Source organism: Natrix helvetica, assembly GCF_964273705.1.
Source record: "Natrix helvetica genome assembly, chromosome: 7".
Classification (NCBI taxonomy): domain Eukaryota; kingdom Metazoa; phylum Chordata; class Lepidosauria; order Squamata; family Natricidae; genus Natrix; species Natrix helvetica.
The window spans coordinates 1,201,483-1,267,094 of NC_138558.1; the positions used below are offsets into that span (position 1 = coordinate 1,201,483).

The following is a 65,612-nucleotide window of genomic DNA, read 5'->3' on the forward strand; positions in this document are numbered from 1 at the left end:
CCTCAGGATGAATTCTAGTCCTCTGGATAGCAGCAGCAATGCCTGGGGCTTCATGGCTGGAACAGAACTACAGAATGACTGGAAAAGTGGGGGAAATGTGGCATTTTGAACAAACCGATGTCTTTTGGGCTACTAGGAGCACCCTACCTTGATCTGTGAAGCCCCCAGGAAACATGAGTTTCCAGGTTCCATGCTGACTATAATCAATTATTATCAATTCATCCAAATCACAAGGTTTGTGTCAAAAGCCTCCAGACAAAGTCCTGCTTTCTGATTTCCCCAGAACTATTGCATTTCCTTTCTGGGATCACACAGGACATCCCATTTCAAGTGGCATCTCCTACCCAAATGGCGTTTATTATGAGCATCATTTCTTTAAAAAAAATAAACCCTCAAAAACATGCTTTGAAGGCTATCTCTTTTAAATAAACGAGACATATGCCCTCTTACGATAAGCAGCAGCTTCTACTTGAATGTGGGAGAGCCAAAATAAAACCAGTAAATTTATATTGCCATTTTGGCACAAGAGACCAAACAAAACATGTAGAAAGGAACTCGGGATCTATTAGCTGTGTTTAGGACCACAAGAATAACAAGCCACTTTCACACTCAAAGCTGACCTATTCCCAACTCAATGAGCTCCAAAGAAACCTACATTAGATTTGCACCTGGTTTATTCCCAAAGATTTTGAAAGCTTTGTACTTTTGGATTAGCAATGGGGTCTGTTTTGTAAAATCCATGCTTGTGGAAGAACTGAGCACTAACCCTGAACCTCACTGACAAATGTAAGCACATTATTAAGCCACTGAACCCAGTCGATTTACTTCAGATTATCTGAGCCCAGCCCGACACTATAAAATCCTAGAGTTTAGGATTTGAATATCTGATAACGTTTAACATTTTAGAGTACACCTGGCACTCTGATTGATGAAAACGACCATCCTAGGCTGCCGAGATACTCAACTTTATATGCTGCATGTATGTACACATTAAAGACAAAATAAGAACTAGTGACTATGTCTATCAAATGTATTTTAAGATTTGACTCATCCTTTCAGCCTTCCAAGGTCAGTAAAACAAGGACCCAGATTGTTGGGGGGACAAGATGCTGACTCTGTAAACTGCTTAGAGAGGGCTGTAAAGCACTGTGAAGCGGTATATAAGTCTAGGTGCTATGGCTATTATTAAGAGGCTGAAAACACAAATTTAGAAAGAAAAACTAGAACTAAGCTTGGATTTGTCCTATTTTGTCTAAAGAAACAGCAATATTACATTCTATTTTGTTATGGTCATGTGCCAAAAATACATTCTAAAAATATCTGCAATGATGCTCATTAGTTCCTGTTTTATCCACCCCTTGAACTGCAAGCAATGAAAAATATTGAGCCTTAATAGTGTTTTAAGAAAAAAAAATGTAGCTATGCCGGATGGAGATACCGGAGGGCCTCATGTAATGATATTTTACTATTATGTGTTAAGATTTATAGCTAAATGTTAAAAACCTTAACCCCAACTGCCATTTTCCTAAGCTACAGAGGTCCATGTGTCTCAACCCTCCTTCTTTTACATATCTTCCAGCTTTTTTATTCTTTTTCAATGGCGTGGGATTTCCGGAACCCTACACAGTATTTGGTATGTGCACCTATCACAGATTTTCATACCAGGATTGTTGGGCACATTGAAAATAATTTGCTTAATGAAGAACCAACACAGTAAGCAGACAAACATAGGAAGATAACATTTATGTATACATTGGGATCAGTGAGTGTCTCATTGCTGTACTAAAAAGTCTCCAAGATTGGTCCAGAACATTTTAGAAGTGTATGCAAAATTACTGAAATCAGAAAATAGACAGCTCAAGACCCGCCAAATCTGAACAGATTCCAGGTGTGACCAAGATGCTCTGGATTTAACCTGGTGGAGTAAAACTTCAAATTGCTAAAACAAGTTAGCTCTAAGGCGTCATTCTCCAGACAATCTAAAATGTGTGAGGATTTCAGTTGCCATCTTCTCAAATCAACATCTCCAAGTTTATGCTCTTTAAACAGAAGTCTAGGCATTAGCCTGGGAAGTAGTATTTTGTATTTAAACCTTGTATGGCTTAAATGGGGTAGTGTGATGAATAAGACCGGGGGGGGGGGGGGGGGAGAATATGCAATCCAATAGTTTGGACAAAGCTAGTTAAATATCTAACTATTGCTGCTGCTCTTCTTTAGGAACAGACAGTAATTGAAAGACATTTGAATCAGATACTCGTCTTAACTTCCAGACATTTTAAAAAGAATATAATGCGTATATATATCCCTAAACTGACCTCCAACAGAGGTAATATGTTCTGTACAAATTATGTAATCTGACCGAGGGAAGGGGGAGTTGACTCACCTTCAAATGTCTACATTCTACATTACATAGAGAACACATATGTGGAAATATTCTCGGAGACGCAGCATAATAATCATTCATCATTGACGGAGTTGGCAGCCTCTTCATTTTCTGGGCATCCATCTTGGGAAAAACCGGGAGCCAAGAGGCCTTCACGACCCCAAATGGAGACTTTATGGGCCCTTCGATCTCTTTCCGGAAAGATTTCTGAGCAGGAGCACTAGGTTCGGGGGGAGCACTAGGGCTTGGTCTGGATTCCTCATGAATCCTCCCACGGCGGTTGATACCCCCAACCATTTCAGGTGCAAAAGGAGGAGGGTGAGAAGTTGGTGGCGCCTGGTTCATAGGTGACATCATGGGCCGAGCTACCGACGGGGGAGGCAAAGCTTGCCGGACAGGTGGGGCTGCAGGCCGAGGTAGAGGCGGTGCCACAGTCGGCATGATGGGCTGGGCTGCCGGCGCTACCCCAGTTCCTGTGGAAGGGGTGCACAATCCAGACATCTTGTTAGGCGAGTCCATGGAGAAAAAAGACGGGGAGTTCGGTGTGCTTCTTTGGAATCCCATCTGGCGGATTAATTCTTCAACGGCATTCATCTGTTTGCTGGTTATGCCGGCTGGCGGAGTCTGCTGGGTCTGGAACCCTTTCAGGGTGTCTTTAGGGGTGCTCTCAGCCCCGTAGACCTTCACCTCCAGGGGACCTTCATCGTATCTGTACTTGCTCTCGTGCCCATAGTCGATGACTTTGCCCTTGACCATGGAGCTGCGGCCATCCTCACTGCGGAAGTTCTCCTTCTCGCTGCTCTGATGAGGCAAGCTTGGGCCCTGATTACCCATTTTCCTCATACGAATGTCCCTTAAAATCACAGGCATGTTTTCGGGGGTCAGCTGATCGTCTGGATAACGACTAAGTTCTTCCAGGTCTTCGTTGGACAATCCAAAGCTTGCCAAGATACTTGAGGCGCTCTCATTGGTATAGCGGCTTTGAACAGTTGGGGGATAGTCTGGCATCCTTCTTGGGATTGGCTGACTCTGGCTATTATTTCCAGGGGGAAACGGATTGTCCCAATGAGAACCGCATCCTTCCATCTTCTGCTGCTGCTGCTGCTGTTGGTGCTGCTGCTGTTGTGGTTGGTGGTGTTGTGGTTGGTGGTGTTGTGGTTGATGGTGCTGCTGCTGCTGCTGCTGCTGTTGGTGGTGCTGTTGGTGGTGCTGCTGCTCCATATTCATTCTCTCTGCCGCTTGTCTTGGATCCATTCTGTGTGGAGGCCCTTGAACGTTTGGCCTTGGAAATCCTGCCCTCATTTCTGATCCCATGAACCTTTGGTTCTGCATTCCATCAGAATTAGGTGGGAGCTGCCTCTGAAGACCACCTGGTCCTGGTCCAGGTCCCGGCCTGTGAAAAGTCCCACGTGGGATTGGATCAGGCATCATAGGTCCCCTCGGCCTTGGCGGCATGTTTCCTCTAGGGTTAAACATGGCTAGTTTCAGGAAGGCCTCATTTAACAAAGGAGAAGAGGCTACAGAATAGTTGGAAGCAAGTGAGTTCAACTGGTGAAGAGCCAACTGGGTCTTAATCTGAGCCAACAGTAAAGGAGGCAGGCCCAACAGAAAGGGGCTGACAATGGCAAGGTTCAGAGAATTCACAAGAGGTGCAACATTTTCCAAGAACACCATAAAGCTGAAAGTTAAAACACACAAAAGTTAATTATTTATTTTTTAATCTACTTTTCAAAGCGCTTTTACTGCTTTTAAGCATACTGTTGGGAAACTTTGTTTCCTTTAAAAAAAAATTCATTCAGCAAAGTGGTCGATTTGTTCATTTTACTTCTGCACTATGTACTTAAAAGTCTAAAGCTGGGTTCACACATCACAGAAACAAAATTTGTGGGATAAAGCCCAGGGGTTGAATTCACATGACTAGCTAAGCCAAAACCAAACAAAGACATTGCAGCCACCCAGAGTCGCTTTGGGTAATAAGATGGGAGACATATAATAAATAAACCACCTAATACAGCCTAAAAATCTCCATATTCAATTCAATTGAACAAAAGGTTTCAAGTGTTGCAACCTTGGTTGGTTTATTATATTCTTTCTGAATATATAGAACATTTTTTACAATCTCATTAGAAGAAAAATCGTAATACAAAAGTGTGCATATAATTGAACTTTCAATCTTCTGCATTTATTGGAAAATTATACATACAGAATTCAGTACATGTGCAGTAAACAACACAGGCAGCATCAACTGAACCTTTCGGCATGACAGCAGCGATATTCAAGCAACACTAAGCACAGAACTATCATTCAATCGTGTCATTAATTACCTGGCGGGCATTCTGAAAAAGAAAATATTTCATGAGAATTACTTTCCTTTTGTCGTACTGTGTTTTGTGCTGAACTGGGGAAATACAGCAATCTATTGAAAGTGGACACAGCAAGGAAGGGAAGCAAAGGGTTTGTTCCCATGTATGTGCCTTCTATTCTGGCATGCTTTGCTCCCCAGCAACCAACACAGCGGTTGATGGCTCAGCAGTACTGGGGAGGGTTTCCCCCACTCCATTCTGAGATAATGCTGCAAAAAAGAAACCAGCATACTGGGGGGCCACTTTCCTTTTGTTTGCTGGTTTCTGGACTCCCTGATCAGCCCTGGACAGTCGCTGCTACTGAAGACACCAGTTCAGCCAGAGTTATGCTGGAGGCCAATGACTCAAGAGTAACCCTGGTTCTTGTGAACCTGAAATGGCCAAGACAGAGGCAGGCAACATAATTGCTGCTCTCTCCAAAAAGCCACAGCTAAGCAGATCACCGCTCTTTAGAAGACTACCTGGGGTACTGTCGTTGTCTTACTCTTCGTTTATGTAACTATAACGATATAATGTAATATATATCATATATGCTCTGGGTACAAACAGGTACACTCTCAATTTAACAGACCAGGCGCAAGAGGTGCTCAAGAAATCTGAATGCACGTAATTGCTTTAATCTGTCTTCTGTATCCGTGTCCATAGCTTGCATAAATTAGGTCAACTATCTGGACGGGCAATAAAGGGGAATATGTGTAGCTCAGGGTTGAAATGTGGGGTCCTTGTTGCTCTCTGAGCTTGTTTTCTTGCAGGCGTTCCATTACCCTAACTAGGTTATGTGACATATATGCATATGTGAAGCCGCTGGGTGAGATCATCCGTGGTTTTGGGGTTGAATACCATCTGTACGCTGACGATACCCAGCTGTACATTTCAACCCCAAGCCACCCCAACGAGGCTGTCGAAGTGATGTCCTGGTGTTTGGAAGCCGTCGGGGTCTGGATGGGGGACAACAAACTCAAACTCAACCCCTCCAAGACTGAGTGGCTGTGGCTACCGGCACCTCGGTTCAGCCAGCTGATTCCATCGCTGGCCACAGGGGGCGAACAACTGCCCCCTGTGGAACGGGTGCGCAATTTGGGCGTCCTCCTAGATGCCCGGCTGTCAATGGATGACCATGTGGCAGCCGTGGCAAGGGGGGTGTTCCACCAGGTTCGCCTGGTGCGCCAATTGCGCCCCCTACTGGACCGGGATGCCCTACGCACAGTCACTCATGCGCTGGTGACGTCTCGCCTAGACTACTGTAACGCTCTCTACATGGGGCTTCCCTTGGGACGCACCCGGAGACTGCAGCTAGTCCAGAACGCGGCCACGCGGGTTGTCATGGGGAGTTCCAGATACTCCCACGTAACACCACTCCTGCGCGAGCTGCACTGGCTACCTGTGGCCTTTTGGGTGCGTTTCAAGGTTCTGATTACCATCTTTAAAGCACTCCATGGCACAGGACCTAGTTACTTGCGGGATCGCATCCTCCCACATACATCCCTGCGGCCAATCCGCTCTCACAGGGAGGGGCTTCTCCAGGTGCCGTCCACTAGGCAATGCCAGCGGGCGGCGCCAAGGAATAGGGCCTTCTCTGTGATGGGCCCAACCCTCTGGAATGACCTCCCCCCCCCCCCGATATTAGAACCACCACAGACTTCCGCTCCTTCCGACAAAAATTGAAGACTCACCTGTTTCGATTAGCTGGCCTGGCATAATTATAACTGTTACAACTGTTACCTCCTGGAAATATATTCTCAACTGGTATTTTAAGGGTATTGTTTTAAATTTAATTGATTTTAGGGGTTTTAGAACCATATTTATATTCTTCTGTACAGTTCTTTTAATTTTTTAACCTCCTCCATATGTATATTTATATCTATATTTATATCTGTATTTATTATTTGTTATTTGTTGTGTGGACTGTACACCGCCCCGAGTCCTTTTTGGGAGAGGGGGCGGTCTAGAAATGCGAAGAATAAATAAATAAATAAATAAATAGGTAACATCATCAGTGCTAGTAAGGAGTGCAGTATCTTTCCTCAACACCTGATGGGGAAGCTGACCCTGTTGGACGTGAACCCCTCCCTCTGTAACTGGATCCTGGACTTTTTGACTGGAAGACCTCAGACAGTCCGGATCATGAACAACACTTCTAACACCATCACACTGAGCACTGGAGCCCCTCAGGGTTCCACGCATGACGAGACACCATACACAGAGAAGTTAACGAACTGGTGTAAAGCCAACAACCTGCCTCTGAATGTAGACAAAACAAAAGAGATGGTTGTTGACTTCAGGAGGACACAACACGACCGCTCCTCACTGAACATCAAAGGCTCCTCTGTGAAGATCTTAGAGAGCACCAAATTCCTTGGTGTTCACCTGGCGGAGACTCTCACCTGGTGCCTCAACACTGGTTCCATAACAAGGAAGGCCCAGCAGCGTCTTTACTTCCTTAGGAAACCGAGGAAGGCACAGCTTCCACCACACATCCTCACAACCTTCTACAGAGGGACCATCAAGAGCGCCCTGAGCAACTGCATCACCACCTGGTTTGGAAATTGCACCGTTTTGGATCGCAAGACCCTACAGTGAATAGTGAGGATGGCAGAGATCATCGGGGTTGCTCTTCTTCCCTCTGTCATGGACATATACACCACACGCTGCATTCATAAAGCCAGAAACATTGTGGCTGACAACACATACCCTTCATACATGCTCTTTACTCTCCTGCCATCTGGAAAAAGGTACAGACCTGCACCTGTATTTGGGCCTGCACAAACAGACTGTGTAACAGTTTCTTTCCACAAGCCATCAGACTCCTCAACACAAAGAAACTGGAACCATAAATACTTGTGTATTTCTTTTTTTGTGTATTTAGCTTGTGTATTTTTTAGCTTGTGTATTTTCTCTCTCTCTAAGTTTTTAGATTTAGAGCTATATGTAGTTCTGTGTCCTGCTTTTTATTTTTCATGTATGTTGTCTGATGTAGCACCTTGGTCCTGGGGAAACGTTTCATTGCACTGTGTACTGTACTGTATATTGTTGGAATGACAAATAAAACCTACTTGACTTGACTTGTTTGCTGTCAGTTCATTTTCTGGTGACTTGCTTGTCTGTGGGGGTGGGGTGGGGGTCTTAAGAGATTCCTTGGTTGGAATCTCTTTGGCAGTTTCTTGTCTGGTCTGCTTTGGAAAGAACAGATTTTTACCCAAAGTTCAAAATAAATTTTCTCTGAGGTCCAGAGAATTAAGGTTTTACTGCACTTGTCAAGATGATTATAAACCAAACATTTGTTGTGTGAAATAGAGTTAGCAACTGGGCTATAACTTGAAAAAACTGGGAACACATTGAGCACAAAATCATAACATTAAAAAAGACTAATAAGAAAAAATATATTTATCCTCAGTCCACAATCATATAGACTTGGGGAGCAGTTCCAAAGGTCTGGGCTCATCCCAACCCCACCTCTGGTCTAAATGCTCAACACTCAAAAGCACAGGAAGATTTATACAGATGCATTCAGTGCTTTAAATAACCTAACTAAGGCAAAACATTCAGAGCCTTAAATGTCAGCTTCGGTGTTTGACACCAATACAATTACTGCAAGATGACCGTGGTATTTTGCCCCAGAGGTATACTGGCAGCTCTATTTTGAGACTTCCATGCTGCCTTAAGAATGCAGCAAAGATGTGGAGCAGGACAAAAATCTGAAAGGACTTGGGCTATTTGTGCCGAAGTCTTGGTCTGTCTTTGAATCAAATGTTGCGTTTTCCCAAGATTGCGCACCTAGAGTCAAGGCCCCAACTCCTTCTAAGGGGTTGACAGTAGGTCATTTCGGCTTCTGTGAGCTCCAAACTCCTTTCAGCCCAGATCCCATCACCACCCCCACAAAACAGCACAGGCAACGATTTAGAGTAATCCACTCTAAATGCAGTTCAGTTGCTCTTAGAATTCAGCTCTGGCTATCAAGCTGCCTGGGTTGGTTTTTTTTTTAAAAAAAGCCACTGAGCCTCATTCAGAACTATTTGCAAACCGTATCATGATCTACATTCTTACAAGCCAAGCCAACTTTGCCCTGCCTCCACCCACCCCCCCTTTCCTTCTGCAACAGGCAGCAATGTCAGGTGTTCAGCAAGAGTTTGTTGTATTTCAACATAGCTCTGCAAAATATTCTCCAAAATAAGAGACAAGTACAGAAGATTGACTTGTGCAAGAACATGCTGCAACTTTGATGCATTTCATAAGCAGCTCACTAAAAAGCAATAGGAAAGGGGAAGAAAACAAACATTATTGGCTATGAATCAAATGTTGAATGCTGTGTGGTTGATACAGATTCAAAGATATTAGTTGTCTTCTTTACACAAGTCTTTAAACAACAAATTGGAATCGGTTCTTAGCTGGTTCCACAGAAACTCCATGAACCATGGGTTCAGCAAGTTCTACCTAATGAGGAAAGAGAAGGCTTTGTGTTGTGTTGCTTCTGACTTCTGACACCTTAACGGAGCTTTGCAGTGGGAGAATTGTGGAATTCTCAGAATGCTGCATCCTACTGTCATACCTCCAAATATGTCCTGGCTCAGTTACTAGTGTGGTGTTAGCTACAGAATCAGAATAAGACGTACCTGTGAAACTCAGACCACTGGTCAGGTCAGGCACAAACACGATAGAGAGCCCCCCCATTTTTAATTCCCCAAGCAGAAGTGGCAAGTAGAATGATAATGGTCTCTGCACCTTCTATCTGAAGAGACCGATTAAGAAGAGACTGGACAACCATTTGTCTGAAATGATAGGGTCTCCTGCTTGAACAGGGGGTTGGACTAGAAGACCACCAAGGTTTCTTCCAACTGTTATTCTCTGTTATTAACTGCAAACCAGCAAGCCACAGGTTTGGATTGCTCAGTTATTTTCCTGGTATTTGCTCAAAAGTCACCTGCATTTTCCTGTCGGACTACCCACCACCAGAAAAAAAAAGCCCAGGAGGAAATTGTGACAGCAAGATAGATCCTTTCTGATGAAAGGACAGAAAGAAACCTAATGCAGTTATTGAGCCTGAAAGAAAAAATGTACATTCATAGAATTATAGGACTGAAAGGGACCTTAGAGGTCTTCTAGTCCAACCCCCTACCCAAGGCAGGAGTCTTTATACCATCCTGGACAAATATCCGATCTTTTCTGGAAGACCTCCAGGGATGGAGCAAGTCTGGAAGACCTCGTATTGGTGGATTTGGGCGCTCTTTTTGAAATGTGGGTGCAAAAGAAGATGGAAAAAGTGGGCTCGGGACAGGAACCATAATGCAGGGAGGGAAATAAAACAGTATCAGCCACAAGGCAGCTGGGTGTGTGTACATATACACCTGCTATGAGAACAGCCTAAGAATTACATGGGTGGAGGAATCCTCCCCCCACAACCCCCAAAGCAAATCTGCATTTTTACTCCAAAAAGCCCCCATTGGAGACCCTGCTGCAAGTTCCCTCTCACCAAGACTTCTCTTGCTCACAATCTGCCCAAAAGCAAATTCTGAAAGAGTCACACAGAGACCCCACCACAAAGCCTGGTGTAAACATGTTGTGTGTGCGTGCAGGCTTTTTTTGGGGGGGGGGGAGGAGGAGAGATGGTACAACCCAGGACATCCTCTAAAAAGAAAGAAAGAAAGAAAGAAAGAAAGAAAGAAAGAAAGAAAGAAAGAAAGAAAGAAAGAAAGAAAGGGTCCTCTCTTTTGCCCTCAGGATCCCAAGGCTCATTTTGACAGGAAAATGGGCTGCAAATAAATTAAATAAATAATAAAGGTAATAAATAAATAAATAAATAAATAAATAAACATAACGTATAAAAGTAATAAAATGTAAAAGATAAATGAAATAAACAACTGTATACATAACTCTAATAAATAACTGTAATAAATAAATAACTGTAATAAATAAAAGTAATAAAATGTAAACAATAAATGTAATAAATAACTGCAATAAAGAAATAATAAATGTAATAAATAACTGAAATAAATAGTAATAAAATGTAACAAATGTAATAAACAACTAATAAATAACTGCAATAAAGAAATAATAACGGTAATAAATAACTGTAATAAATAATAAATAATGACACTAATAAAATGTAACAAATAAATGTAATAAACAACTAATAAATAAATAACTGTAATAAATAAAAAATAACAGTAATAAAATGTAACTAATAAAATGTAATAAACAATAAATAAATAACTGCAATAAATAAATAAATAAATGATAAATAACAGTAAAAAATGTAAAAGATATATATAATAAATGTAATAAATGTGAGGAAATAAATCTAGTAAAAATAAACAAGGGATAAGAAGAAACGGCAGAGGCCACCCAGGGGAACAGAGGGAGGCCTGCAGCGCCTGCAGCCGCACTCGAAGGGCACCGGGGGGGGGGGGCGGCAGGGGGGGTAACCCCATAAGCGAGCCGGGCGGCCCTGCCAGGGAGGCCTCCCGCCACCATCACCCCTCAGCCGCCATTTTGCGGCCTTCGGGCCCCCGCCGCCCTTCGCCCGGGACGGGCTGGGAGAGAGCGGGTGAGGAGACGGGGACCGACCGCAGGGCCCACCTCTTCTCTGCTCCCGGCTTCCCCTTCTCCGGCCGCCCGCCGAGTTCTCGCGTCGCCCGAGTCGCAGCACCGCCACCGGCCGCCTCACAAGGAACCGCCGCCGCCGCCGCCGCCGCACCGCTGGGGCCGTCTGCGCAGGCGCGCCGCGCGTGCGGGGAGAGAGACGAAGCAGCCCCGGCCGAGAGCGACGCCGCGCATGCGCTTCCTGCGGCAGGCCCCTCGGGCGCGAGACGAGCAGGGCGGGGGTGTGGTGCGCGGGGCGCCTGCGCAGTCGCTTTCCCAATCCATGCACGGGACTCTATAAACAAATGTGCAAAGCCCCTTCCATCTAGAGATGCCAGACTCAGTTCCTGCAGCCCTTCCTCACGTGCTTTGACCTGGAGAGCAAAATATGGGGAAGAACGTTTGCAGGAGCTGGGTTTGGCTAGTCTTAGAGGAGGGGTCCCCAAACTTTAAGACTTCTGTTCTGGGAGTTCAAATCCACAAGTCTTAAAGTTGCTAACTTTGAAGACCTGGTCTAGAGAAAAAAAGGAGCAGTAATTGAGGGGCTGCCCCAAAGAAGGGGGGGTGTCCACCTATTCTCCAAAACACCTGAAGGGCAGGACAAGAAGGAAGGAGCCGAGGAGAGAAGCAACCTGGAATTAAAATTCCTGACAGTGGGGACAATTAACCTATGGAACCACTTGTCACCAGACAATGTGGGCTCCCCATCGATGGTGGATTTTAAGAAGTGAGTGGGCAGCCACTTGTCTGAAATGCTGTCGGGTTTCCTTCCAGAGTTCGACTAGAAGACTCCACCCACAATTCTGTGCAATTCTGTGCACATATTATTCTCCCTGCCGTTATGATATGTATAATTAAGTATTGTGGGGTTTTTTTTTTTTGTCATATTTCCTTGTAGGTATTCCCAATAGAAATAATTCCGGTTTCATATCTATTTGCTGTTTAGTAATTTCTTCCAGCCATTCTCTTATTCTATTCCAATATTATTTAGCCTTTGGGCATAACCACCACATGTGGTAATCTGTTCCTTGGTTTTTGCCTACATTTCCAACAGTCCGGTGATAAGTTTGTGTACCTTTTAGCCAATCTCGCTGATGGGAGATGCCATCTATAGAACATTTTATACATATTTTCCTTGTAGGCTACTGTCATTGTCAATGTATAATTTTCATTCCAAATGTTAGGAGCTAGAAAATAGCAATGTATAGGTAGAGATGAACAAACATGTATAAATGGAAACATAATGAAGAATTGTAAATTAAGGAATATATATAATAGTATCAATAATAATACAATACAATTCAATACAATAGCAGAGTTGGAAGGGACCTTGGAGGTCTTCTAGTCCAACCCCCTGCCTAGGCAGGGAACCCTATACCGTTTCAGACAAATGGTTATTCAACATCTTCTTAAAGACTTCCAGTGTTCACAACTTCTGGAGGCAACTTCTGTTCCACTGATTAATTGTTCTAACTGTCAGGAAGTTTCTCCTCAGTTCTAAGTTGCTTCTCTCCTTGATTAGTTTCCACCCATTGCTTCTTGTTCTGTCCTCAGGTCCTTTGTAGAATAGCTTGACTCACTCTTCTTTGTGGCAACCCCTGAGATATTGGAACACTGCTATCATGTCTCCCCTGGTCCTTCTTTCTCTTAAGCTAAACATACCCAGTTCCTGCAACCGTTCTTCATATGTTTTAGTCTCCAGTCCCCTAATCATCTTTGTTGCTCTTCTCTGCACTCTTTCTAGAGTCTCCACATCTTTTCTACATCGTGGCGACCAGAACTGAATGCAGTATTCCAAGTGTGGCCTTACCAAGGCATTATAAAGTGGTATTAACACTTTATGTGATCTTGATTCTCTCCCTCTGTTGATGCAGCCTAGAACTGTGTTGGCTTTTTTGGCAGCTGCTGCACACGGCTGGTTCATATTTAAATGGTTGTCCACTAGGACTCCAAGATCCCTTTCACAGTTATTACTGTTGAGCAAGGTACCACCTATAATGTACCTGTGCATTTTGTTTTTCTTGCCTAATGTAGATAACCTCACACTTTTCACCATTGAATTTCATTTTATTAGATAGTGCCCAATGTTCAAGTTTGTCAAGATCCTTCTGTATCTTAAGCCTATCTTCTGGAGTGTTGGCTATTCCTGCCAGCTTGGTGTCATCTGCAAATTTGATGAGTTCCCCATTTATTCCCTCATCCAAATCATCGATGAAGATGTTGAAGAGTCCTGGGCCTAAAACAGAGCCTTGGGGTACTCCACTGCATACTTCCCTCCATGTAGATGCAGTTCCATTGAGGACTACATGTTGAGTGCGGTTGGTCAGCCAGTATCATATGTATATAGACAAAGAGAAACGGAATGAGGGGGGAGAAGTGTATTTACAATGGATGTACACCCAGGTGGAAATGTTGTACAGAAGGAAATTGCAAAAAATATATATTGTCTTTTTTTAAAAAACTGTTTAATAAAAAAAATTTTTTTTAAAAAAAGAAAACATGCAAAGAGAAGTAACCAGTCATGTCAGCTTTCCCAGAGCCGGTGTAAGAGTCCCTAAACAACTGGTTGTAAATGCAGGAGTACCTGTGTAGCCAGCCTGGAGCAGTGGGGTTGACCCTTGGCCATTTTAAAAGTGGGTGAACTTCAACTCCCAGAATTCCCCAGCCAGCGTGGGAAGAAGAGGCTGCTGCTGCATGCAGAATGGGAAAATTTCTCCCTTGTGGAAGAGAAAAACTTTAAGTCCTTGTAAAAGAGGACTGACATGAGTGACCATCAGAAATGAACGTAGTCCTCGACTTACAACCGTTCACTTAGTGACCATTCAAAGTAACAATGGCACTGAAAAAAGTGACTTAGTTAGCACCCTTCTTCACACTTATGGCTCTTGTAGCATTCCCATGGTCACGTGATCGAAATTCAAATTCAAATTCAAATTCAATTCAATTTAAACAGTTGGGCAGTCATTCAAGGGGAGGCAGCAGCTACCTGGCCTCACTTCAGCACCCGCCTTTATCCTTTTACATATTTTTTCCTTTTCATGATGACAGCGGTGAGGCTGTGCCTCCCCTGACTGCCGGTCCCTGCCCTTCGCTCGTCCACCACTCGGGACTCTTGCGCTAAATTCATTTCCCCTCTCCTGGATCTCACCTCTCTTAACTTCTGGCTACGGGTTTTGCACCTGAAGGAGCAGGATGCTTGGGCAAAAGTTCATTTGCAAACTTACTCAATGTTAGAAATGTAATGAAAATGTTAAATATGAGATGAAAATAGTGTTAGTAAAAATTCCTAGGAAAGACACACCTGGACTACGGCAATTCTGGTCACCAGGCTACGGAAAAAGAAAAGAAGAAAGAAAGCTGAAACTCTGGAAAGAGTGCAGAGAAGGGCAACTGGGATGATTAAAGGCCTGGAGACCAAAACACACAAAAACGGTTGCAGGATTTGGGTTGGGCCCATCTGGAGAAAAGAAAGACTTGGGGAGCCCTCTTCCAGGATTTGAGAGGTTGCCACAGAGAAGAAGGGGACAAGTTATTTTTCAAAGCATCAGGACAAGAAAGGAGGGAAGGAAGCTAATCCAGGAAGCTTCAGTCTTTGGAAGTCGTCTAGTCCAGCCGTCACCACGAGAAAATTGGGTGGTCCGCAAAAAAAAAATTGCATTTTTTATATTGCACTAAATACTTTTAATCTTTTTTAAAATTCATATTAGTGGTCCGCGGGGTTTAAAATTATGAACTTAGTGGTCCCTGATGTCCGAAAGGTTGGTGACCCCCGATCTAGTCCAATCCCCTGCTCAAGCAGGAGACCCTCTATGATGATTTCAGAGGTAGATCATGTCTCGTTGGTCATGTGGTTGGCATGACTAAACGCCGAAGGTGCACGGAACGCGGTTACTTTCCCACCAAAGTGGTCCCTATTTTTCTACTTGCATTTTTTTACGTGATTTCGAACTGCTAGGTTGGCAGAAGCTGGGACAAGTCACGGGAGCTCACTCTGTTACGCGGCGCTAGGGATTTGAACCGCCGAACTGCCTTTCTGATTGACAAGCTCAGTGTCTTAGCCACTGAGCCACCGTGTCCCCTAAAATAAAGTAAAATAAAATAAAAAACAAAACAAAATAATAAAAAACAAAACAAAATAATAAAAAATGAAATAAAATAATGAAATGAAACCAGGAGGGGACGGGGTGTCCCGTCCTCACAGCCACTTACCTCTTCAGGGGCTTGGGGGGAGCCTGCCGAGCCCCTTCCCCCTTGCATCTTCCCATGGGGAGGCTCGTGGGCATCCGGACAGGCCTGCTCCTCCAGCTGCCTGGGGGGAGGGCGGTCACTCACAGGGGTCCCCTCCCAGACCTTCTGCCCATGGGGGGCGAGAGAGAACCTGGCAGAAGTGAGGGGCTCGATATAAGACTGAGACCCCCTTGCTAGCTGCTGGGCTGTTGGGGAAGGGAAAGGACCGAGGACTCCCTGACCTTCGTCCTCCCATCCAGATCAAAGTTTCGAGCCCCCACCGGCTTCCTCCAGCCTCCCTCCCTTCCCGGCCAGGTGGTTCTCTTGGGGACTTGAGTGACAGCCGAGGAGGTGACAGGAAAATGACACCTCGGTCACCACCCCTCTCATGGGACTGGCGGCACCCGCTGGCATCTCCTTAGCTTTCCCTGCTAAGGCAAGGTGCCAAGGCCCGATGGCCAGGCGCTCACATCCAGCTGGCTAGCTCAGAGGGGGGGGACGGATCCGGCCAGATGATTCAGGGGGGTTCAGGGCTGCTTTCAGGGCCGATTCAGACCACCAGGTGGCGCCCTTGTTCTGCTCCTCCAACCCAGAGTCTGGCCATTGACTTACGACCAGACCTGAGTTCCAAACTTCTGTTGCTAAGTGAAACCATTGGACAAACCTTCTTGGCACTGTTGTTAAGTGAATTCCTGCAGTCATTACCCCCACCCTGGTTGTTAAGTGAATCTGGCTTCCCCCTGGCCTCTGCTCACCTGAAGGTCGCCAAAGGGCATCATGCGACCGTCATAAATACGAGTCAGTTGCCGAGCTTCTGAAGTTTGATCATGTGACTTTGGGGGGGTGTCGCAAGGGTTGTAAGTGTGAAAAACGGTTGTAAGTCACTCTTTTCAGTGCCGTGGTAAATTTGAACGGCCAGTAAATGAACTGTTGTAAGTTGGGGATGGCCTTTGCTCTCAGAGAGTTCGTTGAATGTCCCTTCAACGGCCAAAGAAATTTAGCCAGCAGCCAAAACGTGGTTTTGACGTGGTTCGGTTACCTGTTTCCCAAAGTCCTGTTTTCATGACCTTTATTCAAATGGAATCAAAATTGATTTCAATCGTAGAGCAGTTTCTCTCTACAGGTAGTCCTCGACTTACAACAGTTCATTTAGTGACCAGTTAAGTGAATCACTGCCATTGTTAAGTGAGTCAAACGGTCGTTGAGCGAATTGGGCTTCCCCCATTAACTTTGCTTGTCAGAAGGTCTCAAAAGGGGATCCCCCAAGGAGACTCAACCGCCACGAGTCAATTGCCAAGCATCTGAATTTTGATCCAGGATGCTGAAACGGTCATAAGTGTGAAAAATGGTCCTAAGTCCCTTTGTTCAGTGCTTTTGTAACTTTGAATGGTCACTAAATGAACTGCTGTAACTCAAGGACAGCTGCCAAGTAAGTTTTGCTCCCTTCTACAACTTTGTTGCCACAATGTTTAAACGAACCATTCCAGTTAAGTTAGTAACCTGGTTGTTAAGCGAATCTCGCTTCCCCCTTGCCAGGCGGTCACAAAAGGGGATAGCGCAACCCCCCCTCCAGGCCCCTGCAACCGTCCTAAATACAAGGCAGTTGCCAAGCGTCCAAAGTTTAATGATGGGGATGCAGCGGTCATTAAGGAGAGAAGCAACTTAGACCTGAGGAGGAATTTCCTGACAGTCAGAACAATTAATCAGTGGAACAGAATTTGCCTCCAGAAGTTGTGAATGCCCCAACACTGGAAGTCTTTAAGAAGATGTTGGATAGCCATCTGTCTGAAACGGTATAGGGTTTCCTGCCTAGGCAGGGGGTTGGACTAGAAGACCTCCAAGGTCCCTTCCAACTCTGCCATTGTATTGCATTGTATTGCATTCTATTGTAAGTGTGAGGAACAGTGCCGTTGTAACTTTGGCCATTAAACGGACGGCTGTAAATCGAGGACCACCTGTAACATATGCAGAATCCTAAAATCCTCTGAGCTGGACTCTGCAAGCGAGGCTGCGGAAGCTGCACTTGCAGCCAAGCGCCACCAGGGGTCGCCACTCTCCGCTTCTCAGCTGCCCCCTTCCCTCACGCCCACCCCTGCTGCACTCACACGACCAAAGGACACCAGATGCGTGTCCCCGCTTCTACACCGACTCGGATTCTCCTTTAAATTCACCCGACACGGAAACTAGACGAGGGAAAACGGAGACGCGCGTTCACACAGGGCGGAGGCTCAACTGCAGCACCCCACCCCCCCACAACGGACGTTCGCGTGACTCTCTACGCATGCGCCATGGTGTCGGCAACCGATCGCGCAGGCGCAAAAAAATTTTCTTTTACAGGACGGGGAATCCGGCGTAAACAGCACAACGCGATTTTCACCACCTCCGTCTTCCGCAAGGCGCATGCGCAAAGCCTGGAAACTGATTGGAAAAGACGGGGAATTTAGGAGAATATCGGCGGCCAATGGAGGGCGTTCTTGGGCGCAGATTGCGCGTATGCCTCCGTCCCTGCCGAATATTGTTTTACGCATGCGCTAAAGAAAAAAAAAGCACCCAAATCATTTTTACCAGCAGATGTCAGAAGAGAGCACTGACAATCAATACTGATTGGTGTCCCGTTTAATGACTTGGCTGCAGCCACAATGGTCCCGTGGATCAAGCAAGCTTTACACCTGATTTTTTTTGCAACTACGAACTTCAGATAGTCCCCAACTTACGACCACCAAAATGTATGTTGATAAGTGAGACATTCACTAAGTGAGTTTTGCCCCAAGCAGGGGGCTGGACTAGAAGACCTCCAAGGTCCCTTCCACCTCATTCACTCTATTCGTTAAGTGAATCCCTGCAGATGTTAAATTAGTCAAATGGTTGTTAAGTGAATCTGGTTTGGTTTTGCTCTTGAAAAGGTCGCAAAAGGGGGTCATGCGACCCCAGGGACACAGTGACCGTTAGAAATGTGAGTCAATGGCCAAGCACCTACATGTAAATCACCTGACCAAGGGGCTGCTTCGGCCATTAAGTGTGAAAAAACGGTCCTAAAGCACATTTTTCAGTGCCCTTGCAACTTTGAACGGTCACTAAACTGTTGTAAGTCGAAGGCTACCTATTATCCAATTTTAATTGTAAGCTGCCCAGAGTTGCTTTATGGGTGGCATATAAAATTGATAGAAAAAAATAAAATAAAGTATCGATTTTGTCAGCTGCTCCATGATTTGAGCCAATGCTTTGCAAAGAGTAAACCTTTCCACTCGCCAAGCCCATTTTCCGGGATATGTTTGCACTGTAATTCTTCCTGGCTGGGTTTCCTCGTGGTCTCCCATCCAAGGGCAAAAGACCTGGAAGCCTTGAAGCTGCAACGAAGCTCGCAAGGGGGAAACTGCTGTCCAAGCCACGTGTCGGCGCTGCGGTCCGGCCAAGCTATTTCTTGTGGGGGGAACATCGATAAAGCCTTTCGGCCAAGACAAAGAGACGAGCCGCGACGGGACCGCGTTTTCCCCCCGTCGCGGTCTTGGTTTAGTCCCTTCTCGGATTGGCGGAGGTCTTTGCGGTTTCATCCAATCAACGCCCGAGTGGGCAGCAGAGGCGGGGCCCGCCTAAGGCCAATGGCTCGTCATCCCATGGCTGCCACGTGGGAGACGCAGCCGTTTTGAAGACGGAGGGGGGCGAGGGCAGAGCCTCCGCCAATCAGCGCTCGGGAAGAGGGGCCCTCCGCCTACGTCACGCGCGGGCCCCCGCCCTCGAGCGAGGAAAGGCGTCGGACGGGTCTGCGGGCCAATGAGGTGAGGACATCCCGACGGCGGGCGGGGGGCGGGCTTCGTCGGCGAGCGGCCAATGGGAGGCGCGCTGCCAGGGGCGGCGAGGCGCGAGCCAATGGGCAGGGCGGGGAGGGGCGTGGCGCGGCGGGGAGGGGCGTGGCCGGGGCTGAGGGAGAGCGAGCGGGCGAGTCGGGCTGAGGCGGCCCAGCTGGCGGGCGGGCATCGCGCAGCAGCGGAGGCCCCGCGGGGCCCACGACAGGTAGGCAGCAACGCGGGCGCGGCGGAGACCCCCTTCCATCCCGCCCAGCCAGGCCCGCTGCGTCGGACTGGCCGGCCTCTGGCTCAGCTCCTTTCAGGTGGGGGGCTTCAATTCCCACCAGCCCCAGCCCAGCCTGCTTTCAAATGAGAGTGGAGTACAGGTCCCAGAAGCCCCAGCCGAGTGTACTTTTAAGGTGGGTGGACTCCAACTCCCAGAATCCCCAGCCCAGCTTTCTTTAAAATGATTGGACTCCAGCTCCCAGAATGCCCCACCCAACAGTACTTTAAGATATTTTGGGTGGGGGGGACTTAAAGCCCTAGAATCCCCCAGCAGCCATGCTTCCAAGATGGACGGACTCCAAATCCCAGAATCCCCTGCCCTGCCTGGTTCAAGATTGGGGTCTTCAAGCCCTAGAATTCCCCAGCCAGATGCTTTGAGGTGGGTGAACTCCACCCCCCAGATTCCACCACCCAGCCTGCCTCATGAGGACTGTGCTCCCAACCAGGCTGCTTTAAGGTGGGCGGCCTTCAACTCCCAGAATCCCCTTTATGGTGGGTGCACTCCATCCCCCAGAATGCCCCACTCCCCTTGCTTTTAGGAGGATGGGCCAGGAATCCTGGAATCCCCCAGCCACTAAATACATTTTAGGGTGGGTGGATTCCAACCCCCAGAATCCCCTAGCCAGCTGGCTGTGGGATTCTGGGAATTGGAGTCCACCCACCTTTAAACCATGCTGGCTTGGGAATTCTGGGAGTCTGCTCATCGAAAAGACCCCGGGGTTGAGAAATTTTGGACGTTTGCCCACCTTCCTTCCTCCATCCCCACCCCCATTGCAAAGCTGGAAAACAGACCCTCTCCCCTCAATCTCCTCCCTGTGGGTAAATGGTAGATTTACCATTTAATTTAAACTCTAAATTAACTCTTATTTATTTATTGAATTGGTCTCCTGTGTTGCTGGACCCAATGAAGGCGGGAATGTAATAAATGTGGAGCAGGCCCATCTCCAACTTTGACCTTTCTTCTTTCTGGTTGGATTTGGGGGGGGGGGGGAATAATCGATCTAGCCAGCAAACACGTATATTCTGGTTTCAGGTCAGCTGAGTTAATGGACAACGGCCTTGTACTTATTTTTGGTGCTGAATGTTGTGATGTAGTAGAGCATCAGGTCTGGCGTGAGTTGACTTGGATGTATCTTGCTCCCTGCTTGGACAAAGACTGGCTGGGCTGTTTTTGCAGCGTTTTGGGGGGTGGGGGGGGGATGGCAAAATGTTCAGCTGTTTGTGGGGGGCTGCTGAATGGTGGCTTGTAGCTGAAGCAAAGCGGTTGGGCCTCTTTTGCAAAGACTCGTTCTACAAGCTGGCAGTTCTCGTCGCTTCCCAAGGATGAGGATTCCATTAAGTAGGTTGGGAATGGCAAGAGGTTAAATCAGGGGTCCCCAAACCTGGCCACTTTAAGATGTGTGGACCTCAACTTCCAGAAGTCTTAAAGTGGCCAAGTTTGAAGACCTCTGGATTAAATCTTAGTCAACCTCAGCTGGTTGGAGTTGCTCTTTTAAGGAAGAATGCCAGATAATGAGAGCAAACCCCCCCCCTCTAGAACTGATGGTGTTACCTATTTGGCTCATGAAATGTCTGCAAGAAAACAACCAAGCTCAGACAGCAGCAAGAACTCCACAGTCCTCTTCCTCCTCCCTCCCCCATTCAGGCATGTTTCTGTGAGACGCCTTTTGGTAGGTAAATATAACCAAACACTTTTCAAAAAGCAGCCACGGGTTTAGACAGCTGGGAAATGGCAAAACATTTGCATTCTGTCCATGGACTAGTTAGACTTTCCACCCAGGAAGAGCAGTTCTTTGCCAAGCAAAACGACAGGCAGCTTCGGCCAAGGACAACCAACTCTCAAGCAACTATCTTACAGCGTAAAACAAACAGTATTAGACCTTTTCCACTTCACAAATCCCACTCTTACTGGTGATGTTACCTAGTTTGGTCATGAAACGTCTTCCAAGAAAACCACCAAGCTCAGAGAGCACTGAGGATCCCACAGTTGTCGTCCTCCTCCTCCTCTTCTCTGCAAACCCATCTCCTCCTAGCGCTGATGATGTTACCTAGTTGGGTCATGAAATGTCTGCAAGAAAACTACCAAGCTCAGAGAGCACTAAAGCACCCCTCAGTCGTCCTCCCTCCTCTGTCTCCTCCTCCTCCTCTCTACAAACCCTTCTTCCTTCTAGCACTGATAGTGTTACCTAATTGGGTCATGAAACGTGGGCAAGAAAACCACCCAGCTCAGAAAGCCCCCGGGGGACCCAACAATATTAAACATGATTTGCATTTGCATCCCACAGGAAACGGGGGGGGGGGGTGGGGGGTGGAAATCGCAGGGTCTGTTCAGGCCTTTTGCCTGCTAGAGCCCAGAGAACAAATGGAGGTGGAGTGGCTGGGGCTCATTTGGGTGCCTCTTTGGGAGGGGGCCTCCAGTCCAATTAGGGAGGGGAGCTAAAGGTCCTCTGAATGCCTGCCGAACCAGAAAAACTTGTATTTTGTGGAGCTTGCACAGGGGAGGCCCCTGAGGAAAAGTGAGTGCGTCGGACAGGTTTGCAAACTGGAGCAGCCTGGGAGTGCCCGCCATTCCTGGCCTTATCCAGGGGAGGGGGAGGGGGAAGGGGTGGAAAAAAAGAGCGACTTCTGGCTTTTGAAGGGCGAGGAAAAACATTGCACCGAGTTTAAAATTCCACGGTGCACAATTCGGCTATTGTTTTCGGCCTCCTTTTGACATCTGGTGGGAGATCTTGTGCAAACGATTGCATTGGATCCCAGATTCTTTTGGATCTAGTTCATTCCTGCTCCTGTCAGGTTTGGGCAGGAGACCCCCCCCCTCCCTCCAGTCACTATGAAAGCGCTCGCTCCGATTTTCAAGGTGTGTGTGTGTTTTTTTTTAGGGGAGCCCATCAAGGGAGCCCTTGGCTTCCTATTGTTCGTTTTTTCTGTCAATTCAGCAAAAACCGCTCCGTCTCTCAGCAAGAAGGAATGCCCTGCCAATAATAAGAATGTATCCTGAGCTTTCTTTTCTTTTAAATGTAGAAATAAATGCCTTTGTTACGAGGTTAATAAATGGATTATATAGGTGGTCCTCGATGTACAACGGATTGCTTACTGACCATCCAAAGTTACAACGGCACTGAAAAATGTGACTTACGACTGTTTTTCACATAGCGGTGATAGCAACCTCAACATCATGTGATCAAAATGCAGGCAGCTGCTTCATACTTATGTCCTGGAGTCCTTTTGTGACCTTCTCACAAAGTCAATGGGGAAGCCCGATTCACTTAAAAGCCATTAGGTGAATTGGGGTTAAGATAAGTTCGTAATAAGTTACTAACTTATTGACTGCAGTGATTCACAGCTGTGGCAAGAAAGGTCATAAAGCGGGGCAACAGTCACTTAAATGTCTCACTTATCCACAGAAATGTCGCCCTCGGTTGTGGTCGTAAGCCGAGGACCGCCTGTGGTATTAAGCGTGGGCCGATTGCCACGCCAGCCATGGCATCCTCTGTAAATACCCGGCTATTTACTAGCGAAGCCCCAGATCAGGTTCAGGGTTTGACCCAGAGCTTGTGACGATACGCTATGACGGCTAAAAGTGGAGCCCTTTTGCCCGCCAAGAAATGACCCTTGGCTGATTTACTGGGAATTGGGTTTCGGTGGAGGCCGCGTCTGGGATCCTGGTCTGAGGGGCAATCGGGCTCCCTGTCGTGGCTTGCATGAGAGCAAGCCATCATGTGTGTGCGATTGTGCTCTCGTTGGCCTACCTGTTGAACCCTAACAAAGCTTGCTTGTGCTGGGTCTGTGTCTGGAAACCGGGCTGGTGATTTTGCTGAATTGGGGGGCGGGGGGGGGTTGTTTTCCGTGCAGAATTTGAGAAAAGAGGAGAGGACGGTGCAGTGAGTAAGGCAGGAGGAGGAGGAGGAGGCTGGTAGGAGCGAGGGAGAACCATTTCACCAAAGCCTCACAAGCCGCAGCATGCTCTGTCCTCTCCCCCCTGTGCGTTGCACCTCCCCTTCTCCCCTTGCCTGCCCAATGAGCAGGGAATGTGGGGTTTAATCACGGCTATTTTTACTAGCAGCCGTTCGGCGTGGCTGTGTGTCTGAACGAAGCCTTTGCCCACAACAAGACAGCCTCCAAACTGGCTTGTGGATGAGCTTCTTCCCGACTAACCACAGTTTAAAATGAAAGGGGCTTATGGGAAAACAAGCTGGAATTATTATTATTATTATTTATTATTTCAAGTTGATGTTTCTAGTCTACGCTCCTATTAGAAAGAAGAAGGGGTAGGCAGAGCCATTCAACCAGGGTTTGATTTAAACTAGCTCAGGGGACCAGACAACCCAAATAAATAGACTTTAAGGTTGAAAAGGGAGGCAAGTAGGGGGCATAAATAAAATGGAGAAAGTATATTAAGTCTGGCCGGAATAAATGAAAGCATCAGAGGAGCCTAATGGCCAGACCCAACTTGGAAGCGGGGGGGGGGGGTGTTGGGGGGGGGAGGAGGGGAGAGAAAGGCCGTTGTCCTGGCAGACTCCCAGGCTGAACAGGAAGCCTTTAAGGGGACATCCTGTTGGGAAAGCGAGTGGCCAGCCTGGAGCCATTCCAGAGCCTGGGAATCTCTTCCCCCGGAGGCTTTGGGGTGCCTCACTTCAAGGGCTGCCTTATAAAGCTTCCAGCTTGAGCTTCGGCAGTCTCTCATAGCGCAAGAAGTCACCGCAATGGCGCCAAAAGAGCTTTCAAAGGATTGGGAGCGGATTGGCCTTCCTCTTCCCTCTTCCTTGCAATCTCTAACTGCCAGCTTTTGGCCGGAGGTAGAAGAAGCTGAATCATTTTGGCCGGTTTCGGGAAGCGTTGCGTGGTGACGGAACTTGGCTGGTGGCTTTGGGTAGCGTTGCTCACCCTTTGAAGGCATCTCCCTCCCCGCCAGAGCAAGCAGGGTGGGCCTGGGCCACAGTGGCCCTCGTGGAGGGAAATGGGGGCTTGGGGGTCTCGAGGGGGTTGAATGGGGTAAGAAGACCCTCTGCCCGCCTGTCATTTTAGTTCTGGGTTTTGTATAATTTAAAATTTCCCATTGGTATACCTGCACAGGGCCTCCAAAGTCCCTTCCGGCTCATTCTATTCTGACTCTGACTTAAAGCAGTTTGTTTAGTGACTTGGCGAAGTTACAGCAGCCCTGGAAAAAAGGGACATGGCCGTTTTTCACGCTTACGACCACTGCAGCCTCCCCATGGTCACGTGATCAAAATTCAGACACTTGGCAGCTGACTCATATTTACAACGGTCGCAGTGCCCCGGGGTCATGTGATCCTCTTTTGCGACTTTCTGACCAGCAAACTCTATAGGGAAGCCAAATAGATACGCAGGCCAACTGTGTGGAGTAACTTAGCAACTGAAGTGATTCACTTAATGACTGTGGCAAGGCATTTTGTAAAATGAGGCAAAACTCACTTAACGCCTGTCTCGCTTAGCAGCAGAAGTTTGGGGTTCGGTTGTGAATCGTACGGGAAGGACAGACTGCAGGCCTTATAGAGGAGATGGACGGCATCAGTATTTAATAAATAGAATTAAATAGATCCCAAGGAGAGCATGGAACTGGCAGAGCTTCTAATGAGGAGCACAGCATGGCTGCCCGCTCCATCCCAGCTATGCAACTCACGGAGTAAGGAAGCCCCTGGCAAAATACTTTCTCCTCCCACTCTCTTGGGAATCCAGAGTTTCCTGAAGTTGGCTTCCAGTTGTGTCTCTTTTTAACAAAGCCCTGGAGTTCCAGCTGTTTCCGCCCTTCTCTGACCACGCTGCTGGATCCGACAGGGCTCAAACGCTCAGCAGTGCAGCTTGGAGGCTGAGCAGGGATGCCTTTAAATCCACCGCCTCCTGCAGGGGTCTCCAACCTTGGCAACTTTAACCCTGGAGGACTTCAACTCCCAGAATTCCTCTCCAACCTTGGCAACTTTAAGCCTGGAGGACTTCAACTCCCAGAATTCCTCTCCAACCTTGACAACTTTAAGCCTGGAGGACTTCAACTCCCAGAATTCCTCTCCAACCTTGACAACTTTAAGCCTGGAGGACTTCAACCCCCAGAATTCCTCTCCAACCTTGACAACTTTAAGCCTGGAGGACTTCAACCCCCAGAATTCCTCTCCAACCTTGGCAACTTTAACCCTGGAGGACTCCAACCCCCAGAATTCCTCTCCAACCTTGGCAACTTTAACCCTGGAGGACTCCAACCCCCAGAATTCCTCTCCAACCTTGGCAACTTTAACCCTGGAGGACTCCAACTCCCAGAATTCCTCTCCAACCTTGGCAACTTTAAGCCTGGAGGACTTCAACTCCCAGAATTCCTCTCCAACCTTGGCAACTTTAAGCCTGGAGGACTTCAACTCCCAGAATTCCTCTCCAACCTTGGCAACTTTAAGCCTGGAGGACTCCAACCCCCAGAATTCCTCTCCAACCTTGGCAACTTTAACCCTGGAGGACTCCAACCCCCAGAATTCCTCTCCAACCTTGGCAACTTTAACCCTGGAGGACTCCAACTCCCAGAATTCCTCTCCAACCTTGGCAACTTTAAGCCTGGAGGACTTCAACTCCCAGAATTCCTCTCCAACCTTGGCAACTTTAAGCCTGGAGGACTCCAACCCCCAGAATTCCTCTCCAACCTTGGCAACTTTAAGCCTGGAGTACTTCAACTCCCAGAATTCCTCTCCAACCTTGGCAACTTTAAACCTGGAGGACTTCAACTCCCAGAATTCCTCTCCAACCTTGGCAACTTTAAGCCTGGAGGACTTCAACTCCCAGAATTCCTCTCCAACCTTGACAACTTTAAGCCTGGAGGACTTCAACTCCCAGAATTCCTCTCCAACCTTGGCAACTTTAAGCCTGAGGACTTCAACCCCCAGAATTCCTCTCCAACCTTGACAACTTTAAGCCTGGAGGACTCATCTCCCAGCCAGCTGGGGAAATCTGGGAGTTGAAGTCCTCCAAACTTAAAGTTGCGAAGGTTGGAGATCCCTGCTATAGAGTTAGTCCCCAACTTATGACCACAATTGAGCCCAATATTTTTGTTAAGTGAGGCAGTTGTCAGGTGCCCCATTTTGTGACCTTTTTAACAATTGTTAAGTGACTCACAGCAGTTGATAAGTTAGCAACTTGGTCGTTAAGTGAATCTGGCTTCCCCGTTGACTTAGCTTGTCAGAAGGTCGTAAAAGGGGATCACATGACCTCAGGACACAGCAACGGGTCATAAAATGAGTCCATTGCCAAGCGTCTGATTTTCGACCCCGTGGCCATAGGGATGCTGCAAAGAGGTCTTAACTGTGAAAAAGGGTCATAAGTCACAAGTCAACCCGTTGTAACTTTGAAAAGTCCACCTAATACCTGCCGTGTGAGCTAATTGTCCCCAAACCTTTATTTATTTTAATTTATTTAATATATATATTCTGCTCAATGCTTGCAAAGGCCCATTTCTAGAAAAACGTCTTTTTTTGGTACAGCAGCTATAAAGTTAAATATTCCTGCAGGAAAATGCTGGTGGCCTCCTAAGAAAGCCTCTTTTATTGCAGTGGGAAGTGTGAGGCGTGCTGATGATGCTATGAATGACAGTATGAATGTCTAAGTGGGTCAGGGCTGGGATTGACAGGTACGTGAGAAGGGGACTTCAAATTCAACACAGCCTAAGCATTGAAATCCCGTTTTGCGCTCTTCTCTTCTCTGGGTGCCAATGTCTCAATCTATCACAAGTGGCCCACAGGCCCATTGCTCTGCCTTATTTTATTTTTTAAAGCCCTGGCGCTTCTCAGGAGCATTCACAATTATTGACATTTATTGGTGCAAAGAAGAGCAACTGAATTGATTAAGGACCAGGAGACTAAAACACATGAAGAACGGTAGCAGGAATTGGCTTTGGCCAGTCTAGAAGAGAAAAAGAACGATTAGTATTCTGGTATTTGGATACAGGAATACTAACTACGGTAGATATTAGTATCCAGTATGGGATAGCAGTATTCCAGTACTCCCCAAAGAAGAGAGGGCCCACCTATTATCCAAAGCACCAGAAGGCAGGACAATTAAACAATGGATGGAAACTAATCAAGGCAAGAAGCAACCTGGAATTAAGAGGAAACTTACTAACAGTGAGGACAATTAACCAGTGGTACTGCTTGCATTCAGAAATCGTGGGTGTTTTTTAAGAAGAAACTAGACAACTGCTTGTCTGAGATGGTATAGGATCTCCTGCTTGAGCAGGGGGCTGGACTAGAAGACCTCCAAGGTCCCTTCCAGCTCTATTCTAAATGCTAATTCTAAATGAAGAGAGAAGCAACCTGGAATGAAGGAGAAACTTCTGGACAATGGGAACAATTAGCCAGTGGAACAGTTTGCCACCAGAGGTTGTGGGCGCTCCATCACTGGAGGTTTTTGAAGAAGAAACTAAACAGCTACTTATTTAAAATAGTATAGGTTCTTCTGCTTGAGCAGGGGGCTGGACTAGAAGACCTCCAAGGTCCCTTCCGGGTCTATTCCGATCAACATGATGGAGATGCCACATTTGCACAATGGATGCGTTGGGAAACGGGATGACGGGAAAACAGGTTTGGGGCGGGACTGCTCTGCCTGTCGGTTGAGGGTAGTCACCCTCCCACGGCTGGCAAGTCCAGGCCAGCCTCCCCCGAACGGTGCCACGTCCCTGCGGAGCTTGTTCCGTGGCTTTGCCTGTCCACAAGGCACTCTTCCCCGCCTGCGGAGCACGGAGCGGGGCACCTGGGTTGGGTTACCGTTCAACAGCTGCTTCTCCCCTGGCCTGAACTCCTGTGACTTTGGTCTCCAAGGCTGAGGAAGGAGGCAGTAGAGGCGGCAGCTGGCGTGCTTACTCCTGGCACGGCCTCACCGTTGGCACATGCCAGGGATGCCTTACTTAGTGGGCCTTTGAATTTTCTCTCTCTGTCTCACTGTTTCTCAACCTGGGCAACTTTAAGACTGGTGGACTTCAGCTCCCAGAATTCCCCAGACTGCGCCTGCGCTGGCTGGAGAATTCTGGGAGCTTAAGTCCACCTGTCTTAAAGCTGCCCAGGTTGAGAAACATTGCGCTCTCTTTTAAATTCACTCTCAATTTTATGCTCCCCAAGTCTTAGGCTGCCCCATCGTGGAAAGATAAGCGCGTCTGTCCAGTCAGGGCTATGTAGGTAGGTCTCTACTTGTTTAGTGACCATTTGAAGTTGAAAAATGTGACTTAATGGCCATGGTTGCGGCATCCCCATGATCACGTGATGAAAACCGGGATGACTCTCACTTATGACGGTTGAAGCATCCCTTTTGCGATCTTCTGCCAAGCAAAGTCAGTGGGGAAGTCAGGTTCACTTAATAGCCCATGGGAGCTAAAATGGAGCAAAACTCACTTGACAACAGTCTCATTTCATTGTCATCTTTTAACGACCCCATAATCCTTTTGCGGGGTGGAATCTGGGCAACTGAATGGAGCTAGCAGAGTGTTTTACTGGCCGGATGCCTTTCCCTGTCGCCAATGCAGAGTTTTGTTCAGCAGATATATTCCCAAAGAAACATCTGCCTCTATCTAGGATTGAACTCACAGCTTCCTGATTGTGAGGCGAGAGCTCCACCTCTAGGCCACTGCCCCACTCTAAACAACAGTCTCACTTGCTAACAGAGATGGGCTCTATTGTGGTCATAAGCTGAGGATGCCTGTCTTCCCAGCAGGGTCACCCAAGGGCTGAAAGTCATCTCAGCTGCCCAAGCCAGCAATCCCCTCTCTGGACCGGCCACAATGCAGGAAAATGCTGGAGGCAGATCCTCACTTAATGACCGTGTGACAACACTGCAAGAAGAAGACTGTGGGAAACCACCGCTGTGTTTTTCCCACGAAGGCCAGGTGCACAGAAAACGCACCATAATGGATCGTTTGTGTCTCTGTGGTTGCTGGGAGTTGAAAACGATTTGACGGTGCCAGTTGATCAACCGTTGGTCCTTATTTCTCCAAGCTTTGCCTGACGAAAAATAGCTCCCTTGTTTTTAGGCAGGAAACCCCCATTACAGGTAGTCCCCAACTTATGGCCACGGCAGGCCACAGCATTTATGTTGCTAAGTGGGACATTTGTTAAGTGAGTTTTGCCCCATTGTACTACCTTTCTTGACACACAATCCTGGGAGTTGCAGTCCACAGGTCGTAATTGCTGGCTGGGGGATTCTGGGAGTTGAAGTCCACGGGTTTTTGAAGTTGCCACAGTTGGACACCCAACAACCTTCAAATGAACTGTCAGAGAAAGAGCAACGGTTGAGTAGCGAAAGAGCCGACTGCTGATGTAACGCTGGCTGCCCCTTCCATCAGCTCATTGAGACATTGCCCTGCCTCCATTTCCCTTTTGCAGAACGGGCCTGCGTAATCCCGGGATGCCTTACTCACCGGCTTGCAAGGTCCTTGAGGGGGGGGGGTGTTTCCTCAATCCTGGGGCGTAGAGGTTGCATCAAAAGAGGCCGGCTGCCCTCCAGCCCCCACCTGCCACCTCTTCCCCAGCTGTTGCATCACAATATTCCAACCGTTGCCGTGTCTCATCAGCTTTGCCTGCGGGTTGCGCACCAGCCACTTCCGTTCCACTCCTTGGCCTTCCAGAGGACTACCTGTCAACAGCTGGAAGCTCCCGTCGGCCCCCAGGTGCTCCTTTCCCTGGACGGAAAGGACTGCGATGTTCATAGGTTTTAAGAAGCTTATAATATTATCATTCTAGCATGACAATGTTATCATGCTGACTTATTCAGTTTATAACATTAGGAATGAATACTGGTATTAAGGTTGCAAAGGGTGCAGAGAAGAGTAACCGATGAAGGGCCTGGAGACAAAGCACTTTCCCCCCTGGATGCCCATCTCTCTGGTCTTTGCATTGCCTTTTCTGAATTGGGTTCAAGCCCCCAGGGGCCTTGTGTCTTCTTAAATCTTCATCAAGATCAATTGAGGGCTAGATTTTCTCAGGACAAAAGTATTAATTGTTGTACCTGCCGAGGGGGAGTCAGCATGTATCGCCTCCAGACACATTTTATTCAAAAGCATAAGGTCACTAATTTTATGCCCCTCAAATTTAGTACAGATAGGCCTTGACTTACGACTACCCAAAATTTCTGTCAAGTGAAACATTTGTTAAGTGAATCACTGCAGTTGATAAATCAGTAACCTGGTTGTTAAATGAATCTGGCTTGTCAGAAGGTCGCAAAAGGGGATTACGTGACACACACACACGGGACACTCCGACCGTCATAACTCTGAGTCTGTTACCAAGCATCTAATTCTGCCATTGCTGCTGGCAGATGTGAAGTACGTCCGTCTCAAAGCGCTTCTGTCTCTTGGTCTGGTTTTATTGCATCAGACACCCCCCTGCAGGTTCTTTTATTTTAATTCTTTTGCAAAGGATGTTGGAGCAGGCAGGACTTTCCCATCCAGAGGGGGGGTGGGGGGGACCCCTTCTGTAAGTGAAGAGCACCTAAAGTTGTGTTTGGGTTGCGTGTGAGAGGAAGGCTGGGCCCTGTCAGAAGAGAGTTTCCAAGCAGTGGCCCTGCTACTTTAAACCTTTGCCTTTGAAAGGGAAAGGGGGGCCGGAGGGCTTGCAGGTGCCGATGCAGAGGGAGGTTTAAACAAGGTGCGACGTTCAAACTTTATGCTTCCACCCGCGTTAGGGACCCCGGCAGACGTGCAGTTAAGTTGAGATTTGCGCCCGGGACTCAAACATTGCATCCAATTGCAAAATAAAAAAGCAAACTTATTTCTAGTCCCAAGGTTTGTTCCTGCTTCTTCTCCACTCGATGGAAGCTGCTTTGTCTACCCAAGGCCACAGCGGTTCCCAACTCACACACACACCCCCAATTCTGTCCCCAGGGGGATTTAACATCCACCCCTGAGCAGAACACCTTAAAGGATCTTTCATGTCAACAGGTAGCAGAGCAACAGAGCTGGAAGGGACCTTGGAGGTCTTCTAGTCCAACCCCCTGGTCAAGCAGGAGACTCAATATCATCCCAGACAAACGGTTGTCCAGTCTCTCCTTTAAAAACTTGCAGTGTTGGAGCATTCACAACTTCTGGTGGCAAGCTGTTCCACCGATTAACTGCTCTCACCGTCAGGAAATTTCTCCTTCATTCCATGTTGCTTCTCTCCTTGATCAGTTTCCACCCATTGCTGCTTCTTCTTCTCCTGCCTTCAGGGGCTTTGAAGAATAGGCGGACCCCCTCCTCTTCTTTGGGGGAGCCCCTCGGATATTGGAGTCCTGCTCTCATGTCACCCATTGTTCTTCCTTTCACTAGACTGGACCTGCCCAATTCCTGCATCTGATTTAACCCCTTTAGTCCCCTTTGTGGCTCTTTTCTCTCTCTCTCTACAGAATCTCTACATTATTTTTATATTGGGGTGACCAACCCTGGATGCAGCATTCCAAGGGTGGCCTTGTTACCAAGGCTTTGGAAAGCAACTCTTAATGCCCCGGTTCTTACAGGATCACTGACTGGCTATGTAGTTTGTGGGCTGCTGGTTCCTGCTTGAGGAATGCACCGATCTTGGGGACATTGTGTCTTTGGAGAGGTTTCCATGGCTTGGCCACAGGGGTGGGCAACCACCGTGGCCCCTTTGCCGTCTCTCAGCTTCTACCCTGGGGCCTTGGCCAGCAGACCAGACGGGCTCTTCTTACCGAGATGTCCCAAATTAGGACTCCGCTGGGAATTAGGCCAGTCGGGCATACTATTTCAGCACCGCTCTTGATGTCCATCTGTAGTTTGCAACGTCCTTTTCCCCCCCATCTCTCGTTGTGAACCAAGCCTCCTTTCCTCGTGCGATGCACGCCTTGGTGGGCACTCCTCACACCCCACAATTCTAGCACACTTGTCCTTGTGGGAAGTTGTGGGAGGCGGCTGAGCGGCCCACAGAAGCTCCCTTTGGAAGAGGCAACCCGAGGTCCCTTTTGTAAGGGAGCAGCTGAGCTATTTATAAGTGCCGAAGCTGGAAACCCAATCCCAGGTGCCCCCCCCCATACCCCCACCCTCCATTTAAAGAGCAGGGGAGTTTGGAAACAACAGGCAAGCACCGAGTACAGGGACCCCCGTCTCAGGAACTGGGACAACTGGCCCAGCTTCACAGATTACAGCTAGTCCTCGCCTTACGACAGTTCCACTTAGTGACTGTTCAAAGATGCAACGGCACTGAAATACACAAGTGGACTTACTTACGACCATCAAAATTCAGACACTTGGCAACTGACTCGTATTTATGACGGTCTCAGAGTCCCAAAATCATGATCCCCTTTTGCGACCTTCCAACAAGCCACCTTGATGAGGGAGCCAGGTTCACTTAACAGCTAAGTTAATAACTGCTGTGATTCACTGAACAACCGTGGCAAGAAAGTTCGTAAAATGGAGCAAAACCCACATAATAAATGTCTCCCTTGGCAACAGAAATTCAGGGCTTAATTGTGGTCATAAGTCGAGGACTTGCCTCTATGCCCAGCCATACAGGCAGTCACCACCACCACCACCACCACAACTGAGCCCAAAATTTCCGTGGCTAAGCGAGACAGTTTTTAAGTGAGTTTTGCCCCATGTTATGACCTTCCCTGCCACGGTTGTTAAGCAGATCTGGCTTCCCTGTTGACTCTGGTTGTTGGAAGCCAGCCGGCAATGGCCTGACCCCAGGATGCTGCAACTGTCATACCCGTGAGTCAGTTGCCAAGCATGACCACCTGGGTACAGCAACGGTCATTAAGTGTGAAAAATGGTCATAAGTCACTTATTTCAAGCTCCCCAGACGTTGGAGCTTCATGAGCCACGAAGCCCTTCAGTGCCTGTGGAGCTTCTCCACTATCCAGGTCTCCTGGTGGTCCCAAGGATGCTTTTTCCAAAAGGCCACTGGACTCTCTTGGTGGTTTTCCTTGAAAAGGTTTCGTTTCTCCTCCAGGAAGCTCCTTCAGTTCGGGGTTAGGGTTGAACTGAAGAAGCTTCTTGGAGGAGAAGCGAAACCTTTCCCAAAAAAGGAGGGGAGGGGGGATAACGCCAAGATAGTCCAGTTGCCTTTTCGAAAGGCACCTTTGGGACCTAAGGATTCTCTTCCCCATCCGTGAGCTTCGGCAGAGGACTAGTAACACACTGGTTCATTTGCCTTTCTAGTCAGACTGTTTGGAAGGCATTCCTGCGCGTTGGAGGCTTTGTTTCCAGTTATTTGCAGGCTGCTACCGATCTTTTCTTGCCAGGTTTATATTTCTTTGAACTCTGGCTGCTTCTGTCCCTTGGTTTTTATTTATTTTGTGCATTTTTATTTTATTTTTATTTTTTATTCTCTTACATACCATTATAGGAATAGATTCACACAGTTCTTCTTCTTCTTTACATTTGTCATCCTTATACGTTTGTTATTCCATTTAAATGGTTATAATAGACAGTTTGGGTTGCTTTATTTCCCATCCCTTCCTCCTATTGTAACCCCACCTTCTTTTTCCCTTCTTTTCTCCCTCCCTCCTTTCTCTCCTTCCTTCCTTCCTCCTCTCCTTCCCCCTCCTTCTTCCCTTACCTCTCCCCTGCTCCTCCTCTTCCTCTTCCCCTTCCTATCCTCCCTCCTCCTCCCTTCCACCCTCCTCTCCTTCCTTCTTTCTTCCTTCCCCTCCTCTTCCTCTCCTCCTCTCTCCCTTTCTTTTTCTGCTGTTATAGGTGTCGCTTTCAGATCTCAGTTTCCGTTTTCTTGGGATGGTATTTCCACAAACCCAAATATAGTTGAGGGTCATTTCTTATTCCCTTCCCTTCGCTAATCTCCTTGTCCCCTTGTTGCTGGGAAGGGCCAAGCAGGGAATTCCCTCCCTCCCTTGGAAGCACACAGAGGCCCTTGGCTCCCAAAAAATGGGGCATTTTTTCCCAAGGCCCAAAGAAGAGCAGAGATTCCCAAGGGGGGGCGGGGATTATGGGGATAACCTGTGAGCAGGTTACAGGATGGTTGCCTTTCCTAAAGCCCACTTCTATTCCAGCACTTGCAACTAAGGGGGTGTGTGTGTGTGTGTGTATCTATATCGCTATATATCTCTCTGCCTATACCCTGAGTTCAGGGGTGTCCAAACTTGGCAACTTTAAGACTTGTGGACTTCAACTCCCAGAATTCCCCAGCCAGCAGAGCTGGCTGGGGAATTCAGGGAGTTGAAGTCCACAAGTCTTAAAGTTGCCAAGTTTGGACACCCCTGCCTTAGTTCATTAAGGGTTCACACACACACACACACACACCGCTTTCCGTAGCTGCCCTGTAAATAAATAAACTTTCCTGAGAAAGTGGCTGAGAAAACCAAGACAGGATTCCAGATGCCCAAGCACAGCTGCCTTCCTGCTCTGCCCAAACGTTTGCAAGCTTTCACGGCAAGGCCCCTTCCTTCCAGTTGCCTAACATTGGCCTGCTTTAACAGGTGTCCGAAACTCCAGCGGTCAGAGCTGTCCCCGGGGGACGAGTCCATTGGCCAAGGGCCACGACGTCCAGTCCATTCTGTTGAAGGAAGAACCTGCAGCAAGTCACCGTAGAACATAAGTTAATTTTTGAAACGCTTTGCAGCGTTTGTGTTTGTGTGGACTAGGTATTTCAATTGGCTCACAGCTGGCAGCCTTTTCCATAACCACAAGACCCTTATTTGCTTGCGTTCATTTTCCAGGTCATGGCTAGGAAATCTGGGCCACCAACCCCAGGAAGAGACCGCCTGCAGGAGACACACACACACCCCCCCCCCGGTCAGGCAAAGGCGAATTGTTGTGCTCCAGCCCAGCAGAGAGCTTACTAAATTGTCCTCTCTGGAGCCCAAGGCATTTTGGGAGGGTCAGCTTTTGTCCATTTCTGGTCAAGTTCTTTGTTCCTCCAAAGGGGAAGATCTCTGCGCCAGCAAGCCATGCCAGGTTTCTCTCTCGTCAGCAGCTGGCTTCTTTGCTGCCCGCTATCCCAGAAAGGCAGTCCCTCTCTTGCCCATGGATGGCTGCTGTCTGGAAACATGCCCCCCCCTCAACACACACACACACAGACACCGTTGATCCTTGCCAGCTGCCACCCTCCTGGTTCCCGCCAGATGTCCTTGGATTGGAGAGCGGAGCTGGCCCTCCAAAAGGGCTTTTCTTAAAGCCACCCTCTGCACTTTGGGGGATCGGCTGCCTGTGAGCTCTGACAACAGCGTTCTGATATTTGAGGGGCCGCCCCTTAGAAGAGGGGGGTCCACTTTGTCTCCAATGCCCCAGAAGGCAGGACAAGAAGAAGCAACGGATGGAAACTAATCAAGGAGAGAAGCAACCTGGAACTAAGGAGAAACTCCCTGACAGGGAGGACAATCAACCCGTGGAACAGAGGTTGTGGGTGCTGCTCCATCACTGGAGGTTTTTAAAGAAGAGACCGGACAGCCTCTTGTCTGGAATGGTAGAGGGTCTCCTGCTTGTGTAGGAGGGGGTTGGGCTAGAGGACCTCCAAGGTCCCTCCCAGCTCTTTATTCTCTTCCTCCTGTTCAGCTCTGCTGCAAGGCTTCCAACGGGGCTGCTCTCCTCCTCCCTCCGCCTGGCTGCAGCCCAGCCATCTCCCTTGGGGGCTTTCTCTTGCTCTCTCCAGCCCCTCCGTGGCGGCGCGTGAGGTTTGCATGCTCTCTCCAGCTGACGTGGTTCCCTCCTCCTGCCAGCTCCTCTCCCAGGCCAGCCTGATTTATGGGCCGTATGGCGGGAGAGCTCACAGCTTGTGCGGCTCAACCCTGGCAGAAGCCTGGGAAAGCCGGCCGTGGGCTGCTCCAGAAGGGGCTGCAGAATCCCACCGTGGGTGGAGGAGCCCCACGGAGGAAGGGGCAGCTGGGCGGGCCTGGCTTCTCTATGTCTGTCTCTTTTATGTCTACCTCTCAATCTCTATCTCTCGAAGTCTTTAATTGTCTGTATCATCTGTCTATCTAATGTATGTATATATGTATGTATATCTATATATCTATATCATTTGTTTATCTAATGTATATGTATGTATATTATCTATCTATCTGTATCTATTGTCTGTCTACCCTGTTTCCCTGAAAATAAGACCTCCCGGGATAATAAGTTTAATTGGGCTTTTGAGCGCATGTGCTAAAATAAGCCCCCCCCCCCAAAAAAATAAGCCCTCCCTGACAATATTGCAACCCAGCAGCAGCCATGAGGTGACCACGCTCACCGCCTCCTGCACCTCAAAAATAATAAGACCTCCCCGAAAAGAAGGCCAAGTGCTTATTTCAGGGGGCAAAAGAAAATAAAATCTTATTTTCGGGGAAACACAGTATATCTGTCCGTCTGTCTGTCTATGGCGCATACAATATATCGTGTGCATTGGAGGTAGAGACCCTTTGAGCACTGCATGCAACGGAATTTCATTTTAATGTATGCCGATTGGTGCACATTCAAAATGACAAAAGTGACTCTATTCTATTCTTGTCTGTCTGTCTGTCTGTCCGGTCTCTACATCGCTCTATCTCTCTTGGAGACCTTCCCTTGTCTCGTCTCAGAAAAGCAGGAACTAGAAAAATTATTAATTTCACATTTTGGAAATGTCAAAGTTCTGATAAAATAAGAGATTTATATAGTACTAGCTCAGAACCGGTCCAAGTTAACAACAGAGGCATTTCCTACCAGCCATTTCTGTGTCTTAAAATCTTGAAAGACGGATGCTGGTTTGAATTAGTGTCCCAATCGCAGTCAATGCAGGTGGTCCTCGACTTACAACAGTTCATTTAGTGACCATTCAAAGTTACACAGCATTGGAAAAAAAGGGACTTACGACACAGTTGCGAACTTTGCAGCGTTCGCCACAACCGTGTGATCAGAATCCAGAGCCTTGGCAATAAGGCTCGTATTTATGATGGCCGCAGTTTCTTCGTTAGGGAAAAGGGGAGGGGGCGTTGTGCGGCCTGTGCTAACCACTCGACCCCCTTGCTAAGAACCTTCACAACAAAAGGGGTTTTAAGCCACTTGGAGTTAATATGGACTAGAGCCTCTTTGGTTTTGCAACTTTAAGATGGGGGGACTTCAACTCCCAGAATCCCCCAGTCAGCGTCAGCTGAGGGATTCTGGGAGTTGAAGTGTGCCCACCCCCCACCCCGATCTTAAAGTGGCCAGGGTTGAAAAACGATGCAGCGATTCTCCCTTCAGACCCAGCTAGAGCTTCTCTGGGAAGGCCTGTTTCTTTCTCTCCCTCCTCCTCCTTCTATTCCAAGTCAAAAGCCACACAAGCTCAGACGGCAAACTGAAGACGTGGGGCCCTGCTCTCTGAGCAGCCACCCTCCCAAACAGCACAGTGCCCAGGCTGGATTTAAGTGGGGCTTCCTGCCTTAAAGGCCTTTCTTCATTGGGAATGTGGGGCTCACCCCTCTTCTCTCCCTCCTCTGTGTGTGTGTGTCTTCTACAGAAGGTACCCAGGAAGCAGGTTTTTGGTGTGTTGGCTTTGTGACGTGAAATTCTTCCTCCAGAGAGCCTTGGGTGGTGTATTTTCTTGGGTGTCCTTGTTCCCCATATCAAATTGGGATTTTGTTCAGTGTGGATTTGATGGTGCTCCTCCTTATCTGGTTGGAGGCAAAGCTATGTCCACGTAGCCTATGCTGGCTGGAGAATTCTGGCAGTTGAAGTCCACAAGTCTTAAAGTGGCCACGTTTGAGGACCCCTGATACAGTCTATGGATGTACAGGTGGTCCTCAACTTATAACTACTCCTCGAATGACAGTTCAAAGACAAGGGCACCGGAAAAGCTGATTTACTGTCGAGAATCGCCCTTAATGATCACAGAATCCCCCTGGCCACATGACCAAAGTTCAGACGCTTGGCCCAGAGTTACGACAGTTGCCGCCTTCCTGGGGTCACAAGGCGCGATCGCCACTCAGGAACCACCAAGCTGGCTTAGACTGACCTGTAAAGGCAACGGGGAAGCTGGATCCGCTTAACGACCGTGTTATTAACAATGTCAAGTGGTTCGCTTACCAGCCCTGTCCCAAAAAAGAAAGAAATTGAGTGTGACTCACTTAACAACCACCTTGCTTAGCAATGGAAATTCTGATCTCGATTCTGGTCATAAGACGAGGACTATTAACCATAGGCCCGTGATGGCGAACCTATAGCACATGTGCCATCTGTGACACGCGGAAGCATATTTGGTGGCACATCAGCCGTCAGCTCTGGCGCGCATGTGTGCGCCAGCCAGCTGATTTTGGGCCAGGGAGGCGGTTTCCCCCCTCCCCAGGCTTCAGGAAATCCTCCAGAACCTGGGGAGGGGTCGCGTGTGCATGCGCAGTTGGGCAAGGAATGGAGTGGGCATGCATGCACAGTTTTGGCACGCCGTAAGCGAAAGGTTCGCCATCACTGCCCTAGGCTACGTTTGCAAAGCCAGGAGGACTCTCCCTCCGGTGCCCTGCCCGAGTTAACCTCTCTTGCCTTCCTCTTGTCTTCCCTCAGACTCTCTAAGGATGAATGGTTCCAATGTGGCCAACACAACCCCCCCGGCGGCCCCCCCGGCAAAATCCAAGGAGGACCAGGTGGTGAACGGCCACGATGAGAAGGAGAGCAATCCCTTCGCCGAGTACATGTGGATGGAGAACGAGGAGGACTTCAACCGGCAGGTGATGCCGCCAAGGGACCCCCCCCTCCCCCCAAAAGATTCCAAAGCCCCCACTCACTTCCAGAAGGCATCTGGGCAGAGCCGGCTGCAAGGGAGACGAGGGGAGGGGGCAACGGGGGCCATTCCGGGTCACAAGCTGCAGGGTAAACGGAGTCCTTCCACAGCAGAGGGACTCTTGTTCCGTGACGTGGTTTGTGGCCTGATGTCTCATAACTGTGGGCCTCTGGCTCTTTACGCCACGTGGGTATAGGCTGCCCTCTGGGCGGCTCCGTGGTGAGGGTGAAGGAAGCTGCCAATCTGGATGCCCTTCCAGGAAGCGCAGACCCCAGCTCTGGAGTGGGAGCCAGGAAAGCTAGACTTTCAATCTGACCTTGGCTGGAACTTTCCTCCTCCCCTGGTGCTCCATTTCCCTGCCTTAGGAGGCTGAGCGGAGGCAGAAAAACAAGAGCTGGAAGGGACCTTGGAGGTCTTCTAGTCCGGCCCCCTACTCAAGCAGGAAACCCTCCCTGTACCACTTCAGACACCTTTCTCTCCAGTTTTTCTTCAAAATCTCCCAGTGTTCAAGCCTTCGTAACTTCTGGAAGCAGGCTGTGCCATTGATCAATTTCTCTCCTTGATTAGTTTCCATCCATTAGTTTCTTGTCCTGCCTTCTGGTGCCCCCTCTTCTTTTGTAGCAACCCCTAAAAAACTGGAACAATTGCTATCATGTCACCCCTAGGCATGACATCGTGTTTTTCAGCTCTCTTGTAGATAATCCCAAGTCGCTTTAGACTTCTGGCAACAGCCAACCAAACTTGGGAGCTTTAAGACTCGTGGACTTCAACTCCCAGAATCCCTCAGCCAGCTGGCTGGAGAAGTCTGGGAGTTGAAGTCCACGAGTCTAAGATGGGGGACCCCTGAATTTGGGACTAGGCCCTCCACCTCTTCATCCATTAATTTAGAGGCCCACTTTTCATGCGCGGTTACAATATCCAAACCGGACGGCTGTCCCACAGGGGCTCTCAAAGGAGCAGCTCTGACGAAAGGCCAGGGTTCAAAGGCTTTGCGAAATCCGAAACCGTTGAGCGAGGGACAGCCTGTTCCCTCTGCCAGGGCAGCTTGCAAAGGAGAGGGCGTTTAGGGCGGCTGCTTTTAAGGGCAGGGACCCTAAGACTGCCCACCCCGAATGGGGAAACTGCGGGAGGCTCTGACCGTCTAATTCCCGGAAGCAGTTGCTGCAGAGGGCCCTGGGACTGCAGCTTTGGGGATCTTTCCTTGCAAGCAGCAGGGCCTTGAACTCCGCCTGGAAGGAGGAGAAAACACACACACACACACACACACACACACACACACACACACGAGGGTTGTCAAACCAGCCGGGTGTGTTTTGCCTCTTTGCAAGCTTCACAAGACTTGCGCTGAAGGCAAATGCTGCAGCTTTCCAGTCCCCTTCAGGGCCAGGTCTGAGCTGAACTGTTGCTGCAACACTTACACAACTCAGAGTAGGGCTGTGATGGCGAACCTATGGCACTCTTGCCCCGGGTGGCACACAAAGCCATCTCGGGGGGCACATGAGCCTTTGCCCTAGGTCAGCTGCAGCTCATGCACATGCCCCCCAGCTGGCTCTTGGCCTTCGAAGGGCCTCCAAAGGGCCCCGGGAGGCTGCCTTCCTCTTCCTCGGGCTTCAGGAAGGCCTTGGGAGCCCTGGGAGGGCGGAAGTCCAGGAACAGAAACGGGCCATTTCCGGCTTCCAAAGGGCCGGAGGAGGCTGTTTTTGCCCTCCCCAGGCTTCAGGAGAGCGGGGTGGTGGTGGTGGTGGTGGATCATGCACAGGGGGGTTGTTAGCCATCCCTGGTCTAGGGAGATTCTCCGCCATGCGGGTTGTCCCAAAGGGTGCTTTTTCCAAAAGGCAACTGGACTTCCTGGCTCCCCCCCCCCCCCCAACCGAAGACATTTCGCTTCTCTCATCCTTGGGAGCAGGATTTCCCCCCCACCCCTCGCACAAGAAGATTCTCCCCGCGACTACAAAGATGAGAGCAGAAACTTCCCTTTGGGGCTTCATGGGGAAAGGGCTTGGGGGGGGGTTGGGTCTTTGATGTGATTTCGGAGAGCGAGGCGATGTGCAAACATGGGAGGAGGCTCTGATTCCCAGCGTGGGCGAAGGAGGCTGCCCAGGTGGAGGGAGCTAAATCGACTGCGTTGGTCAAAGGAAACAAAACACAATCCCTTTGCTCTCCACTTGGAAGCCACTTCTGGACTTTGTGCTTGGGGGGGGGGGGGGGGGCAAAAAAACGGATCTTTGGCTTTGGGTTTTACTGCTGGTTGTTTGTTCTAGAAATGGCTGGTTCCTCTTGCCATGTAAAAGTCAAAAGTTGAGGTTTGATGTTATTCTCTTATTCTACGGCCCCAAAGGGAGTCAACGCCTTTTCTTCTTCCTCCTCCCCTTTTTTTCTACACTTTTCTCCTCCCCCCTTTTTCTCCTGCGATTTCCTTTTGCATTTTAGATTCTAAACTAATCCTTTAAAAAGCCTTTTGCTTCTCCTGCCAGAAGCTCCTTCAGTTCTAACTGCCGGGGGAGAAACTGAGGAAGCTTCTAGGCTGAGAAGGAAAACGTTTTCAAGAAAGTCCAGTTGCCTTTTTTTGGGGTGGGGGGGGGGAGCCCCTTTGAGTTACCTGTCAGAAGTTAACAGTTGTGAAGGAGGCCAAACCTTTGCCCCTGAGCAAGGCAGGTGTCAAAGCAGCCTTTGAACGACCTTCACCCTTCCCTGGACATCTGACCCTTGGGACTCCAGGGGCCACTTTTATTCTTCATTGGTTGCTGCTGTTAGCTTGGGAAGGAGGAGCAGGGATTCCCCAGATTTAGGGTTTCCCGGCACAGCTGGGCCAACCTGCTTCTGGAGAACTTCTAGGCCTGGCTGCTGCGTGACTCAAGGCGGGAGCCCAGCCTTCGCCCTGAGCCCAGATGGGTTTTGTTTGAGCACTTCAGGAGTTGCTGTGTGGATGGCGGTGTTAGAGAGCAGGATGGCTTTGGCCTTGGGCAGCTTCCTTGCGTCTCTTCTAGTCCTCATGTTTCCTGCTCCTGCGTTTAACCCAGGAGTGGAGGAACAGGGTGGGAAGGGATCTTGGAGGCCTTCTAGTCCAACCCCACACCTGTGACAGGAGACCCTATAACATTTCAGACAATGGGCTGTCCAGTCTCTTCTTAAAACCCTCCAGTGACAAAGCACCCACAACGTCTGGTGGCAAGCTGTCCCGCTGGTCAATTGGCCTCACTTCTTTGGGGCAGCCCTTCAAATATTGGAAGGCTGCTCTCGCGTCCCCCCCGGTGCTTCTTTCCACTCATTTCCAACTGGTGAAAAGAAGGAAGTTTCTCTCAATCAGGTGGCCCAGCAAGCGGCTCCTCCTTCCCAAGCACGGATTTTGGTGGAGAGGAGCTGTGAGGTCACCCACGTCCCTGACTCTGGGCACCCCCCCCCCCCGGCTCCTCCTCCACAGGGTCACCATCAACCAGACGGGATGGGTTTGAAAATCCCATAAAATGCTGCTGGGCATAAAAGAGACGACTTTCTGTGAGTGTTTGTTGGGAAAGCCAACATGTAATGGTCTTCAGAAAGAAGGGAGTGGGAGAAGGTCTTCTGACCTCCTTTTCCTCCTCCCTCTTCCTCTTTTTCTTTTCTTCTTCCTCCTCCTCCTCCTTCCTCTTACCCTTCCCTTTCTCTCTCCCCTCCTCCTCCTCCTCCTTTGGTTATTCTGTCGCTAGGTTGTATGTCTCTGCAACCACAGGAGCCACAGTACTCCCTTTTTATGACGGTCACGGTGTCCCAGGGTTTATGCGATCCACTTTTGTGACCTTCCCACCCACCCAAAATCAATGGGGAAGCCAGATTCACTTAACAAGTATGGTACTAACTGCAGGGATTCACTTAACAGCGGTGGCAAGGAAGGTGGTAAAATGGGGTAAAACCTAGCCGCTGCCTTGCTTAACAGCAGAAATGTTGGGCTCAACAGTGGTCATAAGTCAAGGCCTGGCTGCATTGGATCTGTTTGCAGAGAGGTTCACACAGGGTTTGAGACCCCGCTTGTCTAGGTGAAGATTTAATGTGGGTTTGGGCCCTGAGATGCGTTTCTTGAGGCTGGCTAGGCTAGTGGCCGGAGGAGGAGACTGGCCTGCGTGTGGCCACAGCCTTGCCCGTCGCGACCCTCTTTTCCGTCTCTGCTTCCCCGCCAGGTAGAGGAGGAGCTTCAGGAGCAGGAGTTCCTGGACCGCTGCTTCCAGGAGATGCTGGACGAAGAAGACCAGGACTGGTTCATTCCATCCCGTGACCTGCCTCAAGGCATCGGACAGCTCCAGCAGCAGCTGAACGGACTCTCGGTCAGGGAGAGCACCCACAGCCACATCGCGGAAGACATTTTGGTAAGGAGGGGCGCCAGAGGGAGCCGATTTGTATGCATTTTTTTTAAAAAAACACCTCTTCCTTTATTATTTTATTGTAAAAACTAGAGGCAAAGATGCTGGCCTCCCACTCGGCAGGTGGAGAGTTCAAATCCTAGGCAGCAGCTGATGTTTCTCCGGTGTGCGGAGTTGAGAGAATCCAAGGAAAGGAAAGGGTTAACTCTGCTTCCTCTGCTTGGAGTCTGAGTCAGTCTGGTCCCGCCTCCTCTGCCTGAGCATGCCCAGTTTTGACTCAGTCTTGGAGCAGACCAGACGCACAGAAGCGCTGCTGGTGAAGAAGACCAGAGTTCCTGGGAGGCCCACATCGCGAAGAGCCTCTGCCACTTGCGAACGGCTAGCCGAGCTTCCCCAGTCCTTTGGGGAGCCGCCTGGCTTAATTAGCCCCACAGCTGACCGGTGGGCTTCCGAAATAGCCGTGGCAGCCACATTACTAATTACCAGGATTAGCGATTTTAAAACCCCTAGATGCAAACGCACAGCTGGCCGGGCTACAGCTGTTTGACGGGCTGAATTCGTCCAGCTACGATTGTTTTCCCCACCCGCTCTGGCTCAGTCACCAGAAGGCGCTTGGGCTGACCACCATAGCCAGTCTAAAATTCCCACACATCCGACCAGGCAGACTCGAGGCCCCTGGGAGAAATGCTCAGACAGCGAAGGGGGGCGAGGGGGCAGAGTCACTGCCCAGTTCAGGCTGAGCATCCTCCAAGCGGCAGAGAAACAGGAGGAGAGAAATAAAGCCGCAGCCGCGGGGTTCCTTTGGAAGGAGAAGGCTTGCCGCAGAGGGAGACAAAGGGCCTGAGATGTCTGACCACCAGAGTTCAGCAGCATCCGAGGTCAGTGGGGGTGGGGTTAAGGAGCCCCCGAACCCAAATTGCTCACAAGACTCCAAAGGGTGGCAATCGGCCACTTAGAGGAGCAGCGGCCCAAAGAATAGCCAGAGCGATTCCCTCACAAAGAGCTTCAAAAGCTGAGGAAAAGGAGGCCAGCAGGTGACAAAAGGCCACGGGTGAGAGATTTGCCGTGGCCAAGAAGGAAGCAGAGCGAAGGAGGAAGGAGGGCAAATGGAGAGGAAAAAGGTTTGGAAATTCCAATTCCCCCCCAGCGTTGTTAACGGAACGGTCACTCAACAAACGGCCGCCTGTCGAGGCCCACCTGTGCTGGACTCCTCCCGATGTTGACCCTCCGTAACTTTAATCTCTCTTCTCTCCCCTCCCTCTTTTCCCCCCACCCCTCGTTTGCAGAGCAAAAGCACCTTAAACCCGGACGCCAAGGAGTTCGTCCCTGGGGTGAAGTACTGAGTCCTCCGGTCTCCTTCCTAAAGACTTTTTTTTCTGCTGTGGGTGGGTGTGGGGATGGGGTGGGGGGAGCGGGGCCCACCGGCACGGGTGGGGAAGAGACTCTTTGCCGGCCAACCGGAGGCCTCCTAAGCTACTTTCCTCCCTCTTGTCGTCTTGCTGCGTTGGGACATTTGGCAACCAAGTGGAGAGAAGTTGCGCTCGCCGTGGGACATCCATCGCCAAAGGGCACCTCCGGGCGGGGGTCCCTACCCCCCCCTGCTTTCTGTTAAAAGAGTCTCCAGCCTAGCCTGACCACCAGCAGCGTTTTCTGCCCCGGTTTTAGCTGCTCCTCCAGGCAGGATTTGGGACCTCGGTCGCAGGGTAGGCGAAGGTGCCCCCCCCCCTTCCTCGGTGGACGTTTGCGGGCACACAGCCTTCGACCGCCGGGCGTTTCTGCTTCTCCAGCTTTAGGGGCAGCCCCTTCCTCTGATTTGCTTTTGCCCAGGGTGGGTGGGTGGAGGGCTTCGATGGGAACTGGGGCCAGCCCCTCGCGGGGTGTTTGGGGACAGGGAGGCTGGGCCTCTGTGGCCTTGGATGGATGTTCCCTCCGTCCAGTGACCGACCGCTGGGGGTTCTCCTTAGGAGGGAAAGAGGGAGGGTTTGTTTTTAGAGGAGCCGATACGTCAAAGGGTGCTGGGCGTTGGGTGTAGCCCCCCCCCCCCCGCTGCCATTTTCTACCCTTCATGTCTCTTCTAAAATCCTAAAAGTCCTAAAACAAAGCGTCCAATCTTGGCATTTTTAAGACCTGTGGACTTCAACTCCCAGAATTCCCTAGCCAGCTTTTGCTGGCTGGGGAATTCTGGAAATTGAAGTCCACAAGTCTTCAAACTCACCAAAGTTGGACATCCTGGAAGGATGGGTAGGAGCCATTGATGATTCCTCCACCAGAGACACCCTCATGTTGGCCATCTGGAAGCCCCCTCCTTCGCCGCCCACTCCCACCCCCCCACCCCTGTGAAAAGGACGACCTGGCACCCATCCAACGGGCACGAGGCCCCACCTGCAGGGGGAAGGAAGCAAGGGGCGGCTGCCTTCCATACTCTTCAAACAAAGCTTAACTCCTATGATCTCCCACCCAAACGGTCCCTCTCTGGAAAGCTGCTGGGTGGAAATTCCCTTTGGAATGAGTCAGGGGTCTCCAAATGTGGCCACTTGGAGGTCTTGTGGACTTCCACGATGATCATCTAAAGAGGAATCTACTCCCAAGCTCAAGGACCTCTTCGTAGGAGATAAGCTTCTTGTCAGGATGGCAGGCGAGACCTCCTCCTCTTCCTCCTCCTGTGCTCCTCTCCTCAGCCCCCTAAGTCATGGGTGGGGAGCTAGGACCCTCCTAATAACCTATGGACTTCCCACTCCAAGAATCCCTGAGGCTCAGGGATTCTGGGAGTCGAAGTCCACAAGTCCTAACAAGGCTGTGGTGCCCGTCTCTGCCCTCAATCTTCGCTGAAGCCAGCCTTCCTCCATCCGTTCCCTTCCCGACAGTTCATCCTTCCCTGCTGCCGTGACCCCTGGCATGATGGGGCTTGTAGTCCGGCTCCTGCAGAAAATCCTGGCAGGGGACAGGTTACCTGGGACTCCTTTCCTGCAGCACCTGTGCAGGTGGTGCTTTGACGGGACCCAGCCTGCCCCTTTCCTTCCCCCATTTCCTCCGTCTGCTCTTTTCCTCCATCCTCTCCTTTCCCCCTTTCCTCCATCTTCTCCTTTTCCTTCCTTTTCTGTTTTTTCCTTTCCTCCATCCTCCTTTTCCTTCCTTCCTCCCCCCTTTCCCTTGTCTCTTCTTTTCCTTCCAGGACATAGCTGCTTGCAAGCAGAGCTGGGTCAACATCAGGATCTCCTTCCCCAACCCTTTCGAGGCAAAATTGACATAGGAAGCCCGGGAGTTACAAACAGGAACAAAAAAAAAAAAAAAAAAAAGGTCAAATTCTCCCCCCCCCCTGGTTTTTTTGGGGGGTGGAGGTGGGGGACGGAACAGGAACGGCTCCGGATTCTGGCTTTTAAGCTTTGCGTGGGGCAAATATATTTCTCCGCCTTGGCTGGTTTGATAAGCGAGGAGTAGGACGGTGCAAGCCTCCCTGTTCCCTCACCCTGATCTCCTCCCAAGGAAGCCTTTGCCCATTTTTACAAGAATGCATTCTTCAATAAATTGATTTTGAGCTGGGTGTGGTGGCCAGGGTCTCCTTGGGATCATCATCCCCCTCGTGCAGGAAACGGCCTGCCGTCCCCCAAGGATGCCAGCCTGGTTTTGGGGTGGGGTGGGGGTGGGGGCAACGGGTCAGGGGCAGCTGGCAAGACAGCCTGGGAAGCGGGAAAAGCTATGGGGCAAGACTCTGTTGCAAAACATCAGTCAAGCTTTACGGGGGGGGGGGGGGGGGCTTCAATGCCTTTGCTTAGTTTAGGCCCCGGGTTCTTGACCCTCCAGCTGGTGACAGTCCCCCAGTCGCAGGTCTTTGGGCACATTCGGTCTGGGATTAGCAAGAGCTGGCCGGACTCCAACCTCCTTGCAAGCTTGCAGGACAGGGAGAGCACAACAGAGCCCCAAATTTCCATTGCTAAGACAGACGGCTGTTAAGTGAGCTTTGCCCCCATTTTACAACCTTCTCTGCCAGTTATTAAGTGAATCGCTTTGGTGCTTAAGTTAGTAACACAGTGGCTAAGCGAATCCGGCTTCCCCATTGGCTTTCCTTGTCAGGTGGTCGCAAAAGAGGATCACGTGACCCCCGGAACGCTGCAACCGTCATAAATATGAGGTGTTGAGCGTCTGAAGTTTGATCATGTGATCACGGAATGTTGCAATGGTCATAAGTGTGAAAAACGGTCACAAGTTCCTTTTTTTCAGTGCCATTGTAATTTGAACGGTCATTTAATGAAGGGTGGTAACAGAATAACAGAATTCGGAGGGATCCTAGAGGTCTACTCCAACCCCCCTGCTACATGGATGGCTGTTAAGGGCTCCCTGTATCCAGGCACTCTGCTGGGGGAGGGTATGGCCACTGAGACCACTACATTAGTCAGTGTGTGTGTGTGTGTGTGTGTGACCTGCCCTTACAAACAGGGCCCTCCCAAAGCAGCAGAGAGTCCAGGTTTTGAATCTCCCCCCCCCCCCCCCCCCGGGTGGTCTGGAGTTGCCCGTCTCTAGGCAAAGGAGTGCGTGTAGAAGACGTCCACGTTGGCTTTGTAGTCCAGAGGGACGGCCTGACCGATGTGCTTGGCCCCCAGGCTGGCCCCTCCCAGGGCCGAGGACTGCTTCAGTTTCAGTAGGCTGAACGTGGAGAAAGCCATGTTGAGCTGCTGGCTGTGCGCCTGGCTGAGGACCTGGGTGAATCCTGGAAGAACAGGAGAGCAGAGTTGGAAGAGACCTTGAAGGTCATCTAGTCTGAACCCCTGCTCAGGCAGGAAACCCTACGCCACTTCAGACAAAGGGTTATCCAATCTCTTCTTAAAAACTTGGAGCATTCACAACTTCTGGTGGCAAGCAGTTCCACTTGCTAATTGTTCTCACTGTCAAGAAATGTCTCCTTAGTTCCAGGTTGCTTCTCTCCTGGATTAGTTTCCACCCGTTGCTGCTTCTCTTGCCTTTGGAGAATAGTTTGAGCCCCTCTTCTTGGTGGCAGCCCCCAAATCCTGGAACCCTGCTGTCATGAGAAGAGAGCCAGTGGATCCTTTCTCCCGTCAGCTCAAGCAGGGTCCAGGGTCCATCTGCGTGCACAAGGGAAGCCCCCTCCCCTCCCCACCGCGCCCACTCGGTTGCATTGCCTACTTCATGGGCAGCTCAAGATTTTTAAGCTGACGCTGCCCCTCCTTTTCACTGGGGCAGGAGTCTCCAACCTTGGCCACTTTTAAGACTGGTGGACTTCAACTCCCAGAATTCCCCAGCCAGCTTTGAAGTTTACACTCTTAAAAGTGGCCGAGGGGTTGCAGCTGATCCAGAAGCACATTCAGCCTTGCTGCAATCGGGGTCCTCACCGTCTCTCATCATCTCCCAGCTGTTCCACACGGACCCCACGCAGACGACGGGCAATCCCAAGTCCCCTTGGAGTAAGATCTGCAAGGAAACAAGCATCAGAAACCGTGGGGATCTGTGGGCCGTCTTGAATGCCCCCTCTGTCCGGGTTACGGGTGGTCCTCGATTTATGAGTGCAATTGGGCCCAGAATTTCTGTTGCCAAGCAAGACACTTGTTACTTGGGTTGTGCCTCGTTTTACGACTTTCCTTTCCACAATTGGCCCTCTGTGATTAGTCACACAAGGAATTGTCTGGTGTACAGTGGAACCTCGGGTCCCGAATGGCTCAGACTACGAATAATTCTGATGCCGACCGAAAAAATCCACTAAATGTTGCACTCGGCTCACGAACATATCCTCAGGTGCCGAATAAACACAGCCGCGGCAAGTTTCCCCTCCGTGCCATTTTTTGTGTGTGCGTACATACGCAGCCAGTCTTGCTTCTGGTCACAAATCAGGTGCCGAACGAAGTCCTGGACCGGATTACGCTCGGCACCCGAGATCCCACTGTAGAAGCACTCCGTGTACTTGCAAAACAACAGAAAGAATAATAATAATAATCATACCGATAATACCCCCCCCCCCCCCCGTTTCCCTGAAAATAAGACCTCCCTGGATAATGAGCGTACGGGCTAAAATAAACCCTCCCCAAAAATATTGCATCACAGCAGCAGCCATGAGGTGACCACGCTATCCGCCTCCTGCACCTCAAAAATAATAAGACCTCCCTGAAAATAAGGCCAAATGTTTATTTTGGGGGTCAAAAGAAAATAAGAGCCTGTCTTATTTTCTGGGAATAACAGCAGTAGGGAAGTAAAGAATATAATAAGGATAAATATGTCATCCCTGGCGCTTTCAGCTTAGCTTATCACCCTGCTACCAATGGATCTGCTGAGAGAGCCAATGCAATGGCGGAGCAATATATCCATTGCTATGTCGGTTACCAACAATCAGATTTGGGGCTTGTCAACCCATCACCACCTTTACTTTTGCTGGGCCCAACCATGCTCCGTGGGTAGATACACACAGATGTTAAGCTGCTACTACTACAGGGAAGTGAGCTGTTTGGAACCGGGTCGCGGAAGAGGCGGACGAGCACAAGCCATCCCCTCCCAACAGACAAACACAAACACCTTGCAGTTCCACGAAGAAAGGTTTGGGAACTCTGTGTTAGTACCATGAGGATTAGGTGTGAGGCACGAGGGAAAAAACTGTGTTTTTATTGTTTTGTCCTTTTTCTTGGTTGGTACCTATGCCAGAGTTTATCAAACAAGCCACCAATGGCTGGATTCACACAAGATGCCAAACCACACGAGGGTTTAGCCTTAGAGCAAGGGATCCAGAGAAGGATGCGTCTCCTGCTAGAAGCCAGCTTGGATCCAGTTCCTTCAGTCTTCATCCTTGGGAGACCCCTGAACCTCTCTCCCACCCCCCGGCAATTATATCCCAGGGTTAGGATCAATAGGGCTGCTTCATAAGCCCAAATTAACTTTGGGGGTGTGCGAATTAGAGAAAAGAAGCAGCAACTGCCCCCAATCCTGCCCCTTTCCTCCTGTCCACCCCAAGTTGAGTTACCTGGTCAATTTTGGGCAGGATGGCCACGATATGCCGTGCCAGGACTTCTCCAGCCTTGTGGAAAATGTAGCGGCACAGGGGGTCCCCAGCCTTGGCACCTATGGAAGAGACGGAGAAACGGTTTGATCCTTCTCTCGCGCCTCCCCGACCAGCCTGCAATATGCACACTCCCCCAGCATGGTCCTTTCTTACAGACGCGACTTGGGTGAAAATAATCTATCTAGGGATTGTGTCAGAGTATCTGTAGGCCAGCCTAACCGGGCACTTTTGGAGCTGAACAGCATAAGAACAGGGTCTCCAACACTGGGCGTCTCCCGTCACTTTCACAACAGAAGTCCGATTTTCCTTTTTGATTGCCTAATCGGTGTCTCACGTTTCACAACTTGAGTGGACTTCAACTCCCAGGATCCCCTAGCCGGCGTGCTTTAAGGTAGATGGACTTCCACTCCCAGAATCCCCCAGCCACTAATAGCTGTTCACGCCTTGTGATACACAAAATCAGTTGTGTCTTAACCTGGCAGTGTCAAGATGAGTGGACTTCAGCTCCCAGAATTCCCCAATCCTGCAACCACCCACTACTGACGGGAAAATCTTTCCTCTGCTGACTCAGCACAGTCCAAGAACTTGATTAAGCATCAGCCTGAGAAGGGACCCTGCAGTTTTTTCCCTGGCATCCTAAAGTTACTCATCCCTTTGACCTGCAGCCCACCTTCAGCCAGTTTCCGGCAGAACCCTGCAAACTTGGACTTCTCAAAGGTCCTGTAGAGGTGAGTTAGGAGCCCCATTCGGTCGGAAACCTGTGGGAAAACATGAAGAAAACTTTCCTTTTTCTTCTATCCTTCCTTTTTTTTCCTTTTCTTTCTCCTTTTCCTCTTCCCAAACATCACGTTACAATAAAAATGATTTGGACTACCTAGTTAGCTGCTGCAAGAAGACCACTCCGACTCACTAGAAGCAACAGCATGACAAAAGTGGCAACAATGGTGCATTGGAAGATTTGCAAGGAATAGGATTTGTCTGCAAGCAAGAACTGGTGGGAGCTTAAAATAGACGTAACGATAAAAAAGGAGGGAGCTGAACTGGTCTGGGACTTTAGAATCCAATCAGACAGGCACCTGCCACATGACACCCAGATTTAACAAGTGTTGATCAGAAAGGCCAACAACTGGATAGTGGAACATGGCAGTACTTGGGAGACAGCTGTTCGCTTACCTTTGCAGGCACGCTCAGTAGCAGGCTCCGCCCACCCGCCCAGACACCACCACGTCTGTTTTTGACCCTTTGTGCATGCACGGAAGATCCTGCGCATGCGTGGAGGCAATGTGTGCGAGCGGAGGCAATGTACACGCTCACATTACTACCGAACCGGTAGCAAAGGTAAGTTGATTTCACTCCTGTGTATCCCCCCCCCTTGGGTATCTACAGCCTTCCCAATGGGAGGCTTCCTGCTTTAGCTGGACCTACGGCTTTGGTCTGCCCTCCCACTCCCACAGGCGCCAGTCCCCCACCAGAGGAGGGCGATGATGAAGGTGGGGGGAGGGCGGAGACCTTTTGCTTACCTGGAAGTAGTCAAACATGGCTTGCTTGACGTAGCTGATGTTGTGCGGTGGGGCCTCCAGGTTGTCCAAGCCGTCAAACACAATTTTCACAGCCCGGTGGGCAATCCAATAAGCTGCCAGAGGCCAAAAGAGACGGTCAGCCTGTGGGCTGGACTTTGCTTTCATCCCCAGCCACGCAGCGCATTAATCTCAGGGCCCTGGGCTCCCAAGGAAGCCGCTGCCCTGTCAGAACTGAGACACACGCCTAGATAAAACGGGGGGGGGGGGGGCTCCGTCATCGGAGGTTTTCAAGAAGACCCTGGACATCCGTTTGTCTGAAATGATAAGAGCCCTGATGGCAACCCTACAGCATGTGAGCCACGGGGGGCACGCGGAGCCATATCTCCCGGCACCTGAGCCATCAGCTCCAATGTGCGCCAGCTGATTTTTGGCCTTCCGGAGGGCCAGGGAAGGCCGTTTCCACCCTCCACAGGCTCCGGAGGCTTTCCGGTACTGCACTGAGCAGGGGGGGGGGGATGCGCGGATGCGGAGGCGCGTTTTGCATCATGGGTGCTGGCCCTGTTGCACACAAGCCCTGCATTGTTTGGCACTCGGCAACAAAAGGGTCTTCTGCTTGAGCAGGGGGCTGGACTAGAAGACCTCCAAGGTCCCTTCCCACTCTGCTATTCTGCATCTTCCTAAAAGCATCCCTGCAGGAAGTAAAACTTAACCAGCAAGAATGACAGATCCTCAAGGAAACATTCGCAGTTAGCAGACCCTGGCTATTTTTATTTACGGCTTGTAGGGAATTTTCAAATTTACCGTCACAGCAAAAGGGGAAGCGGAAAAATTAGTTGTCCCCCCCCCCCCCCCCCCCCGTGTTTCTGAGGGTGAAGGTTCCTCCTCTGAGCTTGTGGGTCGGTTTCCAAACGTTTCGTTAAGCACACCAGAGCAACAGATATTCCCCGCTATTGCAAGCCTCCACGTTTATCTATGTTCTGGACAAAATAGCCAATCAATTCCAAAGTTCTGTGGGAAGCTCCCGGGGGGGGGGGGGTGTTCTGCATCCTTGGCCACATCCCCGGCCCCTTCTTCCTCTTAGAGGGAAAGCCCACATGTCCTCCACAGAAAGATGCATGCAAGGAAATGTCATTTTCATCTCTGCCGATTAGCGTACTTTCAAAGTGACAATGAAGTTCTTCTAAGTCATGACCTGGTGGAGGGTCAAAAGAGGGTTCTGGAATCTCAAATATCACCATCGAGAGAGATGGGGCAAGGTGACAGGATCCAGCCCAGAAGAAGCTGGATATGGGAGAAGGTCTGGAGACTGGAGACTCGAACATACAATAAACGGTTGCAGGAACTGGGCCTGGCTGGTCTAGTGAGGAGAAGGACCAGGGGAGACAGGAGAGCATCTTCCAATACTTGAGGGGCTGCCCCACAGAGGAGTTAGGGGGTCAAGCTATTTTCTAAGTTACCTGAGGGCCAGACAAGGAATAATGGATGGAAACTGACCAAGGAGAGATTCAAGCTGGAAATAAGGAGGAATTTTCTGAAGGTGAGAACAATCAACCATTGGAACAGAAGTTGCCTTTGGAAGTTGTGGGAGCTTCATCCCTGGAGGCTTTCAAGGGGTGACTGGACTGCCATCTGTCAGAAATGGTGTAGGGACTCCTGTTTGGACAGGGGGTTGGACTGGATAACCTCCAAGGTCCCTTCCAACTCTGTTAATCTGTTAAGGTCTGAATCTCCCAAGAGATCCCGGTGTTTTTCTGGCCAATCTGCCCATGTCAGAGAAACAGTGATCGGACTTTTGCCATCTTCCAAATCCAGAAGTGCAAAAGGATCTGTTAGGGAGATCCTGGATCAGGGGGGCTGTTTCCTCACCTGATCCTTCATCCCCCATCATGTGGCCCCATCCTCCACAGCTGATCTGGGAGCCATCAGGATTGATGAGTTTGCAGTTGGAGCCTGTTCCCGAGATGAGCACCACACCACCTGGAGGGGAAAGAAAGACCCACGAAGGGAGTTGGATGACGATGCAACGGTCATAAGTGTGAAAAATGGCCCTAAGTAACTCTTTTCAGTGCTGTTATAACTTCAAACAATCACTAAAGAAACCGTCGTAAGTCGAGAACTATCTGTATTGGTGGTTCAAGTAATTTCGGCCCCTTTTTAGCAATCATGTTACTTATTTAAGAATGGCAGTGATGGACAGCTTAACAACTCTGGCAAGGAAGGTCATAAAATGAGGCAAAATTCACTGAACAAATTTCTCATGTAGCAACATAAATTTTGGCCTCAATTGTGGTCGTAAGTTGAGGACTGCCTGTAGTATCCTCCGTGGATAACCTCATCAGCAGAAGCAACAATGGGAACTCAGAAAAACAATTCTTTTTGAAAAAACACCGAAACTAATCAAGTGCTCCGCTATCAAATAAAACCCAACTTCCCACAAGAATCGGAGCCTCCTAAAACCAAGCTAAATCTAAAAATGCTGGAGAATTCCTGGCACTTGGACAAGTCGGTCATCAATAGGCACATAAAAGTAAACCACATTTACGCACTGTTAAAAAGAGACAATGCAAAAGCTAAGGAGGGAACAAAAAGACCAGAAGCAGCCCCAACACCCAGATAAACAGGGATTAACACCAGACAAACCATCCAGCAAAAACCCAGAATCAAGGAACCGTCAAAGAGGAAACCACAAAATTGGGAGGGAAAGCCCCCCCCCCCCTACTTCCTTGCACTGATGATGTGAGCTATTTGGGTTATGAAGGGCCTGCAAATAAATAAGCAAACTCAGAGAGACCCAGGAGAAGGGAGGGAGGAAAGGAGGGAAGGAATAGGAAGAAGGGAGGGAGAGAAGGAATAGGAAGAAGGGAAGGAAGGGAAGGAGGAAAGGAATAGGAGGGAGGGAAGGAATAGGGACCGAGGTAGGGAAGGAAGGAAGGAAAGGAAAGAAGGAAGGAAAGGAATAGAAGGGATGGAGGGTGAGAGGGAAGGAATAGGGATCAAGGGGAGGGAGAGAGGGAAGGAGGGAAGGAATAGGAGGGAAGGAAAGAAAGGAGGGAAGGAATAGGAGGGAGGGAAGGAATAGGGATGGAGGGAAGGAAGGAAAGGAAGGAAAGAAGGAAGGAAGGAAAGAAAGGAAGGCTTACCGGTGTTGGTAGCAGTGGCCATGGCTCCAATGGCATCAGTGGTGATAAAGTAATTCTCGCTCAGATGGGGGAAGCGCCTCTTCATGTCCTCAATGAGCTTCTGGATGGCTTCCTTCTGCTCCCCTCCACTCAGGGAGAGGCCCTGCAGCCACAGGCAGCCACGCTGTGAGCCCCCAGCCACAAATCAATTTCGAATAAACTCCCTGGGTTTCTGGGGCTGGAAGCTCAAGAAGGAAGCCATTCCTTCTTCCGCTTCCACTGGGGTTGAGGGCCTCTCACTACCCAAGGGAAGAGGAGAATTGGGTAGGTCTACTTAAATGAAAAGAAGGACCAGGGGTGATGTGATGCGGTGTTCCAATATTTGAGGGGCTGCCCCAAAGAAGAGGGGGTGCAACTTATTTTCCAAAGCCCCTGAAGGGGGCACGAGGAACAACGGATGGAAACTAATCAAGGAGAGGAGCAACCTGGAACTAAGGAGAAACTTCCTAACAGTCAGGACAATTAACCAGGGGAACAGAAGTTGCCTCCAGAAGTTGTGGGTGCTCCATCACTGGAGGATTTTAAGGGGAGACTGGACAGCCGTTTGTCCGGGATGATAATAGAGACTCCTGCTTGAGCAAGGGGTCAGACTAGAAGACCTTCAAGGTCCCTTCCAACTCTATTATTCTGTAAGGATCTCCTGCTTGAGTAGGGTCAGATTGGAAGACCTCCAAGGTCCCTTCCAACTGTTATCTCTGCATACAGCTAACCAGGACGATGCCAAGATGTTGACTGGCAAGTGGCAACATCACAAAAACAGTGCCAAGGGGGCTTGCATCCCAACCTCATGTCCCACGCATGGGGATGCCAACATACCTACCTGTCAGGCCTGCAGCCACCTTTTCTTTTGGATCTTTGGCCTGCCACACTTTCTACTATTCTACTATGCATTTTTTCTGTTGTGGGAAAATGTGAAGGGGGGATTGTACGGAGTTAGCTGACATGCAGCCATAACAAAATTCTTTCTAGAAAGCCAAGGTCATCCTTTGTCTCTGCACCTCTGCACCTGACCAGAACTGGATGGGTGGAACTGCCAGCGTGGCAGGGGAAGAGTGGATCATGTGATGGACTTGTGGGTGTGGGGGGGGCAAGACTTTGAACTTTCTACGGGGTGGGGAAAACCGGGAAGCCTTCAGATTCGGGTTTTCCCAGATGTGCCAACATGGCTCTTTTCGTAAATTTGAACAGTACTTTGCCTTGGACTCCGGTTTTCCTTTCGGATGCTGTTTGGGACCCTGACATTACCTTCTTTCACCCACCTGCCCTGGGCAGTTCCCTAAAGCCCTTGAGTGGCTGCAGAATGACAACCGGGGTGGGGTGGGGCTTTAATGGAAAGGGGGCGGGAGACTCACCAGCGATCGAAGGGGAACATGGGGGTCGCCCCCAGCCTTCCTTTTGGCATCTTGGACCATGGCGTCTATCCGTTCCAGGCAGGCGTCCGAGCCAACCAGCTTCTCGCCCCGAGGGGAGAAAGAGACAACCTTCCATTTGCACACTTACGCCCCTCCTTGCACACTTAAGGTGCTCACACCCGTATTTAAATATACCCGGCTCTCCCTCTGCCCCTGGGATTCTCACTGTATCTTAACTGAGCTTCACAACAACTTCCCTCAATGCTGCTCCCCCCCCCATCTCTATTGGAGAGGGGGTGTCTCCTTTGGGCCTCCCCCCCCTCTCAAGCCCAGGCATCTGGCATCTGGCAATAAAAAACACAGCCCTGCCAAGCACAGCCAATAGGTGGCAGCTGCCGGCTATCTTATCTCCCTCTCTCTCTCTCTCTCTCTCTCTCTCTCTCTCTCTCTCTATCATCTATCTATCTATCTATCTATCTATCTACTCTATCTCTCATCTATTTATCTATCTATCTACTCTCTATCATCTACCTCTCTATCTACTCTATCTCTCTATCATCTATCTATCTACTCTATCTCTCTATATCTATCATCTATTTATCAATCTATCTACTCTATCTATCTATCATCTATCTACTCTATCTATCTATCTATCTATCTATCATCTATCTATCTACTCTAATCGATCGATCGATCATCTATATCTGTCTGTCTGTCTATCTGTCTATCTACTCTATCTAAACTATCCACTCTATCTAATTGATCGATCCACCTATCTATCTGTCTGTCTGTCTGTCTGTCTATCTTATCTATCTTATCTATCTATCATCTATCTATCTATCTATCTATCTATCTATCTATCTATCTATCTATCTATCTATCATCTATCTATCATCTATCTATCTATCATCTATCTATCTATCTATCTATCTATCTATCTATCTATCTATCTATCATCTATCTATCTATCATGTATCTATCTATCTATCTATCTATCTATCTATCTATCTATCATCTATCTATCTATCTTATCTATCTTATCTATCTAATCGATCTATCTATCTATCTATCTATCATCTATCTATCATCTATCTATCTATCTATCTATCTATCTATCTATCTATCATCTATCTATCTATCTATCTATCTATCTATCTATCTATCTATCTGACCAGCTCAAGCCTTCTCTCCTTCCTAGGTGGGTCGAATGAGGACCCAGTTTGGGGGGGGGGGGATGCTGACCCTGTAAACCCCTTAGAGGGGGCTGGAAACGGCTGTGAAGCGGTAGAAGGGCTGTTGCTATTGAAATAGTATTTTCCAGAGCGACCTTCCCAAGGAAGATCGTCAGAGCTGGGAGTTTTTTTTCTACATGCATAGGAACGAAAGCAGGATCTAGCGCCCCCCCCTACTCACATTTTCCCTCCCCCCCCCCAAGAAGGGCCCCATCCTCACCCAGTGGTTGGTGCAGGGCCCCTCGGTCTGGGCCAGGATCTTGCCATCTTCACAGAGCAGCACCACCTTGGAGTGGGTCCCCCCCCTGCAGGGGAAGGAAAATCCCACTTGAGGGGCTGCAGGAGGCGGGTCTGCTGCCCAGCTTGGCAGAGGTCAGTCAAGTCCTCGACCTATGACCACAATGCAGCCCAAAATCTCTATCATTAAGTGAGACAGTTGTTTATGTGAGCTTTGCCTCATTTTGCAACCTTTCTGGCCACCGTTGGTAAGTTAGACACATGGTTGTTAAGTGAATCTGGCTTCCCCATGGACTCTGATTGCCAGAAGGTCTCAAAAGTGGGTCACGTGGCCCCGGGAGGATGCAACAGTCATAAGTATGAGTCCGAATTTTGATATACATGACCAGGGGGAGGATGCAACGACTGTCAGGGTGGAAAATGGTCATAAGTCGCTTTTTTCAGTGCTGTTGTAACTTTGAATGGTCGCTAAACAAATGGTTGTAAGTCAAGGACTACCTGTGTATGCTCACCTAAACATTCCATGGGAATGAATATATATATATATATATATATATATATATATATATATATATATATATATAATTTGTTTTCGTAGATTTTCACGGGTGTAGGTATGCTGGTTTTGTTGTATTCGGGTCTTTTCCCGTGGGTCTTTTCCCACTTTACACGGGAAAAGACCTGAATACAACAAAACCAGCATATATATATATAATATATATAATGAACCTTTGGGGCTCAGGGTTGAACTGTGGGGGGTCCTTGGTGCTCTCTGAGCTTGGTTATTTTCTTGCAGACGTTTCATTACCCAACTAGGGAACATTATCAGTGCTCGAAGGGAATGGGGTGTGTGGAGAGGAGGAGAACTGTGTGGTCTTTGATGGGTGTGTGGAGAGGAGGAGGAAGAGGAGAAAGAGGAGGAGGAGGATGACTGTGGGGGCCTTTGATACTCTCAGCTGGGTGATTTTCTTGTAGACATTTCATTACCCAACTGGAGGACATCATCAGTGCTAGGGTGTGTGGAGAGGAGGGGTTGCTGGGAGCCTTCTTGGAGGTTCCTTGATTGGGTTATTATGTATTGTCGGATTGTGTATTGGCTGAGCTGGGCAGTTCCTTGCTTGGATATTGTCTGATCATTGGTCTAAGATTCATCCAACCAGCAAGGCCCCGCCCACCAACCCTGCCTGCCTGCCTGGAGAATTCTGGGAGTTGAAGTCCAGCCATCTGCAAGATTGAGAAACCCTGTTTTAAGCCACCAAAATGGGCCCCTCGGTTTAAGCCCCCCTCTCCCCAACTCACAAGCCACCATCTGCAAACCAGCTATCTCGGTTTCCAACGTTCCCTCCCTTAGAAGGCAGCCAAACTTTTGGCCCAGCAGCCTGATCTCCGCCCTGCCATGCCTATCACGGCTTCCTTCCCCCTTGCAGGGCGGCCCTGCCCAGCCCCATGGGACCTCAGCCGTTTTGCAACCTGGGAAATGTCCCTCTTGCCTCCTGGTGGGGGGGGGGAGGTGAGGAGGGGCCCAAATGATGCCAACCTCACTGCAGGGAGGCTATTTTTAGAAGCAACATCTGTAAATAATAAACTAATTCATATACTTTTATGCTGGCTGCAGGTAGCCCGAACGAGCTCGGAGAGCATAGGACCCCCGACCCCTCCCCTTGTCAATTCGCCCCTGGAGGCCAGCTCTGAGAAAGGCGAGCGGGGGATTAATCGGAGGGGTTTGTTGCAAAAGTTGCAACACCCAAAGGGCTTTCAAAGGGTCCCTCCACGCCCCCAACCCACTTTTGAAGGGAGCCCCTCCAAAGCGGGGATCCAGGGAAGAGCCCCCTTCCCCACCGGGTTGGACCATCCAATATCTGGGGTGCGGCTATCCCAATTGGGCGGGGGGGGGCACTCCAAGACAAGCCCCTCCCCTCCCCCTCCCCTTGTCAATCCACACCTGGAGGCCAGCGCTGAGAAAGGCGGGCGCGGGGATTGATTTGGGGAGCTTGTTGCAAAAGTTGCAACCCCCAAGGGCTTTCAAAGGGTCCCTCCACGCCCCCAACCCACTTTTGAAGGGAGCCCCTCCAAAGCGGGGATCCAGAGAAGGGCCCCCTCCTCCGGCTTGGATCACCCAATGCCTGGGGTCCGGCCACCCCAAATTGGGCAGGGGGGGACTCCAAGACAAGCCCCTCCCCTCCAGCGACCCCTCCCCGATCTGGGGCAAGTGCAGCCCCTCCCAGCGCTTGCATCGCCTTCCCCGACTCACCTGGGCGCCAGGTGAGTCGGGGAAGGCAAGCGCGGGGGGGGGGCTGGTTGAAGCCTCCCCCGGCCGTCTCACCCTTCCACACCGCCGTAGACCGCAGCCATGGAGCTCCGCCGCTCCGCTCTTCCTCCCTTCCTTCCTTCCTTCCAGCCGTCTCTGGACCGCCCCCGCCCGGCAAACGGGGCCGGGGAAAGCCGCAACTGCCAGGCAGACACGTGTTACCAGCCCCGCTCCGCCCTCTTCCCCCGGGACACGTGTCTTGCAGGAACCGCCTCCTGCCGCCGCTTCAGACGGAGCCTCCTCTCCGGAATCAGCCAGGGAGGGGCTGCTGGGGATGCCCCCCCCCCGAAGAGAGGAAGGAGGGGGCGGCCTCTGTGTGTGTGTGTGTGTGTTGTATTTGTGCTGATAAATATAAAAAGGCAACATTAAAAGTATGGTTTTCTGCCTGGATGGTCTCCTGCAGTGAGCGGATAGACCGAAAGGGGGAGTAGTGAGTTCCCTCCCATATTTGGGCATACCGGGGGTTGTAACACAAATACATACATACACACACACACACACACACATACATATATAGAGAGGCACATATATATATGCACACACACATATACACACACACACACACACACACATATATATATACATATGTGTGTGTGTGTGTCTTATATTCGGGTCTTTTCCCGTGTAAGCTTGAGATTGTCTTGGCAATGTTTCGACGGGGTCTCACTCGCCATCTTCAGTCTGGGTTTTGGGCTTAAAGCGTGGTCGGAGCTGCTGTCTTTCTATAAATCTTGGTGGGGGTGTGTGGAGTGCTGGCTTTGTTTCAGTAAGTGGAATGATTGGTTGTGTAGTTGTATCATGATTGGTAGATTGGTGCTGATTGGTGCTGGCTGTGTGTCTATTGTTGTTTCGTGTTGTAACGGCCTGGGTGGTTGGTGGGGCTCATTTGTTGACTAGGGCTGGTTTCCAGATGTCTGATAGGAGGGAGGTATCGTCACCTTTATTCATGTTGTGGGGGTGTTTCTCTATTTTGATAGCTTCCATAATTATTCTCTTGTTGAAGTGTTCAGTTTTGGAGATTAATTTGCTTCCTTCAGAATTAATTTCATTAATTTTATATGTATGTATGAGTATGTCTATCTGTCTGTCTGTCTGTCTGTCTCTGTCTATCTCTATCTCTCTATCATCTATCTATCTATCTATCTCTATCTTTATCTCTCTATCATTAATCTATCTATCTATCTATCTATCTATCTATCTATCTATCTATCTATCTATCTATCTATCTATCCCAACAGAACTCCCAAAAGAAAGAAAAGATGAAGAAGAATCTGAGTATTACTCAGTATGGAATTTATGGTACAAATGGCTAGAGGAAAGATGCAAAGAATAAGAAAGCAATAAAGTGGGGAGGGAGGAGATTTAAGAAATTAGAAAATAATCATAAAACCGCAGAATTAACAAGAGGGGGGAAAAGGGAAGATGCACTGTATATAAAATATCACTGAATAAGAAATATAAGAAACATATGTACGTAGAAGGATATAAGATGTATTGTAGGGAAATAAGTACATGGAAAGGACAATAGAAATAGAAGAAATAGTATAAATAACTATATGAGCAGATGAAAAATGTGTAAAAAAAGACAGACAGATGTACATATATGTATGGATAAAAGGAGTATAATGGATACTTAACAATGTAGAGATGTTGCAAAGGTGATATTTATGTTTTAAAAACTGGAAAAAACTATCTAATAAAAATATTTTTAAAAAAACAAGTGAGAGGAGGGGGCTCACTGGGCAGGTGGTTGGAGACCCATTCTGTGCCTTCCCAATAAGACTGACCAGGTCTGGGGACCCCAGCACCAATTCCTGGAGGGAGGGGCTATTTCACAATTTTCCCTCCCCCCCCCCAAACCAGGAAGGGAATTGGCCTTCCACTCGTTCCATCCACTGGACTTCTTTAAAAAATGTTTTGTTTTTTTAAAATGAGATGATATAATAGAATACAGAAAAATAGGAAAGAAAATAACAGGGACCCTGTTACGTGGGAGGAAAAAGGGGAATGCGAAAGGAAGAGAGGAGGAAGAAAAGAGAGGGGAAAGCATTGACAGTTGAATAAAGCATTGACATCAAAGCTCCTATTTACTTTTACGGAATGGTATAAAGGAGCCATTTCTATAAGAGCAAATCCATCGAATCGGTAAACCCCAAAATCGAAATTTCATTTCCCCCCCCCCACCTCAAGCACAAAGTCCAGAAGTGGTTTCCGTGTAGAGAGAAAAGTTTTTTTTTCCTTTGATCAAAACGGTCAGTTTAGCCATCACTGCCATTTCCGTCAACTTCTGACCCTCCAGCCCACTCCCCGTCCTTCAGCCTCATCGGCCCCCGGCTTTCATTGATTCATTGTTAGATTTAAAAAAAAAAAAAAGGAACCCATGTTACTTTTCAAATAAACTCGAGGCAGCAAACATGTTATTTATTATTGATTGATTGATTACATTTATTTGCCACCTATCTGGCCACAAGTCAACTCTCAACTTATATATATATATAACTGGCCCCAGTTGTTAAGTGAATCACTGCAGTTGATAAGTCATGAAAACGGTTGTTAAATGGATCAGGCTCCTCCATCGACTTTCTCAGAAGGTCGCAAAAGGGGAACATGTGATCTCGGGACAATTGCAACCGTCAAAAATATGAACCAGTGTTTGAATTTTGATCATGTGCCCAAGGGAATGCTGCAATGCTTCATCAGTGTGAAAAATGCTCATAAGTCACATTTTTCTATGCATTGTAATTTTGAATAGTCACAAAATGAACGGTTGTAAGTCAAGGAAGATAGATAGATAGATAGATAGATAGATAGATAGATAGACAGACAGACAGACAGACAGACAGACAGAAATGAGAGAGAGAGAAATGGATAGATAGAGTTAGATAGAGGTAGCGATATTAGAGAGAGAGAGAAATGGAGAGAGAGATGGCTATAGATATATAGTAGATAGACATAGATATATTATAGAGATAGAGATATATCCATCCATCCATGCCTCTATCTATCACCCCCCTCCTCCTCCCTGGCGCAGAGCAGCCGTGGCCGGGTAAGGGTCGAAAGCAGCGTGGCTTTGGGAGATGACCAGGGGTGAGTCCAGACGTCCAGCCGCCACCAAATTCTCCACTTCATTAACTCCCTGAGGGCTTTGGCACCAGCCAGTCTAGGCTCTGGGGACTGAGGGGGGGGGGGGTTGCCTCCAGGAGCCCTCCATTCTCCCTCCCTCCAACCTGCCCTTGGGCAGAATTTGGGAGAAGCCCCCGTCCAGCTTGAGGAAGGTGAGGAGGAGGAGCAGCAGCAGAAGTTCAGGTGAGTCCCGGGCCTGGTTTCTTTGGGGGTCTTCCGAGGGTCAGCAGGTGTGTGTGTGCTCTGCCCTCCTGCCAGGGAGCGTCCTTGCCATCCTAGGGGGCAATTACAGTCTCAGGGGGCAGAAGGAGAAGCCCAGGGGAACCTCTGGCCCCATCCTGAAGCTCAAAGCTGCCTGACTAAAAGGGCCTCTGGCTGCCCTTTCCCACCCTGGCTTGGACTCCCCCAGGCCCAAAGGTCCGGGGACGTCCTCGGAGGCTGACCCACCCACCAACCGTTGCAAGGAAGGACCGGATCAGCTCCCCAGGGAGAAAATCCCTAACCTTTCCCAGGCTTTTCCATAGTCCCTGTAGGGTGGTGGAAAAGTTTTCCCCTATGAGGCTCCTCAATCTTTCCTTCTCTTTTTCCTTTCCTTCCCCTCCTCTTCCTTCCTTCCTTCCTTCCTTCCTTCCTTCCTTTCCTTCTTCTTCTCCTCCCTTCCACTTCCTTCCTTCCCCTTCCTTTCTTTCCTCTTTTCCTTTCCTCTCCTCTCCTCACCTACCCTTCCTTTCTTTTCTTCACCTTACTCTTTCTTTTTCTTTCTCTTTTTCCTTCTTTCTTTCTTTCCTTCCTCTTATCTCCTCCCCTCCCCTCCACTTCCTTCCTTTCCTCCCCTTCATCTTCCTTTCTTTCCTCCTTTCCTCTCCTCCCCTTCCTTTCCTTTCTTTACCTTCCTCTTTCTTTCTTTCTTTCTTTCCTTCCTTCCTTCCTTCCTTCCTTCCTTCCTTCCTTCCTCTCCTCTCCTCTCCTCCACTTCCTGGATGTGGGTCCTCCATCACTGGAGGTTTTTAGGAAGACAGCCATTTGTCTGGAATCATAGAGGGTCTCCTGCTTAATGAGGAGGTTGGACTAGAAGACCTCCAAGGTCCCTTCCAATTCTGCTATTCTGTATGTATTAGTCCTAAGGGTGACATAAGAGCCATCTTCCAGTATTTGGGGGGCTGCCCCAAAGAAGAGGGAGTCAAGCTATCCTCCAAAGCCCCTGAAGGCAGGACAAGAAGAAGCAACGGACGGAAACTCATCCAGGAGAGAAGCAACCTGGAACGAAGGAGGAACTTCCTGACAGGGAGGACAATTAGTTTGCATTCAGAAATTGTGGGTCCTCCATCACTGGAGGTTTTTAAAGAAGAGATTGGAGAACCATTTGTCTGAAATGGAATAGTTTTTCCTGCCTAAGCAGGAGGTTGGACTAGAAGACCTCCAAGGTCCCTTCCAGCTCTCTTATTCTCACCTGCTCTCCATACGTGGTGAACAGTTCACACCTGAGGTTCCTGTCGTCCCTCTGCAGAAGACCTTCCCTGTCTCCGTCCTTCTTCTGATCCCTTTTTCTCCAACCGTCATCTATGCCTCTCCCTCCTTTGAGGGGGTTATTTCTGCATTTCTTCATTTCCTTTTTTTTGGCCTCTCCGGTTTTCAGCTCACTGGATTTACCCCCAAATCTATACAATACAATACAATACAATACAATACAATAGTAGAGTTGGAAGGGACCTTGGAGGTCTTCTAGTCCAACCCCCTGCCTAGGCAGGAAACCCTATACCGTTTCAGACAAATAGCTATCCAACATCTTCTTAAAGACTTCCAGTGTTGGGGCATTCACAACTTCTGGAGGCAAGCTGTTCCACTGATTAATTGTTCTCACTGTCAGGAAATTCCTCCTCAGTTCTAAATTGCTTCTCTCCTTGATTAGTTTCCACCCATTGCTTCTTGTTCTACCCTCAGGTGCTTTGGAGAATAGTTTGACTCCCTCTTCTTTGTGGCAACCTCTGAGATATTGGAATAATGCTATCATGTCTCCCCTAGTCCTTCTTTCTCTTAAGCTAAACATACCCAGTTCCTGCAACCGTTCTTCATATGT

The 65,612-nt window shown here is 49.2% G+C and overlaps 3 protein-coding genes across 7 annotated transcripts in view; 1 reads left to right on the plus strand and 2 right to left on the minus strand.

Moving 5' to 3' along the window:
- Window positions 1–11,447, minus strand: part of ZNF638 (zinc finger protein 638) — a 43,378-nt gene extending 31,931 nt beyond the window's left edge. For 2 of the 3 annotated variants that reach the window (XM_081959995.1, XM_081959993.1), the window contains exons 1-2: window positions 11,320–11,447; window positions 2,384–4,061 (exon numbers count right to left, since the gene is read on the minus strand). In XM_081959995.1, the coding sequence (XP_081816121.1) occupies window positions 2,384–4,057 (1,674 nt within the window). In that variant the 5' untranslated portion in view covers window positions 4,058–4,061; window positions 11,320–11,447. Of the gene's footprint in view, window positions 1–2,383; window positions 4,062–7,799; window positions 7,917–11,319 lie in introns of those variants that run through there. The other variant, XM_081959994.1, reaches the window with a different exon arrangement.
- A 7,984-nt stretch (window positions 11,448–19,431) lies between these two features.
- Window positions 19,432–47,128, plus strand: PAIP2B (poly(A) binding protein interacting protein 2B). 2 transcript variants are annotated; one of them, XM_081959897.1, is made up of 4 exons: window positions 19,432–19,560; window positions 39,037–39,200; window positions 43,408–43,593; window positions 44,874–47,128. In XM_081959897.1, the coding sequence occupies exons 2-4, from the start codon at window positions 39,048–39,050 to the stop codon at window positions 44,928–44,930; spliced, it is 396 nt and encodes a 131-aa protein (XP_081816023.1). In that variant the 5' UTR covers window positions 19,432–19,560; window positions 39,037–39,047; the 3' UTR covers window positions 44,931–47,128. The 2 variants fall into 2 exon arrangements, with proteins under 2 accessions (XP_081816023.1, XP_081816024.1); XM_081959898.1 differs by lacking the exon at window positions 19,432–19,560 and adding an exon at window positions 19,608–19,753.
- A 298-nt stretch (window positions 47,129–47,426) lies between these two features.
- NAGK (N-acetylglucosamine kinase) lies at window positions 47,427–60,579 on the minus strand. 2 transcript variants are annotated; one of them, XM_081959318.1, is made up of 10 exons: window positions 60,428–60,579; window positions 58,088–58,172; window positions 56,636–56,734; window positions 55,245–55,386; window positions 53,971–54,081; window positions 52,105–52,217; window positions 51,255–51,342; window positions 50,546–50,643; window positions 48,933–49,011; window positions 47,427–48,292 (listed from the first exon to the last, which is right to left on the minus strand). In XM_081959318.1, exons 1-10 carry the CDS (start codon window positions 60,454–60,456, stop codon window positions 48,102–48,104), a joined length of 1,035 nt encoding a protein of 344 aa, XP_081815444.1. In that variant the 5' UTR covers window positions 60,457–60,579; the 3' UTR covers window positions 47,427–48,101. The 2 variants fall into 2 exon arrangements, with proteins under 2 accessions (XP_081815444.1, XP_081815445.1); XM_081959319.1 differs by having other exon boundaries at window positions 60,356–60,485.
- Between the last annotated feature and the right edge of the window lie 5,033 nt (window positions 60,580–65,612).

What these genes read in the sequence shown, in the direction of transcription:
- PAIP2B (XM_081959897.1), top strand. Translation starts at nt 39,048, where the DNA reads ATGAATGGTTCCAATGTGGCCAACACAACCCCCCCGGCGGCCCCCCCG. An exon ending in AGGAGGACTTCAACCGGCAG is followed by an intron (nt 39,201 to 43,407) that starts GTGATGCCGCCA and finishes CTTCCCCGCCAG; the next exon opens with GTAGAGGAGGAGCTTCAGGA. An exon ending in ACATCGCGGAAGACATTTTG is followed by an intron (nt 43,594 to 44,873) that starts GTAAGGAGGGGC and finishes CCTCGTTTGCAG; the next exon opens with AGCAAAAGCACCTTAAACCC.
- NAGK (XM_081959318.1), bottom strand. Translation starts at nt 60,456, where the DNA reads ATGGCTGCGGTCTACGGCGGTGTGGAAGG. An exon ending in GTCTACGGCGGTGTGGAAGG is followed by an intron (nt 58,173 to 60,427) that starts GTGAGACGGCCG and finishes CTTCCCCTGCAG; the next exon opens with GGGGGGGACCCACTCCAAGG. An exon ending in ATGTTCCCCTTCGATCGCTG is followed by an intron (nt 55,387 to 56,635) that starts GTGAGTCTCCCG and finishes CTGTGGCTGCAG; the next exon opens with GGCCTCTCCCTGAGTGGAGG.